The 51453-nt window shown below is 31.4% G+C and overlaps 2 protein-coding genes across 2 annotated transcripts; both read right to left on the bottom strand.

Annotated features, from left to right (window-relative positions):
* Positions 1-21404: 21404 nt before the first annotated feature.
* LOC131801954 (uncharacterized) lies at positions 21405-26414 on the bottom strand. Its single transcript, XM_059121099.1, has 2 exons — positions 24790-26414; positions 21405-24719 (listed from the first exon to the last, which is right to left on the bottom strand). Exons 1-2 carry the CDS (start codon positions 26046-26048, stop codon positions 21686-21688), a joined length of 4293 nt encoding a protein of 1430 aa, XP_058977082.1. The 5' UTR covers positions 26049-26414; the 3' UTR covers positions 21405-21685.
* An 8289-nt stretch (positions 26415-34703) lies between these two features.
* Positions 34704-35370, bottom strand: LOC109611648 (uncharacterized). Its single transcript, XM_020034692.2, has 2 exons — positions 35195-35370; positions 34704-35137 (listed from the first exon to the last, which is right to left on the bottom strand). The coding sequence occupies exons 1-2, from the start codon at positions 35232-35234 to the stop codon at positions 34764-34766; spliced, it is 414 nt and encodes a 137-aa protein (XP_019890251.2). The 5' UTR covers positions 35235-35370; the 3' UTR covers positions 34704-34763.
* Between the last annotated feature and the right edge of the window lie 16083 nt (positions 35371-51453).

Below are 51453 nucleotides of genomic sequence, written 5' to 3'. Positions count from 1 at the left end.
CAGAGACTTGTAGTGAAATTACATGGATAATATATCCTCCATTGATAGCAATCCCCTATAATGAAGAGTTGTCACAAAATTTGGCCGAATGTGAAAATGTACCAAATTTACCCAAAGAAAACACAAAATTTTAAAAGTTCTTTTTAATATTGTAATATCTTCGATATATATATATTATATACCGATTTTTCTTCTGAGAAGACTTATATTAAAATTGAATGCAGAATATTCTTCCCATTGACATGTTGTCCAAAAAATGAAGTTTTGAGGGCAATTTTGGCCAATTTATAAAAAGGGTCGAAAACTGCTAAATTTCAAAAGTCTTTATTAATACCGTAATTTCATTGATATATATTATATATTCCGATATCTCTTGTGAGACGACTCATAGTGAAATTCATTGCAAAATATTTCTTCCATTGGCATCATGTCCAAAAAACGAAGTTTTGAGCGCAATTCCGACCAATTTATAAAATAGGTCGAAAAATTCCCAAAAATATTTAACCAAAAAATCCCCTTTATTTTTATTGTCATTTCATTGATATATACTTTTTCTACAGATTTCTTGTATTCAGCGACTTATAGTAAAATGGGATGGAGAATATTTAATTCTTTGACTTATATCCCCTAAAATGAAGAGTTGTCACAAAATTTGGCCGAATTTGAAAATGTACCAAATTTAACCCAAGAAAATGCTAAATTTTAAAAGTCCTTTTTAATACCGTAATTTGATTCATAAATATTATATATGCGGATTTCTCGTGTGTGGATACCAATAATGAAATTCAATGCACAATATTTTTTCCATTGACATCTTTTCCAAAAAACAAAGTTTTGAGTGTAATTTTGGTAAATTTATAAAATAAGTCGAAAAAATCCAAAAATATTTAACCAAAAAATCCCCCTTATTTTTACTGTCATTTCACTAATATATACTCTTTCTATCTATTTTTTGTCTTCGGAGACTTATAGTAAAATTGGATGGAGAATATTTTCTTCATTAACATAAATCCCCTAAAATGAAAGGTTACCGAAATATTTTACCACAATTGAAAATATACCAAATTTAACCCAAAAAAGTGCATTCTTTGACTTATACTCAAATTGTTTTTGATATTTCATAGATATATATTTTATCTACAGTTTCCATGTATTCAGAGACTCATAGTAAAATTAGATGGAAAATATTTAGTCCATTGACAACAAATCAGTAAAACGAAGAATTTTCGTATAAATTGGTAAATTTTGAAAAATGAAGTAAAATGTCCAAAAAATATCTCCATTAAAATGCCCTAATTGATAGCACAATTCTATTGATATATATTATAGCTACAGATTTTCTATACTCGGCGACTCATGGTGAAATTTAATGGAGAACATACTTCTCTTTGACATCAATCGCCTAAAATGATTAATTAGCGGTTTATTTGACCAAAATTGAAATTGTACCATTTTTATCACTTCAAAAAGCCTATAGGTTTATAGACCCAAATTGATACTAGTTTTTTCATAATATACATCACATATACAGATATTCTTTGCTTAAGGATTTCCAGTGAAATTTCATGTAGAATATTTTTGTCACTGAGGTTATGTCTCTAAAATAAATTACTATATTTTTATTTTTTTTATATATTTTTTTTTCAATTTTTTTGAGAAATTAAAACATTTTCGTTACCGACCCTGGTTGTAATATTTCTTTTTATTTTTATTGTTTATTGAATTAAAAAATTATATAATATAAATTTTTCCCAAAAATCAATCAGTTTTTATTTACAAATTAATACAAATTTTCCTTTTATGCGATTGTTTTGATAAAAAACACAATTTTATTTACCCTCCATATGTGAATCCTATGAAACCTTAGCAAAATTACAAAATGTCCATAGATTTTTACAAAAAAAAAAAAAAAAAATTCTCACGGCCCTTTTTACTTTACCTCAGCAAAATCAGAGTTTAAAGAAAAACCAAGAACAACAACATAAACAATCTAACCAAGAGCTGGGCTCGGGAGTTTTGAAATGGTAAAGTAGTTTTTGGGCCGTAACCAAACAATGAAAATATAAATTGTATTATAAGCCTAGCTAACAATTTAAAAAAAAAAAAAAAAAAACAAACAAAAAAAATTTTTTAATTTAATATTTTACATTTTTTTTATTCTTTATTAGTCCCATATTTTTTATTAGTGGCTTTTGATTTTTTTTAAATTATTAATTTACTTTTTATTTTTTTAATTATAATTTTAATAAAATAATAATAATAAAAAAATTAATATTTAATAAAAATATTTTTTTGTTATTTTTATATTCAATAAAACATAAAAATTATAAAAAAATATTATTATTATATTACAAGTACATTTTTTCTTTTGCAATTTTTTTGTTATTTTTTATAATTTATAAAAATATTAAATAGTAAAAAATATATTTTTATTACATTATTTTTAATCTTTTAATTTTTTTATTGTTTATCATATTTTTTCATTTTTTATATATATTTTATATTTTTTAATATTTATAGTTTTTATTATTTATATTTTTATTTAACAAAAATATTTTTTGTTATTTTTATGTCTAGGTATTTTATTTAAACATAAAAATAATAAAAAATATTATTATTAAAGGTATATTTTTTCATTATTTTTATGTTTTATATTTTTTACATACTTATTATTTTTTTTTTTTTTTTTTTTGAAAAATTTATAAAAATAATAAATAGAAAAAATATATATTTATAATTTTATATTTTATTGTTTTTATTTATCACATTTTACTTTTTAAATATTTGATATATATTTTACAGTTTTTTTTTAACTTTTTAATATTTATATTTTTTATTATTTATATTTTTTAGAATTTTCAATAAAAATATTTTTTTCTTATTTTTATGTTTAGGTATTTTATTTAAACATAAAAATAATAAAAAAAATATTATTACAAGAAAAAACTTTTATATTTTTTGCAATTTTTTATTATTTTTTATAATTAAAAAAAAAATAAATAATAAAATAAATATAAATATATATTTTTATTACATTAATATTTTTTATTGTTTTTATTTATCATATTTAATAAAAAAAATATGCAAAAATATAAAACGTAAAACTAATAAAAAATTATTGTTATATTACAACAATATATTTTTTAATTATTTTTATGTTTTATATTTTTGCATATTTTTATTATTTTTTATAAATTAAAAAATAGTAATAAAAATAATCAAAAAAATTATAATATTTAATAAAAATATTGTTTTGTTTTTTTTTATGTTTAAGCATTTTATTTAAACATAAAATAATATAATATTATTATTACAGTTATATTTTTTTTAATTTTATGTTTCATATTTTTTTGCAGTTCTTCATTTTTTAAAATTTATAAAATAATAAATAGTAAATAATAAAATATATATTTTTATTATTTTTTTTTTAATTTTTTATTGTTTTTATTTATCAAATTTTAATTTTTAAATATTTTATATATATTTTATAATTTTTTAATACTTATATTTTTTATTATTTATATTTATGTTTATATTTTATTTATATATATATTTATTTTTATTTATTATTTTTTCATACATGAACTTTATTGTTTTTTAATTAAGTTATTACTTTCCTCCTATATCAATGTACCTTAGGCTTAATGTATGTATATTTTTTTGTAACAACTTGTAGTAATATATTTTATTTATCCCCAAAAAGAACAAAAAACAGATTAAGTAACTGATAAAAATTAAAAGCTTAACAAAAAAAAACAACAACAACAAAAAAACTCACCCTGAAAAGGATTTCTTCGAAAAAAAAATCCTTTTTGTAACGAATATACGTAATTTGAAAGACAAGATGTTTTTTAACAAAACAAAAAATAAATATATTTATAAAATAATAACAAAAAAACGAAATCTTTACAAAACATAAATTTAATAAATGTTTATATTCTATATATATATTATTATATAAATAATATAAATATAAATTTGTACATTAAGTTTTATGCTAATATATATATTTAGGTTTATAAGCCGTAGCAGTTTGTTGGTCTCTCATGAAATGTGTTAGAAACAAAAAAAAATAAGTGAAAATAACTAACGATTGAAGAATTGGTATAGGAATTTGCGAAAAAAGAGAAAGAACAGAAACAGAAAAAAAGAAAAAGTAAAAGATTTGGAAAAGCAGAACAAAAAATTGTTGGGGAAGGGGAAAACAATTATTTTGAAATTTAAATTATTGCCCTATTTGATATAGGCATTTCATTGCCATATATTATATATACGGATTTCTTGTATTCGGCAACTTATAGTGAAATTTGATGGAAAATCGTTTTTCCTTTGGTATGGAACTCCTAAAATGCAGTCTTGTGGGACATTTTGGCCCAAAATCAAAAAAAGTCGCTCGAGGGCTCTGAAAATAATTGTTTTTAAAATACTAACATTTATAATGGCATTTCTCGGATACTTATTATATATACCGATTTCTTGTACTCAGTAATTTATAGTGAAATTTGATGGAGAATATTTTTACCTTTGACATAAAACTCCTAATATTTAGGCTTGTGGGACATTTTGGGTCGAAATCAAAAAAGTCACTGGAGGTCTCCCAAAATAATTATTTTTTAAATGCCAAAATTCATAGAGCAATTTCTTGGATATATATAATATATACCAATTTCTTGTGGTCGGTGACTTATAGTGAAATTTAATAGAGAATATTTTTTCTTTTGATATGAAACCCTTAATGTGTCGTCTTGTGGGACATTTTGGGTCGAAATCACAAAAAGTCTCGAGAATGCTCTGAATATAATTAATTTTAAAATACCAAAATGTATACTGAAATTTTTCGGTAATTTATTATATATACCGATTTCTTGTGGTCGGTGACTTATAGTAAAATTTTATGGAGAACACTTTTTCCTTTCACAAGAAACTCATAATGTGTATTCTTGTGGGACATTTTGGCAAGAAATCAAAAAAAGTCGCTAGAGGCTCTGAAAATAATTATTTGTTTACTCACAAAATTCATACGGCAATTTCACGGATATATATAATATATATCGATTTCTTGTCGTCAGTGACTTATAGTAGAATTTAATGGAGAATATTTTTGTCACTGGCATCATTCCCGTTAGAGGCCGTTTAGTGGGAGATTTTGGCCCAATATCAAAAGAACGCTCCTGATGGTCTTTGAAGTTTTTTATATTATTGATGACCAAATTGATATTGAAATTTCATTGGGATGTATAATGTATGCCGTCTTCTCGTAGTCGGAGACCTATAACGAAATTTTGTGGAGAATATATTTTTCTTTCACACCATCCTTATAAACTGAAGCCTTCGGGGATATTTTGAAGCCATATCAAAAACGGCACTAATTAACTCTACCAAAACGTATGTCAATGTATGTTTTAAATTCTAAAATTCAGAGTAACATTACGATGATATGTATTATATATATGGAGATCTCTTGGTCGAAGACCTCTAGTAAAATTTCATGGAGAAATATTTTCCTTTGATAACAAAGCTCTCAAATTAAGTCTCGGGGGACATTTTAAAGCGGAATCAAAAAACGACACTGTTGATCTCTACAAAATCTTTTGTTTAGAACTCCAAAATTCGGAGTGGCATTACGCTGGTATGTATTAAATATATGGATAACTCATAGTTGAAGACCGATAGTAAAATTTGGTGGAGAACACTTTTTCCTTTGGTTACAAAGTCCTCAAATTAAGTTTTGGGGGACATTTTGAAGCGTTATCAAAAAAAGGCACTATTGGTTTCTACAAAATCTTTTGTTAAGAATTCCAAAATTCAAGGTGGCATTCCGATAGTATATATCATATATATGGACATCTTTTGGTCGAAGTCCTATAGTAAAATTTTGTGGAGAACACTTTTTCCTTTAATAACAAAGTCCTCAAATTAAGTCTTGGGGCACATTTTAAGGCGTTATCAAAGAACAACACTGATGACCTTTACATAAATTTAAGTTTTAAATACCAAAATTCAGGTCGGCATTACAATGGCATAAATTAAATATATGGATAACTCGTGGTCGAAAATCTAAAAAAATTTGATGGCAAACACTTTTTTCTTTGACAACAAAGCCCTAAACTCAAGCCTTGGGGGACATTTTAAGGCGTTATCAAAAAACAACGCTAATGGCCTCTGCAAAAACGTGTATTTTATATTCCAAGATTCAGAGTGGCATTACGGTGGTATATATTATATATATGGACATCTTGTGGTCGCAGACCTATACTAAAATTTGGTGGAGAACACATTGTCCTTTGATAACAAAGTCGTCAAATTATTTTTTGGGGGAAATTTTGAAGCGTACCCAAAAAACGACACTAATGGCCTCTATAAAAACGTGTGCTTTAAATCCCAAAATTCAGGGTGGCATTCCGATGGTATATATTAAATATATGGATAACTCGTAGTCGAATCATTCAGTCGTAGTCGGGTCATTTTTAAACTTTATCAAAAGAGTCGGGAATGGACAGTGAAAATTTATCAATAATATTGTCTTTCTTAAATTGCTACTGATATTTTATAGGTATTCATTACAGCTACAGCTATAGCTTGCCCCGTGACCCCTAGTAAAATTTGATGGAGAATAATTTTTTCTTTGACACCGATACCCTAAAATTAAGCCTCGTGGTACTTTTTCGCCCGATTTCAGAAGCTTGTGTGAAATAAAGCTGCGCCTGGAAGTATGCTTTAAATATGGGAGAAAATGTCAAGCAATTCTTTTTTAATGGAGGAAATGGCTCCACTTATTCAACGTCACATAAAACTTTAATATTTTATTATTAATTACTAATTTCAATATATTACATGTTTTCCATAAATTTTAAAATTCATTTTTTTAAAAAACAATTAATATTGACCATCCCCTTCCCCAACACATTAACAAAAAACAAAAATTAATTTATTTACTTTGCCCAACATTGGGCCACCCTTAAGAAATGTATACGATATTTTTAATTAATAATTTTTTAATTAAAAAATACTTCATTTTGAAACGAAAACAGAGTTTTGTAACAAAACGAAAAAAAACACACACACAAATTACGAAAAGAAAAAACTTAGAAAAATTCATCAAGACACAGCAACAAAAACAACATAATTAGGAAGAAAAAGTATTAAACAAAAAAAAAATAAATGTGAAAAAATAAATTTAACAGAAAAAAATTAAAAAGACATAATTTTAAAAATATATATAAAAAAATTAAGAGAGAGTTACAAATACAAAATCAGAAAAATGTGGCGAAGAAGAAGAGAGGAAGTAGTAGACGTTGTAATGATGAAGAGAAGGAAGAATTACCAAAAGTAGTTGTGAATTGTATTTTTTGTGTATAATTTAAATATAAATATATTTTTAATTTTTAAGTATTTATATAAATATAGAAGAGAGAACTATAAAATAATTAAATATAAGATAATACAAAACCAAAGGAAAAATTAACAAACTGCAACAACAGCAACAAAAAATTAAACATTTTGTAATCATATTTACCTTTCAAATAAAGAAAAGCAAAACTTTCCCCACAAAATCAAAATCGAGAGAAAAAATTAAAAAAAATATTGAAGAGCAAAAAAAAAAACGGCAAACGAATACCAAAACAACAGCAACAAAACAAAATGCACATACAAATACAAAAACAAAACAAAAAAACGTAATAATAAATACAACAAAGAACAAAAGATAACAGCAACATAACCTAACATCCACATAGACACAAAACCAAAAACAAAAACAAAAAAAAGAACAAAAAAAAAATAAACACATTTTTATACCAATTTTATTGTGAAAAACAAAAACGGAAAATGGAAAATTTATTTATAAAAAAAGAACGTAAAAAAAACAACAGCAATACAATAAAACAATAATTATGAGAAAAATGCATTTTAAAAAAACAAAAATTAATAATAAAAAAATTCTAAAAAATAAATGGTTTATTATTTATTGAAAGAAAATAATCAACAACAAAAGATAAACAACCATTGCAAAACAAAGAATGGTAACAACAACAAAATCAAATTAAATATTTATAATAATAAAAAAATAATAATAAATTATTTAATTACAGCAACAACAACAAACAGAAATGATACAAATAAAACGAAAACAAATGAAAATTGTAATTACAAAAATAAAAACAAAAACAAACAATACAAGTTTCAATAAAGTATGAAAAATAATTAACAAAAAAATAATTAAATGGAATTTTCTTTAATGATTTGAAGGGGGTGGTGACTGACTGACTGATTTAACGATTCGTCAATGCCCAGACAATACGGAAATTTTGAAATTTTGGGTAAATGTCACTCTTGGACCAAAGGGGTCAGATAAGGCTGGGTTTTGGAAAATTCGTACTAGAACGGTACGAAAAGTATAGAAAGGTACTAAATAAAGTACCCTTTGTATTTGAGGAAGGAGTAAAGGAAAAACTTAAATTTGGAATGAGAATCACTTATGGAGTGGCAGGTAGATGTACCAAAGAATTTTTGGAAATTCGCACCATAAGTGTACGAAAAGTACTAAAATGTACTATATTTGGTATCATGTCGTATCATGTGAACGGTTAGGGCTAAAAACTTGAAATCTGGAAAGGGAATCAATACTGAGGAGAAGAGTCAATGAAAGGAGGTAGTTTTGGAAGTGTGTACACATGCATACGAAAAGTACTAAACGGTACTAAAATTTCGTACAATTTGATTTTGGAGGAACAGAAGAAGCTAGAATCCTAAAATTCAAAATTAACATTACTGGCGGAGTGTAGGATTGGTGTATGGAGGAAGTTTTCGAAATTTGAACTTTTGTGCACGAAAAGTACTAAATTGTACTAAAATGTGGTAAAATTTCGATTTTGAGAGAACCAATAGACTTGGAATCCTGAAATTTGGAAAATAGAATACTATTGCATCCTAGGACTGAGGAATGGAGGTAGTTTTCGAAATTTGTAGTTATGTGCACGAAAAGTACTAAAATTTGGTACTAAATTTGGTACAATTTCGATTTGGATGAACCAATAGAGGTGGAATTCTGATATTTAGAAATAAAAATACTATTGCGTTCAAGGACTGAGGAATGTAGGTACTTTTGGAAATTCGTACCTTTGTGTACTAAATGGTACTAAATTTAGTACAATTTCAATTTTTGGAAGAACCAGTAGTGTTGGAATTCTGAAATTAACATTTCTTGCGGGGTGTTGAATTGAGAGATGGAGGAAGTTTTCGAAAGTTGTACTTATGTGCACGAAAAGTACTAAATTGTACTAAATTTGGTACAATTTCGATTTGGATGAACCGATGGAGCTGGAATTCTGATACTTAGAAATAAGAATACTATTGCATTCTAGGACTGAGAAATGTAGGTGGTTTTGGCAAATTCGTACCTTTGTGTACTAAATGGTACTAAATTTGGTACAATTTCATTTTTTGGGAGAACCGGTATAGTTGGAAATTAACATTACTGGCGAAGTGTAGGATTGGGGTATGAAGCGAGTTTTCGAAATTTGTACTTATGTTCACGAAAAGTACTAAATGGTACATAATGTGGTACAATTTCGATTTGGATGAAACGATAGAGCTGGAATTCTGATATTTAGAAATAAAAATACTATTTCATTCCAGGACTGAGAAATGTTGGTAGTTTTGGAAATTCGTACCTTTGAATCCTGAAATTCGAAAATAAAATTTCGATTGAACTGTATGATGCAGGTTTTTATGAAAATTTGTACCTATGGGTACTAAATAGTATTAAATTTAGTAAAAACTGGAATTTGTGATGGACCGATAGAGCTAGAATTTTGAAATTTGGATTAACATTCTATTTCTATTTATTAAAAATATTTTCACACGATACGAATACTTTTTCAAGGTCTTTCAAGCATGAAATCTTGGATATATAAAGAACTTCCTTCTCTAAGAATTCTCGATTCTCTAAAAAAAAAATCGGGAAATACCTGGCCAACATTTGTGATTTTTTTAATTTCTGGACCAAAAAATTGTAAATTTATTCAAGGACTTACTGAGGAAAAATTTGGTTTCCTAGAAAAGTGTATTTTGTAAAATCAAGTACAGGATAGATAGATTTTAACAAGATTTTAAATTTTCAAAGACTTCCCGATCCCGATATAAATCGCGAATATCTTCAGAATATTTTCCAATGTCCTCTCTAACAAAAATAATGGATTTTTATGACCTCAGCCATAACACACATCACATCTCAATGTTTCTATCAATACAAAATCTGTTATAAAGAAGGTTCAGATCGGACCATTCCTTCTGGTACCTCCCCCACAAAGGGTCATAGGTTTGAATAATCAAAACGATTTTTAAATCCAAAATAAGCATCAAGTTCTCTTCGTATTTCACACATCCCATTATTTCTACAAACACAAGAACTGCTGTAAGATGGAATGTACAGGGTTGCCATATTCGACGGACCTTTGGGCCCATTCCAATCGACAAGGCTTGTCCGCAGACAACATTCTTTGCCTCAATTGAATTTTGTACGGGAACAAATGCAAATCAATGCGAATAATCCGTTGTAAAGTGGACCGAGCCATGCCCAACTGCTGAGAATGGCGTTTTTGGGATGTTCTTGGGGACCTCTCAACACTGGCTCGTACGGCAGCGATATTCTCGGCCGATCGCCTTGGTCGACTTTTATATGGCCTCTTCGGATTAGAAAGAGCCTTACCAGTCGAAAATTTTTCGTATAAACGCTTAATGGTGTTCTTAGAAGGCGCACTTCTCACATTTTTTAATGTTTTAAAAGCACGTTGTTTTCACAATTCACTTCTTCTGTTGAATGTAAATTTCAACTATTTCAGGGGGCTCGCGTGGCGTGCATTGGTTCATGGTAAAAATCTGCTTGGACTGACGCTTCAAACGCGGTATGTCATTAAGCGATGTGACATCTCTGTCACAAGTTATGGCGTTGCCAGATGGGTCCGTCGAATATGGGCAACCCTGTATAGGTAATTTTGGTATCTACCCAAAGGGGCAAAATTTTGAATATCCTTGAAGCTCATAAAATGTGAAATTAATATCCGATTCCATTCAGACTTGGTATATCCCATAATCAAATAATTCAGGTTATCATTAAAATACCGAATATTGGGAGGTACCGTTGTATGGGGGCTATACCAAGACGTGGACATGCATCGTTAATTTTCGTCACAGGTTTTAGTACCCAGTACGAACTTCAAATACGAAATCTAAAACAATTCCGGTGTATAATACCTCTAGAATCTTTAAAATACCGAAAATCTGGAGGTATAGTTACATGGAGGCTATACGAAGACGTAGACCTACATACATAATTTTTTGTGGTAAGAGTAGGTAGAATATGAGACCGGAAGTGGCAGGGTCAATAAAATTTTACGACTTTTTGCTTCGGTGCATTAACCCCCCCCCCCCCCCCCCCCCCCCCAAGCCATGTGTGTAAAGTTTTATGGCCATCATAAATTAGGTGTGCATTGATTTTTATTGGTTTTGCCTGTCCGTGTGGCGAAGTATGTCACCCTTTGCATTGTGTTATCTTCTATTTTGTATTGATTGTGGTCTATTTGAATTTGATGTGTGTCTCACCCTCATTCTTGGCACTTGTGTTTTTCCTCAAGATTGAATATGTCCGTCTGTGCGATCATGTGTGTTACACACAGTATTGTACTGATTATTGTTTGTATGTGCGGCAATGTTAACCTTTCCATTTGAATTTGATGTGTGTCTAACCCTGTCTTGACACTTGTGTTTTCCCCCACCCCCCTCAAGATTGAATGTGTTGTCAGTCTCTGCGATCATATGGGTTACACACAGTTGTGTATTGATTGTTGTTTGTATGTGTGGTAATGTTACCCTTCCCATAGTTTTCTTTTAGTTTAGTTATGATGCGTTTAGTTCAAATATGATGTGTCTATGTCGTGTGTTTGTCCCTAATTCTTCTCACTTGTGTTTTTCCTGAGGATTGAATGACCTTGGCGCCCTTTGTTTGCTGTTGCACATTTTGTTGCCTATATTAAGGCTTGGGCGTTGTTGTTGCATGAGTAAGAACACTTGTGCCCTTAGAAAGAAATTTGTCTAGAGTTGTTGTTTTTCCTAATTAGCGTAGACATATACCTACAGTCGGGCGTATGCGTTTGATCCCTACATTCAGCCATCATCATCACTTGAGGGTAATAAAAAAAATGTAATGAGACTCATATTTTGTTTTTTTTTTTTTGTTTTTGGTTTTTTATGTTTGGGTTTTTTATTTCACATTGGAAATGTTTGAACCGCTGTATGTGTGTGTGTGTGTGTGTGTGTGTGTGTGTGTGTGTGTAATTGTGCGTTGTTTGGGTTTTTTTTTTTCGAGCCAACCCTCACTTGGCATCATCCCACTTGTGGCACTTGTGGCACATATCAAAAGAGTTATAAAAAATGTATTTGAAATAATTTTGACAGGTCCCTCACAAATGCGGTTGACCCATCACTACAGAACTAGTGTTGTAAAACATATTTTGCTCTCGATGTTTCCTAATATGATATGTTTGTCTAATATTATCTCTTGAGGATCAAATGAGAAAATATTGGTGTGTTTATGTTAAGGGGACAACGTAAAGGGAATACCATTTCTTTTCCCAGTAGTTGTTGCATTTAAATATTTTAGAAAAAGGATGTATTAAACTAATTCAACGCTTTGTAAATATGATTCCTTTTGCATTGAAACATCGAGATAAATCCTAAACTATGTTATGCATTAGATAGTTGTGTATTTCTTTATTCGAAAGGATTTTTAATGTAAACAATATATTGGTATTTAAAGCGGAGTAAATCTTGAGAAATATACTCAGTTTTAAAAAATCCTTTACGAAGACAGCATCTTAAGAACAAAAATGTCCTTTGCGTTCAGCGAAAAACTTTCGGAAGATGTGGATGTCAATAACTTCTATGAGGATACAGAAGGCGATATAGTCCTATGTTCCGTCAAGGAAAAAAAGGATGAGGAGAATGTGGAAATGGAAGAGGTGTTGGAGAACTCATTATGAGGAGGAAACCCAGTCCACAATCCTGGATGATGATGAGATTGGAGACGATGGCGAAACCACGATCACTGAAATAACAGAAAACGAGCATAACAGAATACGAGAGGGTCTGCCGGAACGAGCAGTGGTTACCTCATCGATCGTAGTATGCCCACCTCAATACAGTGTTCTTCATGATTTTGAGTATTATATTAATAAGAATTTTGTAGATTTAATACATTGTGTTCTTCAAAAATAGAAATACATAATAATAAAAATAAATTACATTGTGTTCTTCATTTGGTGGGATGGTATGGGTGAAAAAAAAAAAAAAAACAAGTTTTTCATATAAATAGGAGGGCTATGTTGCTAAAGAAAACAGTGTGAAATAAAGCCTAATAGAAATAATGTCGAGCGTAAACCTTGTAAATTTATTCAACTCCTACAACCACAAAAGGATTATCACAATAAAGGAGATGGATCAAAACAGGGATTACGTTATCAGTGGAGCATACAGAACCCAAACCAAATATGGTGAAAGAATTGTGCTTAAACTGGATGATGCTATACTTTACCTGCCATCTAGGTTCTTAGCACTACGAGAAGAAGACGTCAAGGAATTGGGATGCGGCGGATATACCATATCAAAATCAACAATGGGAGGCGAGAGAGATAACACATTATACAAATTGGAATTGAAGCAAAAAAAATCTAATTTCTTTTATCAACCATATTTAGCTTAGTAAATAGAACAACAAAAATATAAATAAATAAAAATAAATTTATATTTGAAATGAAATTTTTGTGTTTTTTTTTTTTTTTTTTTTTTTCTACATGAAAATGTTGGCATCTATAGAATATAAGACTAAATATCATTGTTAGAAGTTATTCAGTCGAGGAAAGAACAAGCGTGAAGAATATGGCATCAAAAAATTTGGGTAGCAAATGCTTGGAAAAGGATGCAGGATGGGATGATCCGGAAATTGATGAATATCTTATGATGAAGGCTTCTCAATTCGAGGCTTTTTATAGTTTGATGATACCAATAGAAGAGGAATTCCCTAGAAATGAAATACCCACAAGGAATGAAAATCATATACTTACAGAGAATGAAGTCAATGGAGATGATTATATACACATAACTGAAGGACAATCATTGTGGGATTTAGATGAAAATGATCCATGGTGGGAATAACATAAGATATATTTAAATATAAAACGAAAATGTTATTGTTGTGTGAGAGAAAATGCAGAAATAAATAATGTATTATTTAATAAAATCAACTCGGTTTTTCATTTACACTTCACAGTTTGTGAGTGGAACTCCTAGCAGAAAGATGTACCCCCAACTAAATAAGGAAACTGAACGTCTGAAAACATTTTCAAATTGGCCACTATCCTATCCAGATCCCAAAACCATGGCAGCAGTGGGACTATTTTACACTGGAGTAGGCGATGTAACAAAATGTTATTTTTGTGAAGTGTATATTCATCGTTGGAAACAGACCGATTGCCCGGTATCTGAACATTTGAGAAATTCTTGCAGCTGTCCTTTATTAAGAAGATGTGTTACAAACAATATTCCCGCAGCACCTAAAACTTTAGATGTACTACTTCCAGAATTGGGATTAGATGTTTGTAGTCGTACATTAGTGAATCCTTTTTCACCAATATTCATTATATTATATACATTTATAACCTTCAATTCTATAAATAAAATATTTAAAAAATAAAAAAATATATATATATATATATATTTTTTTTTTATTATTATTCTTTATTGATTTCATCATATATTAAGTCCATGTTTTTGTTCCAATTTTGCTCAATAAATACAAATATTTTAAATAAATTATTTATAGCACATTTATACACAAAGCTTGAATGTATTGAACAGTTAGTAAAATAATTTCGACATGTTCTTAGCTTAATTTTGTCTTCTAAATTTATTATGTTAGTAGTGAGATATTTCTGTAGAAATTGTTTTTTGTCTCTTCCAACAACAAAAATGTACTTATATTCATCCAATGGCATGAGGACACTCTCAACCTCATTGTAGTCCACATCTCCATCCTCCCAATCCAATCCGTTTACAAAGTTCTTACAGTATACATTTGTTCTGCAGGCTTCGTTAGTAAGTTCTTTTATATTAAAAGGCGGACGAAACAGAAAATGATTAGGCACAATAGAAGTACCACAAATGAACGCCAGCTCCTTCATAAATATGCTCTTGTGGTTTCCATGACAAAACTGAAAATCCACTATCGCAATATCCGACCTATCAACTGATTGCATCTTCATGGAAGTATTAAATTGAACTAACCAATTTCATGTTTTAAATTTTGTATTTATAAGCTTTTTCTATTAAGAACTTTAAACAGAGGTGTCCACAATTGTATGTGTTAAAGTGTTGATCTCTTTTATAATTATAAGTAATATTTGGACCTAAATAATATAAAATTTCTAACGGAGGTTGGAGATTTCCAAAACTATCATAATATTCAATGATGTTGTCATATTTATAATATGCTACCCAATGCGTGCCAGGTCCACTATCATTATCCATATTTATAATACCACACTCTTTCTTATATGGCATCTTAGGTAATCTGTTGCGCATATATACACCTCTAAAGCGTGGTATATATTTTTTTCCAAAAGAATATATTTGTTTGTCAGTAAGTGGTGCGTTGGGTAGTTGCTTAATTAGTTTTTTGATGTATTATTCAAGTAAATACCAAAACCTTTTTTGTAGGGTTTTAAATACAAACCCTTACCCATAGCTATAGCTTCGATAGTTTTGTTATGTCTGGTTTGCTCCTCTAACTGTCGTTTGGCATTTTTAGCATTCATAACAGCATTAGCAATTGCTGAACTACCCGATGCTAGGGCACCCAAAGCACCTAGACCTGTTAGAATAGGTATAAGGGGGAGAAATCCCCCAGTTTTTGGTAACTTAATAACTCGTGGTATAACTACCTTTGCCTTTCTTCCGCGAAAAGTTTTTTGAATTTCTTTTCTTGCTATTTTTATAGCATCATCAATATCAGTTGGTTTTATACTCTTAAGTTTCATTGACGCATTTTTGAGTGCTTTATTAAAAATCTGTTGACCAGTAGCTTTTTGAAGTTTTTCATTTTTTAAACCCATGCCAAACTTTGTTTTCGCTTTCATTATGTTCGAGACTAGATATGCGTTAATTTTTTCACCAAGGCTGCTATCTTTTGCTTTAACTCGCTCCCACGCTCTTTCGGCTAGTTCACGATCAGCAATGTGTCGTTTATGAATATTTTCGTTTTGTGAATAAGCGATATCGTGTTCTCTGCAAGCAGCATCCAATGGGTTAACACCTTTATCCCCCCTTTCTAATCGTTTTAAGAGCTTAGTTCCGGGGCCACAGAATTGATAACCCGGCAGATGAAGTTCCACTGGTAAAGAATTAATTAATTTATTTACAAGTCCTCTTCCTTTAGCGGTTCTCTTTCTAATAACATTATTGTTGTTATAAACAATCATTTTATACTTTTTGAGCTTGCTGTAAACAAGAGAATAAGATAAATAGACATTGTCAATTAAATCACTCATTAGTTATGAAATGAGATTAGTTGAACAACAAGCAAAACTTCCAGTGCGAAATGCGGATTTCGTACAAAAGAAATCCCCCAGACACAGCGTTTTATTACCAAATTCTATAAGAGCCTTAATAGTTGGCCCTTCGAATTGTGGAAAGACTAATGTTATGCTAAGCTTGATAGAAAGTCCAAATGGTTTGAAATTCCAAAATGTTTATATATATTCTAAATCTCTATATCAACCGAAATACGAATATCTCAAGAAACTTATGTCATCTATAAAGGGTATGCGATTGTTTACTTTCAATAATAATGAGGATGTTGTACAACCAGAAGATATAAGGCCAAATTCAATTATCATATTCGATGATGTGGCTTGTGATAAACAAAATAATATTAAATCGTACTTCAGTATGGGTCGCCATAAAAATGTCGATTCATTTTATTTATGTCAGACATATACTAGGATTCCAAAACATTTACTACGTGATAATGCAAATATGATTATTATGTTCAAACAAGATGATTTAAATTTAAAACATATATACAATGATCATGTTGGAAGTGATATGAGTTTTGAAAAATTTAAAGAAATATGTCGTGAATGCTGGAAGGAAAAATATGGATTTCTGACAATTAGCAAAGACGATGATATTAACTCGGGAAGATATAGAAAGGGATTTCACACATTTATACAACCATAAATATATTTAAGTAATCCCTATTATAATCACGGCTATTAGTATGATCACAACCATGGAAGAAGAAATGTTAAAGCGCCTTGTTAAGTCCCGAAATGCCTTGAAAAGAAAATTACGAAGCATTAAAAGGGGGGAGGAATTAAAAACAAACGAATTGAACAATACATTCAAACCCATAACTGAGCCAATACATAAACTATTAAAACTAACGAATGTTAATGCATCAAATCCCCCAATACCTAAGAAGGAAAATATTGAATCATATAAAGATTATTTTGCTATGAGTACACCCGTTAACAAATTGAAACATGATATTAAGCCAGAACCTAAAATTTTATGGGAGGAAACCGTTGAGTCGGATTCAAAAGACGACACATTTTATACAGATAATGATGATACCGTTGACCTTTCTCTTTTAAATAAAAACAAAAAATTGGATACGGTATATGGACCACACAAAGATATTCACGGTGAATGGAAATTTGGGGACAAACCATTAAAAGTTGATGATCAGAAAATAATTATTGGAAATCAACATTGGGCATTTACACCGGGTCTATTTGAACTACTATTTTATCAAAAACCTAAAAATTATGACGCGTCAGAATTAGAAATATATAAAAAAATTTTGCTGGACTCTAATGCACATAAAGTAAACTTTAAGCATAATGAACGAATCAAATCCAACAGAGGATATAAATATAAACGTGTTATTAAACACTTGATGGATGATACTCACAGCGGCAAAGGCCTAATGAAAGTAAATCTCGGTAAACCGAACTATATATACTGGGACGATCCTAATGAATTAATAGAACGATTAAAGCTGTTGTTAGCATCACAACAAGCCGGCAATAATAATCATACTAATGAGATTGTTTCTATTATCGAGGAACTGAGAGAGGCAAATATAATTTATTAATCACCTGAATTACAAATTCAATGACTGTGGATAAGTTTGGTCATCATTATCATCTAAAATATACTTCAGCCACACTAAAGGGAAATGTTTCGAGAGTGCTGGGCATCAATATTGATGAAGATAACAATTTGGACATACAGAATAAGAGGATTAAGAACTTGGCTCCCCCGGCGGGAGGATCGGATGCGGTCAACCAAGCATACGTACATTCGCAAAACAAGAACCTACAAGAAATATTAAAGAAAAACGTATTTCAAGAGTGCTCCGATATAAGAGAAGAAATATCGCGTTTAAAACACTCGTTAAACGAACTTTATGGTATTTTATCGAAAAACACATTTACTCACTCCACTGTAAAATATTACACTGAATAAAATGGAAAAACGGGAATTAGTGAATGAACTCCACACTCAGGCAAGAAAAAAATTTAAGAGGCGGAGAGTTATTATAAAGGGGATTGACGACCTATGGCAAGCTGATTTAGTTGAAATGGGCAACTATTCTAAAGCAAACAAGGGATACAAGTTTATGCTAAGAGTTATAGATACCTTTTCAAAATATGCGTGGGCTGAAGCGCTCAAGTCTAAAAATGCCACTGAAGTTTGTACGGCATTTGAAAAAATACTGAAAGCAGGACGAATTCCGAAAAATTTGCAAACCGATGATGGGAAAGAATTTTTTAATAAAACATTTGGGGGGACTCATGCATAAATATAGAATAAATCATTATTCTACATATAGTGTATTGAAAGCATCAATTATTGAACGTTTCAATAGAACCCTAAAAGGAATGATGTGGAAAGAGTTTAGTTATAATGGAAATTATCAATGGATCAAACTCTATAGGGATTTACTAGACAAATATAATAGCACCCCTCACGGAACGATAAAAATGGCTCCAATACAAGTTAATTCCTCAAACGAGAAAAAACTGCTGAAATCCGTTTATAATCATATAAAAATTTTTAAAAAACCACGCCTTCATGTCGGTGATCACGTACGCATCAGCAAATATAAACATCATTTTGAAAAGGGTTATACTCCAAACTGGACAACTGAAATTTTTAGAATAAGAACGATAAAAATAACCAACCCCACTACATATCTGCTGGAAGATTTTGAAGGAAATCCAATACAAGGATGTTTTTTTATAGAGAAGAAGTTTTGCCTACAAAATATCCAAACACATATTTGGTGGAGAAAATTCTAAAATCAAGGGATGACAAAGTTTATGTGAAATGGTTGGGTTTCTCAAATCGGCATAATTCTTGGATAGATAAAAATGATGTTTTGTAATGATATTTAACAATAAAATATAAAAGTATGAGAATCGATTGTGTACTGTTTATTACAACTTAGTATCTTGCAATGTCAAGAACGTTTACTTTGACGGGTAGAAATTCAATTTTATGCTCAAATTATTCACCACCTATAGAATTAGGTGATAATGATTACGAGTGTAGTTTAATTGATTTTCAATCGTACAACTCAATTCCTAATGTGGATGAGGATAATAACTTGTTTCATATTGGAAATGATACAATAGAAATACCTATAGGATCATATGAATTGCAAGATATTGCAGACTTTTTGGAAACAGTGTACAGATCTATGTACATAAATAGATCTATAGATATTAAAGCCAATAATAATACATTACAAATAGAAATTACATCATCTCATGATCCTATTTATTTCAATAAGGAGAAATCTATATCAAAACTCTTTGGTTTCACAGACAAAGTTTTAGAGCCTGGAAAAAAGCACATATCTAACCTTCCAGTAAATATTTTGAAGGTGAATGCTGTTCAAATACACTGCAATATAGTAACTGGATCATTTATGAACAACTCACCTGCACATATTCTTCACGAATTTTCTTTAGATGTTCCTCCAGGCTATAAATTGGATGAAAGACCATTGAACCTCATTTATTTGCCTTTGAACGTCAAGGAAATCAGTCGTCTTGAAATATTAATACTAGATCAAGAAGGTCGACTGATAAACTTTCGGGGAGAGGAAATCACACTTCGAATTCATATAAGACCAAGACAATCATGATTATATACAATAAATACAATTATAAACAAACTCCTAAAAGCATTCAACATAAAGTTGTCAAGCCGACAAGACCATTTCTAACTAAGGAAAATAAAGAGTTTTTAAAATTACTTAAATTAAAAGTAAAACCCAATGTCTGAAGTACTTAATATAAATGAACGACCATTCTCTGATGAGAATATCATAAAGCGGGATTATCACAGCTATGTTCCTTATGTTCAATCATTTAAAAACAATGATGAAATACGTATAAGCATTCAAAACCAAGATTTGTACATATTACCATCAGAGAGCTATTTGTACATTGAAGGGCATTTGAGAAAAGCAAATGGAGAAATTTCACCAAACGCTAGACTGAGGAATAATTGTGTGGGGTATATGTTTGACGAAATTCGTTACGAACTAAACGGTGTTGAAATTGATCGTACACGCTATCTTGGAATGTCAACAAAAATTAAAAATTGGATTTCTTTAAATCCATTTGAAAGTAATGTTATGAGTAAAGCAGGATGGAACGTAGATGGTGATATAACCACTAATTCTTTTAACTTTTGTGTACCCTTGAATCGTCTGCTGGGATTTGCTGAAGACTTCAACAAAGTAATATGCAATAGTAAGCATGATTTAATTCTCTTGCGGAGCGCTAATGACATGAATGTGTGTTATTCAACTGACTCGAAAGAAGACATTCGACTAACAATCACAAACATTGTGTGGAAAGTTCAACACATTCATTTGTCTGATTATAGAAAAATTAGTTTTCTGAAAACTATAAAGGAAGGAAAAACATTGCCGCTGGCGTTTCGTAGTTGGGATTGTTATTTTAATCCAACTTTTTCTGGTGGTTTAAAACATAATTGGAGTGTTAAAATGTCTGCCAATCATGAAAGACCGCGATATGTTGCTTTAGTGTTTGAAAGAGACAACAAATTGATCCACTGTGATCTTGAGAACATCAAAGTACACTTGAATTCTGAGACATACCCTTATGATGATTTAAATCTTAAGTTCTCAGAGAATCGTTATGCAATACTTTATGACATGTATGCCAAATTTCAACAAACATATTATATGAGGGAACCACAACCGCTTCTAACATACACTACGTTTAAACATAATCCAATTACCGTTATTGATATAAGCAATCAAAATGAAGCTGTGAAAAATGGACCAATTGATTTAAAAATCGAATTTACCACCAATATCCCAATACCTCAAAACACCTCATCATATTGTCTAATCATTCATGACCGCCTGGTGGAGTACATACCTTTAACCGGAATTGTTCGAAAAGCTGTATAAGTAATTTATACTTCCATGTCTTAATATTAAGTATATTTGTGAAATAAAACTAAATGTTTGATTTTTTTTTTATTTTTAAGCAATAAATGTTTTATTAAATATATACAGATTGTTTTATTTATTTACAAAGTCATTTTCATTAAAATTTAAAAATTGTATAAAATCAAGAGATTCACAATTTGTATATTCACTATCTGAATCCCCCAACAATTCAAAAATAGATTTGTCATCCCCGTCTAAAGGAATGTCTATTGTATTTACAGGAGGTATGTTATTTATATCTACATCTAGTTCTATAGGAAAATTAGAAATACTTATATTTTCTAAATCTATAACGTCATTACTATTTACATTTGCGATCAATTCAAAAATAGAATTGTCGCTTGCATTTTCAGTATGAAAATCAAGTTCCATTGGGATCACAGAATTCTCTTCATTTGAAAGGGCTACCTCATCTTCGTTATCATTTTTAAGTTTATAATGGCCCCAAGCATACGTACTTACACCATCTTCCCGTATAAATCTTTTATCATCTTGGAAACTGAGACACACTTTAGTTATATTGTCTGTGTATATCTCATGTTTCCTCGATCTAAATGTATACATACTATTATAATATTTTATTCGATTATACAGACAATCCCTATACGTGTCAATGGTGTACTGCTTCATAACAGATTTTTTAACACCCTTTGATTTCTTTACCTCTTCACTATTGTGGACTTTCATAGCGTACATTTTTGGTCTTAGGCCTACAAATTCCGATACCGTCTTTCCGCAGTTCTCATCCTTCATCATTCCTATAACTTTTTTATTAAGAAGAGGTATATTATATGGATTGGATGGTGAAAAATCTGATGTATCAAATCTAGCCAGTATTTCCTCTCGTGATAGTTCAGCAAAGAGGTTGCGGTTAGTGAACGTTAGTATGAATGAATCAGTATCCATATAGTTTAATATGAAGTCGTTTCCAAACTTAACTTTTAAAAAATCATAAAAGAAATCGTACATGACCCATTTCGATAACTCTAGAATACAAAATCCAAGGTATATCGGTTTATCATACTTCACCCTCACTTTGTTCATTTGAATTGCCACCATTTCATCTGAAAAGTGTGTAAGACTATGAAAATTTGGTTTTGAAATAAATTCCCGTGCACCCCAGCGCTTCCCATAAGATTCCCAATGGTTTCTTATTTCCACGATTTTCCTTTTGTCCACATTTTCCATTGTTTTGCCATAAACAGAATTATTCATAAATTTATAAAAATTTTTTGCGAAAGCATCTGTGGCTTGTGCTCTGAGGTTGTTATTTTTCATTATGTATGCTGCAAGCCAATTAGATTGCGTAAACTGTAAACAGCTATTAATTTTTTTAAGAATTAAATTATGCTGGATACATTGTTGAAGCACTCTATAATCAATTGTATAAGACGTTTTGTCATTCAAATCTGCAATCAACTTTTTGATCTTACAGCCACCGACACATTTGGATTCAGGACAAAAGGGTAAATCATTGTGTTTGTCATGCAGATTTTTTGGATATTCTAAATCCACATTAAAAAAATAACCAGTTGGTGAATCATTTGGAATCGCTAATATTTTACTGACGTCATTGAATATTTCCAACTCTTCTTGAGTTAAAAACTTAAAATCTTTTTGTGGTAAACATTGTGTCATTGCTTTACCATATAAATTATTGACGTCTAAATAATAAATATTTACCTCGGGTTTACTAGGGTCATAGTCTTCAGTGTATTTACTATTGGCTACCGAGTGTCTATTTGAACATTGTGTAAGTCCACCTCTAATGCCATTTTTACAGAAATTATACATGTTAATATCTGTAAATAGCTCTAATTCAACACCCGTGCACAGCAACATGGCATCCCAAGATAGTGATGGTACTGTGAAATACTGACAAGGATCAAGTCTATGGTGACGGAGGCATAAACTTCGAAAGTTTTCGAACACATCAGCCAACAGTAAGACATCTGCTGTTAAATACAACTCCATATAATCCTTGACAGTTTGGCATTTAAAGTGCCTCCATACATTCTGCGCATGTCTATAATCATCTAACGAACACTCACTGTCAGTCAACCTGTTGTAAAATTCATTTCGGTTAGGCAATTTTCTTTCATATAATTTGTCCAATGAAGACACGTATTCATAAGGGAAAACTCCTTTCCTAGTTAGCAGATTGAAATCAGCATCATTTGGAAACTGTGTACGAACAGCTTGAAATGCGTTTTTAGGTAGATTTTTAGCCAAACTATCCAAACTGGAAGACATAAAACGAAAACTGTCCAAGAACCTCAGTTCAAATTTATTCCTCCATTTGTTTTTCGAATTCACCGAAGAATTATGATCGACCATTTCGTTTGAATCGTTGTTCATTTTAGTGAAATATGACATTGAAACATATAATTCTTTATTTAATGGAATTACTTTAATTTCTCCATCAAAGTGAATTAATTCTTTGAAGAACAAATGGCAATCATAAGAAGAAAAATTGTGGAAGAATATCGGCACAAATTTTGACACATGGTATTTCAAATTACATTCATTGTGTGCAGCTCCTCGATATTTTCCAGTTAAATGACAATGATCCTTAACTCGGTCATTACCTAGCTCTTTCTCACAAATGTGACACACAGTACTGCTAATAAAATCATCTAATTCTGTCTGAGACAAAGAAATCATTGGTACCGTTTTTGACAAATATGTGTTGTAAATAAATTTACAATCCCCTATAAGATTTTCTAAAAAGTTTCTCGCAGCATTGGGGCCACTATATATATAAAATTTACTTAAACTATCATTAAAACTACATTTAATATAATAACTAAATGCACAAGGAATGTGCCTTTTTACCGTTACTGTGTTTGTGTTTGTGTTGAGGTTCTCCGGGTTCCAATCCTCTAGAATACATTCAGCATCCGCATAGATCACAAATGGAACTCTCTCCTTTTTGTGGTAGTTTTTAAACCGAATAATGTTTTCTCCTTCTTTCGGCATCTCTGTTACGACCCCAACACATTCCTTCTCATGTTTTGCATATACGGCTTCCGTTGTGAAACTTTGTATGCAGCCATCACAAATGATTGATCTACCTCTATGTGCTGTTATTTGCGAACGTAATAACCTAGAAAGCAATAGATATATTCATTATTTATCATATTTAATAGTAATATTACTATGCTATTTTAACTTACCGTGACATATCCATGATCAATATGTAGTGGAACTTGTCGCCCTCATGAAGAAGCATCAAGTTAATATGACGATTCCTTCGTTTTGGGGTAAGATAGTAGGGTCCAACTATCTGATTTCCATCATAGCCAAAGACATTAATACTAATATCTTCATTATTGGCCTCAAAATCCTTGATATTTTTTATCGCCATAGGGAAACTAAGTCCTCTAAAATTCAATATCTCCCCGGATGGCAAGTATATAATCTCTTCGGTTATATTAATATTATATGATTGCGGATTAGACTTATCACATGCTGCTGCTGGTTCGGATAAAGCTGCCACAATACACCATTTGAAGCAAAATTCATCGTAATTTCTAATGTTAAGACAGGCATTCTTTTTTGATAAAGAGAGCGGTGTCTTCAAGAACTGGGAGCCACGAGTTAAATTAGCTTTATATATATTTATATTCAGCTTTACGATTTTCTCTAAAGCCCAGCCAGAATCTCTTTCTTGAAATTCAGACATTTTATTAATTATACGATTCGCGTGATCGTGGAATAATTGGCTTATATTGTCACCTTCCGTTATCAACGACATTTTTGACATATGGCAAAACATATTTTGACTTGTATTTAAAACCATATTTGATGTTGATGGTTCATCACGTTGACTTGTGGGCTTGACATATTCTCCTATAAGCTCAATATTGAATTTTATAGGCGTATTTCTCGTAAAGTTCTTCTCGACCAAGCTGACAATCGTTTCTTTGGCATCGCTTAATAATTCATTTGGCAGCAAAATGTTTTTTGCATTAATATACTCGAAGGTTAGTATATTTTTGCCAAATGAGTTCTTGACAATATTGATATTTTCACCAAAAATTTGGCGAATTACACGCCGATGTTCATCGCTACGAAGATGAGCGGACATATTTCGCACTGCTTTATGGCACTCATTGCAGAACTTGTTTCCGCCTTCACTTTGTTGGGATGGAATGTTATGATCATTGCCTGTGATTTGGTCAATTATAAATTGATTCCGCATCAATGGTAGGGTAACACTATTGCAGTTTGCATGTTCTATATTGTCTAATCTTGAGTTATTAGATGGTTGATTTTGCACAGGTGGACATCCATAATTCTTTTGATGAAATTTTAATTGATATGTATTACTAAAAAACTGTCCACATCCGCTGCAATGCTTGTTAACGTGTCTCAAATATTCGCGTTTAACAGTGAACGTTTCGGAGCAGAATTTGCAAATATTTTGTGCCATTTTGATTTCGAAAAATTTGATGGTGATGCTTGCGATTGAATTTCTTATTTTATACTAAACCTATTTTTTAAAAAACTCAGTCCTATATTAACACTGGCCATTTCTATAGAAAACCTAAGAAACCTCCACTAACAGATACATATGTATTTTTCAAAACATTTTTCATCCTAGGTCTTCCAAAATGCAACAAGTACACGTAAGATCAGATTGCCCTTGTAATTTTCAAAATGTTACATCTTGTCACCAAACATAAATTCAAACAGTTTTCTCATATGGATTGAATGTAGTAACTTCGAATAATTTCAAGTAATTTTTTTTTTCTTTTCTTTTTTATATAACTTTTTGATATGTGCCACAAGTGGCACAAGTGGGATGATGCCAAGTGAGGGTTGGCTCAAACCCAAACAACGCACAATTACACACACACACACATACACACACACACACACACACACATACAGCGGTTCAAACATTTCCAATGTGAAATAAAAAACCCAAACATAAAAAACCAAAAACAAAAAAAAAAAAAAACAAAATATGAGTCTCATTACATTTTTTTTATTACCCTCAAGTGATGATGATGGCTGAATGTAGGGATCAAACGCATACGCCCGACTGTAGGTATATGTCTACGCTAATTAGGAAAAACAACAACTCTAGACAAATTTCTTTCTAAGGGCACAAGTGTTCTTACTCATGCAACAACAACGCCCAAGCCTTAATATAGGCAACAAAATGTGCAACAGCAAACAAAGGGCGCCAAGGTCATTCAATCCTCAGGAAAAACACAAGTGAGAAGAATTAGGGACAAACACACGACATAGACACATCATATTTGAACTAAACGCATCATAACTAAACTAAAAGAAAACTATGGGAAGGGTAACATTACCACACATACAAACAACAATCAATACACAACTGTGTGTAACCCATATGATCGCACAGACTGACAACACATTCAATCTTGAGGGGGGTGGGGGAAAACACAAGTGTCAAGACAGGGTTAGACACACATCAAATTCAAATGGAAAGGTTAACATTGCCGCACATACAAACAATAATCAGTACAATACTGTGTGTAACACACATGATCGCACAGACGGACATATTCAATCTTGAGGAAAAACACAAGTGCCAAGAATGAGGGTGAGACACACATCAAATTCAAATAGACCACAATCAATACAAAATAGAAGATAACACAATGCAAAGGGTGACATACTTCGCCACACGGACAGGCAAAACCAATAAAAATCAATGCACACCTAATTTATGATGGCCATAAAACTTTACACACATGGCTTGGGGGGGGGGGGGGGGGGGGGGGGGTTAATGCACCGAGGCAAAAAGTCGTAAAATTTTATTGACCCTGCCACTTCCGGTCTCATATTCTATCTACTGGTAAGCTGTAGTACTCATTACGAACTTCAAATACAAAATTTAAAACCAATACGGTAAATAATGTCACTGAAATAATCAAAAATACCGAATATTGGGAGGTACCGTTGTATGGGGTCTATACGAAGACGTGAACCTGCATCGGTAATTTTTCGTCATAGATTGTAGCACCCATTACGAACTTCAGATATGAAATTTGAAACAATTTCGGTCTATAATGCCTCTAGAATCTTTAAAATACCGAAAATCTGGAGGTATAGTTATATGGAGGCTATACAAAGACGTAGACCTACATACATAATTTTTTGTAGTAGGCTGTAGTATTCATAACGAACTTCAAATACGAAATTTGAAATAATTTCGGTAAATAATGTCTCTAGAATCATTAAAATACCGAATATTGGGAGGTATCGTTATATGGAGGCTATACGATATTGTGGTCTTATATAGACATTTCTCTTCCAGGGGGTAAAGTGTTTAGAAAGAATCTCTATTATGGATTTTTACAGAATTCAATTGAAAAATTTAGCTAAAATAATCAAAATACCGAATATCGGGAGGTATCGTTATGTGGAGGATATACGATATCGTGGAGCTATATAGACAATATTCTTTCAGGAAATAAAGTACTAAGTAGGAACTATTTCTGTAGATTTTCAAATAATTTAATTTAAGAAATTTGGCTACAATCGTCAAAATACCGAAAATCGGAGGATACCGTTATATGGTGCTATACAAGATGGTGGATCGATATATCAAGATCTTCGAACTTGACCTGCCTGCCGACAAAAGACTGAGCTGTGCAAAATTTTAGCTTCCCATCTTTATTCGTTTTTACTGTGCATAGAGTGGTTACAACAGAGGGACCGACGGCCGGATGGCTATATCGTCTTAGAATTTTACGCTGATCAAGAATATATATACTTTTTATACCCTGCACCACAAGGTGGTCAGCGTATTAAGTCTTTGTGCATTTGTTTGTAACAGGAAAAAGGAAACGAGATAGACCCATAGTTCCTTTTGATGATCTGCATAGAATCACATTCTAAATCGATTTATGCATGCCCGTCCGTCCGTCTGTCCATGTATTTTTGTAAACAAAGTACAGTTCGCATTTATTGCCCTATCCAGATGGAATTTTGCACAAATCATTTGTTTGGCCCAAGGATGAACCCTATTGAAATTGGAGATAATCGGTCAAAATTTAGGCATAGCTCCCATATATATCTTCGTCCGATTTGCTTTGATTGTGCACAAAACGTCTACTATTTGCCCAAATGGGATGAAATTTGGCACTTACGACCGAATTGAGTCTAGAAGTTGGTATGTCAAATTTGATCGAAATCGGTTCAGATACAGCTATAGCACCCATATATATATTGTTCATCCGATTTGTTATTTTTGTCCTCCGCAGCCGTAATATGCACTCTGTAACAACAACATTTTGGGAAATATATCAAATACAGCTCAGAAATACATTTGCTAAATTTTATCGAGATCGGTTCAGATTTGGATATAGCTCCCATATATAACTTCGTCCGATTTACATTTGATTGTGCACCAAACGTGTAATATCAGACCGAATTGTATAGAATTTTGCACATACAACTAAATTAGGCCTGAAAATAAGTATGCCAAATTTGATCGAAATCGGTTCAGATACAGCTATAGCACCCATATATATATTGTTCATCCGATTTGTTATTTTTGTCCTCCGCAGCCGTAATATGCACTCTTTAACAACAATATTTGGGGAAATATATCAAATACAGCTCAGAAATACATTTGCCAAATTTTATCGAGATCGGTTCAGATTTGGATATAGCTCCCATATATAACTTCGTCCGATTTACCTTTTATTGTGCACCAAACGTGTAATATCAGCCCGAATAGTATGAAATTTTGCACATACAACCAAATTAGGCCTGAAAATAAGTATGCCAAATTTGATCGAAATCGGTTCAGATACAGCTATAGCACCCATATATATATTGTTCATCCGATTTGTTATTTTTGTCCTCCGCAGCCGTAATATGCACTCTGTAACAACAATATTTGGGGATATATATCAAATACAGCTCAGAAATACATTTGCTAAATTTTAACGAGATCGGTTCAGATTTGGATATAGCTCCCATATATAACTTCGTCCGATTTACCTTTTTATGGTGCACAAAACGTCTACTATTTGCCCAAATGGGATGAAATTTTGCACACACAACCGAATTAGGCCTAAAAATGGGTATGCCAAATTTGATCGAAATCGGTTCAGATATAGCTATAGCTCCCATATATATATATTGTTCATCCGATTTGTTATTTTAGTCCTCCGCAGCCGTAATATGCACTCTGTAACAACAATATTTTGGGAAATATATCAAATACAGCTCAGAAATACATTTGCTAAATTTTATCGAGATCGGTTCAGATTTGGATATAGCTCCCATATATAACTTCGTCCGATTTACCTTTTTATGGTGCACAAAACGTCTACTATTTGCCCAAATGGGATGAAATTTTGCACACACAACCGAATTAGGCCTAAAAATGGGTATACCAAATTTGATCGAAATCGGTTCAGATACAGCTATAGCTCCCATATATATGCTGTTCATCCGATTTGTTATTTTTGTCCTCCGCAGCCGTAATATGCACTCTGTAACAACAATATTTGGGGAAATATATCAAATACAGTTCAAAAATACATTTGCCAAATTTTATCGAGATCGGTTCAGATTTGGATATAGCTCCCATATATAACTTCGTCGGATTTACCTTTGATTGTGCACCAAACGTCTAATATTTGTCCAAATTGGATGAAATTTGACACTTACGACCGAATTGAGTCTAGAAGCTAGTATGTCAAATTTGATCGAAATCAGTTCAGATATAGCTATAGCTCCCATATATATATATTGTTCATCCGATTTGTTATTTTAGTCCTCCGCAGCCGTAATATGCACTCTGTAACAACAATATTTTGGGAAATATATGAAATATAGCTCAGAAATATATTTGCCAAATTTTATCAAGATCGGTTCAGATTTGGATATATCTCCTATATATAACTTCGTCCGATTTATATTTTATTGTCCACCAAACGTCTAATATTTGCCCAAATGGGATGAAATTTGGCACTTACGACCGAATTGGGTCTAGAAGCTAGTATGTCAAATTTGATCGAAATCGGTTCAGATACAGCTATAGCACCCATATATATATTGTTCATCCGATTTGTTATTTTTGTCCTCCGCAGCCGTAATATGTACTCCTTAACAACAATATTTGGGGAAATATATCAAATACAGCTCAGAAATACATTTGCTAAATTTTATCGAGATCGGTTCAGATTTGGATATAGCTCCCATATATAACTTCGTCCGATTTACCTTTGATTGTGCACCAAACGTGTAATATCAGACCGAATTGTATAGAATTTTGCACATACAACTAAATTAGGCCTGAAAATAAGTATGCCAAATTTGATCGAAATCGGTTCAGATACAGCTATAGCTCCCATATATATGCTGTTCATCCGATTTGTTATTTTTGTCCTCCGCAGCCGTAATATGCACTCTGTAACAACAATATTTGGGGAAATATATCAAATACAGCTCAAAAATACATTTGCCAAATTTTATCGAGATCGGTTCAGATTTGGATATAGCTCCCATATATAACTTCGTCCGATTTACCATTTTATGGTGCAGCAAACGTCTAATATTTGCCCAAATGGGATGAAATTCGGCACTTACGACCGAATTGAGTCTAGAAGTTGGTATGTCAAATTTGGTGAAGATCGGTTCAGATATAGCTATAGCTCCCATATATATATTGTTCATCCGATTTGTTATATTTGTTACCCACAGCCGTAATATGCACGATATTCCGGGAAATATATCGAATACAGCTCAGAAATATCTTTGCCAAATTTTATCGAGATCGGTTCAGATTTGGATATAGCTCCCATATATAACTTCGTCCGATTTACCTTTGATTGAGCACCAAACGTCTAATATTTGTCCAAATTGGATGAAATTCGGCACTTACGACCAAATTTAGTCTAGAATCTAGTATGTCAAATTTGGTGAAGATCGGTTCAGATATAGCTATAGCTCCCATATATACTGTTCATCCGATTTGTGATATTTGTTACCCACAGCCGTAATATGCACTCCGTAACAACGATATTGGGGGAAATATATCGAATACAGCTCAGAAATATCTTTGCCAAATTTCATCGAGATCGGTTCCGATTTGGATATAGCTCCCATATATAACTTCGTCCGATTTAGCTTTTATTGTGCGCCAAACGTGTAATATCAGCCCGAACAGTATGGAATTTTGCACATACAACCAAATTAGGCCTGAAAATAAGTATGCCAAATTTTATCGAGATCGGTTCAGATTTGGATATATCTCCCATATATAACTTCGTCCGATTTATCTTTTTTTTGTGCACCAAACGTCTAATTTTTGTCCAAATGGGATGGAATTTCGCACTTATGACCGAATTGAGCCTAGAAGCTAGTATGCCAAATTTGGTGAAGATCGGATCAGATATAGCTATAGCTCCCATATATATAAGTCCGAATTTAAAAGATACGCATGCTTCGGCATATTTAGTCCTTTGAACTTCAAAATTTTAATTATAATCATTAAGTGTGTGATTGAATTCTCCCAAAAAAATAAATTTAATTGTTATGCGGAGCTCTACTAAATTAGCAAAGTGGAGTAGGGTATCATAAAGTTGGCCCCGCCCGACTTTAAGACTTTATTTACAGGTTTGTTTTTGAGAAATGCCAAATTCGTTCCAAATGGTGGAGGGTATTCAAAGTTCGACCAGGCCGAACTTACAGGTTTTTTACTTGTTTTATAAAAAAAATATACTCCAGAATAAACCTTTCTTATCACTTCATATTTGTTCGGAAATCTCACACGTGTGTTGTTGGACAATCATCAATCTTTGGGTCCCCTCTCAATATCCATTTTTTTTTTTTTTTTTTGAAAACAAACTCATTTTAATTACTTTCGATGTTTTTCTTTGGACTTCTGAACAAGCTCTCCATGATTTATCAACTATTCGTGTGACCAAATGACCGACCGACCGACCACACCAGCGTAAACGAAAAACAATCCTTTTAATTGTTGGATTCCCGAAAATCAAACCAAACAAAATCGAAACGAATCGCCCCAGCTTCCAACAACTTGTATCAAGTGCTGCTGTTGTTGTTGTTGTTCAGCAACAGCCACAACAACTACAACTTCATGACAGCAACTCTGAAATTTTATCATTGCAAATCATCTGAAAATCGTGCTTTTGAACAAAACTTAAGCTTTCAATTTTGTTTTGTCTCTGGAATTGTTGTTGGTGTTCAAAGCCATGTCGCTGTACCCACTCGAAATGAAACTTTTGAAGGAACCCCAAAGCAACAACAAAAAAAACCAACAGCAGCGATAAGCAACTCCTTAACAAAACTGTCGTCGTTAAAGAGGTTCGGTGTGACTCCCACTGAGTTTTGTTGTAGATGTTTGGTATTGTTTTTGTTTTTTTTTTTTTTGTTTTTTTGGTTGCTGTACAAACTTAAGGTGAAGTTCAATTCGGGTTTCCATCCACCTCAGTTACGTGTAGAAAAACTACCAGCCATTCGACCAACCAACCAACCAATCTCTATCTCTCACATCTATTCTGGAGTGGACTCATTGCATGAGCTCTGCTTTATGGCTTGTCATTTCATTCGTTCGACTGTCTGTCCGTCTGTCGGATTGCAAGGATCCATATCGCATTTTGTCGCTCTCTTCAGTTCATTATGATGTGTGTATTGAATGAGCATTGAGATCTGCGGGGTTTTGGGTTTCAATTTTTTTTTTTTTTTGAGAATTTCGTGTCATTTATCAATTTATTTTGATCTCCAGCACCTTGGAGAGTGAATTTCTGCAGCATGTTACAAAAAGTGACAAGATTTGGGGAGGGGAAGATTTTTAACAAAAGACAAACAAAAATTGGGAGAGATTTTTTCAAGGGTCCTTGAAAAAATGTTTACCCCTATTTTACCCCTATTTTCGGATTTTCCATAGGAAAAATGTTTTTCCCTGGGAAAAAGGTTTTTCCATAGGAAAAATGTTTTTCCACTGGGGAAAAATGTTTTTCCACTGGGGAAAAAAGTTTTTCCATTCCTTTGGAAAAAAATTTTTCCCTTGGGAAAAAGGTTTTTCCTTTAAAAAAAAAAATTTTCCCCTGGGAAAAAAACATTTTTCCTAAGGAAGAACCTTTTTTCCCAGGGGGAAATTTTTTTTTTTCTTGGAAAAAGGTTTTTCCATAGGAAAAATGTTTTTCCCCTGGGGAAAAAGGTTTTTACCCTGGGGAAAAAGGTTTTTACCCTGGTGAAAAAGGTTTTCCATAGGAAAAATGGTTTTTCCCCTGGGGAAAAAGGTTTTTCCATAGGAAAAATGTTTTTCCCCTGGGGAAAAAGGTTTTCCATAGGAAAAATGTTTTTCCCCTTGGGGAAAAAGGTTTTTCCATAGGAAAAATGTTTTTCCCCTGGGGAAAAAGGTTTTTCCATAGGAAAAATGTTTTTCCCCTGGGGAAAAAGGTTTTTCCATAGGAAAAATGTTTTTCCCTGGGGAAAAAGGTTTTTCCATAGGAAAAATGTTTTTCCCCTGGGGAAAAAGTTTTTCCATAGGAAAAATGTTTTTCCCCCGGGGAAAAAGGTTTTTCCATAGGAAAAATGTTTTTCCCCCGGGGAAAAAGGTTTTTCCATAGGAAAAATGTTTTTCCCCTGGGGAAAAAGGTTTTTCCGTAGGAAAAATTTTTTTCCCCTGGGAAAATGGTTTTTCCATAGGAAAAATGTTTTTCCCTTGGGAAAAAGGTTTTTCCATAGGAAAAATGTTTTTCCCTTGGGAAAACGGGTTTTTCGTAGGAAAAATGTTTTTCCGTAGGAAAAATGTTTTTCCCTTGGGAAAACGGGTTTTCCGTAGGAAAAATGTTTTTCCCTTGGGAAAACGGGTTTTCCATAGGGAAAAATATTTTTCCCTTGGGAAAACGGGTTTTCCATAGGAAAAATGTTTTTCCCTTGGGAAAACGGGTTTTCCATAGGAAAAATGTTTTTCCCCTAGGAAAAAGGTTTTTTCATAGGAAAAATGTTTTTGCCCTAGGAAAAAGGTTTTTCCATAGGAAAAATAATTTTTCCCTGGAAAAAATTTTTTCCCTGGGAAAAAGGATATTCAAAATATACGAATAAATTTTCATTTAACAAACAACAAAATTTCTCTCTTTTATTCAAAAACCTCTCATCAAATCACAACATTTCTCGCTCATTTATATTGTTCTGCTCCATCGATATCGTTGGTAGGCTCTGAATGTGTGTGCTTCGGGGAGGGATTGCAATGGCAATCATTCTCATCCTTCGATTTTGGTGGTGCCCCCGACATACCGGCCGTTAGAATATTAAGTCCCTCCGCAAATTTGGGAAATCCTGACATGGTTTCCTTGAGCGTGGTAAACATGACCGGCAAATACATGAAGAAATCCTTGAAATGACCCACCACCGAGTTATAGTCCATACTTTGGTGGAAGAAATTGGGAATAATTTCATTTATGGAGTTGCTCTCGTCATCGCCATCATCATCGTCCTCCAGGCCGTCATGGGGTCGAGGGGCACAGTTGGCAAGGGTTAAGTAACTGAGAACTGAATAGAGATAATTTGGATATTTTTCTAGGGTATTTCAAAATTTCGTAAACTTACTTAAATACGTGAAAAATACGACACTTCGCGTTTTGGCCATTTGTAATGTTTTGTTGTGAAAACTTCCGAACTGAATAAAGTTTTTACTGATTTTCCCTAGATTTATATAATTGCACTAAAACTACCACCTGTTGTTAGCTGGCCATAACTCTTGAAAATGATCGACATCAGCAAAATGTCTTCATTTGACATTGCCATGCAAGTCAATGATTCATTTGTTGTGGCTCCGCACAAAATTTCGCTAACATTGGCAAGAATTCTAGAATTTCAATGTGAAAATCATGACAACAATGTAAACAACTGACCCCAAACAAAAGAGAATAAAAAGAGATGAGATATTGAATAATTTCGGAGATTGTCAAATGCTCTGAACCATTTTTTGGAAAAAAAAAAAAAATCTGAAAAAAATATTAAAAAAAAAATTTGATCAAAAAATTTAAAAAAAAAAAAAAAACATGTAAACAGCTGACCCCACAGAGAAGAGCTTACAAAGATAAGAAATATTTAATAATTTAGGAAATTGGTAAATGCACTGAAAAAAATTTTGAAAATTTTTTGAAAAAAAAAAAATTAAAAAAAAATGGAATAAAAAAATTTTTGGAAAAAAGAGAAGAGCATACAAAGAGAAGATATATTGAACAATTTAGGAGATTGATAAATCCACTCAGAAAAAATGTGAAAATTTAAAAAAAAAAAAAAATGTTTTGAAAAACAAATTACATTAAAAAATTTTGAAAAAAAATTTGAAAAATTTTTTGGAAAAAAAAATGTTTAAAAAAATACATAAAAAGATTTTGAAAAAACGTTCAGCCAGCTTGAATTTTAGTTTTCTTATGGAAATCGCTGAAAATGAGGTTTTCCTTTAGAGATCCCCATTCAGAATTCAAAATTTTTTGAAAAAAAAAAAAAAAACGAAAAAAAACAAAAAAAATGTTTGAAAAAAAAATTGAAAAAATATTTTGAAAAAAGATTAAAAAATAATTTTAAAAATATATTAAAAATAAAATTTGCAAAAAAAAAATAAAAAAAGTTCAGCCAGGTTTCTTATAGAAATCCCCATTCATTCGGAAGAAAAAAATATAAAAATGTTAAAAAAAAATTGAAATAAAAAAAATTAAATAATAACTTTGAAAAAAATTGAAAAAATAATTACCTAAAACAAACTTGAAAAAAAAGTTCAGCCAGGTTGAATTTTATTTTTTTTTTTATGGAAACCGATGAAATTGAGGCTTTCCTGTGGTATTTTCCATTCAGCCGGGCTAAATTAAAACATTTTTGGAAAAAAATATAAAAAAGAATAAAAAAAAATGTTTGAAAAAAAATTTTTGAAAAAAAGTTTTTAGAAAAAAAATAATTTTTTATTTTTTGAAAAAAAAAGTATGAAATAAAAAAAAAATGAAAAAAAAGTTTTAAAAAAATTGCAAAAAAAAAATTAAAATAAAAAATTGAAAAAAATTGAAAAAAAAAAGTTCAGTCAGGTTAAATTTTAGTTTTCTTATGGAAACCGCTGAAATTTCGGCTATAGTAATCCCCATTCAGTCGGGCAGAAATTAAAAATTTAAAAAAATATATAAAAAAAAATTTAAAAAAAATAAAAAATAATTTTGAAAAAAAAAAATTGAAAAAAAGTTCGGCCGGGTTGAATTTTAGTTTTCTTATGGAAACCGCTGAAATTGAGACATTCTTATGGAATAAAAAATTAAAAAAAAAAACAAAAAAAAATAAAAAATTGTTTAAAAAATATTTAAAAATTTTTTTCAAAAAAACAATTGAAAGAAAAAATTTACATAAAAAAATTTGAAAAAAAAAAGTTCGGCCAGGTTGAATTTTAGTTTTCTTATGGAAACCGCTGAAGTTGAGGTTTTCCTATAGAAATCCCCATTCAGTCGGGCAGAATTTAAATTTTTTTTTTGAAAAAAATATGAAAAAATTGTTTAAAAAAAAATTAAAAAAAAATTTTTTGAAAAAAAATTTGAAAGAAAAAATTTACATAAAAAATTTGAAAAAAAAAAGTTTTCTTATGGAAACCGCAGAAATTGAGGGTTTCCTATGGTATTTCCCATTCAGCCGGGCTGAATTTAAGATTTTCCTAAATACGGGGTGAGATGAAAAATTTCACCAAAACCAATTTCAGAGTGCTGTTATAACAAAGGCACTTGTCCGACAGCTGTTTAAAATTATTTGAGTGACAGCTCATTATACATACATTACAAGCACAAAAGCATTTTGGTGAGAATTTTCCAGAAAAAAAGTTATTCGTGATGCCAAAATCTCCGGATACCAATTCGTTGGACTATTGTGTCTGGAGAATATTTTAGAAAGCAATGTTGGCACTAAAAAATACCAAAGTGTCAGTCACCTCAAGCAAGCGCTTCGCCGGGAATGGGCCAAAATACCGCAGAGCAACTTTCGGGCAGCGTGTGATGGTTTCATTGGCCGTTTGAAGGCCATAATTCGTGTCAAAGGTTACCAATTCGAACAAATCCAAACTTATTCTAAAATTTGATACTATTTCCGACAGTTTTGGCTTTTATTCAATAAAATTTAAAAAAAATGTAAAAATTATGGCATTTGACTTTGTTGCAGTTTTTTTTATCTCACCCTGTATTTATATCTTTGTTATTTTTGCAATAAATTGCCAGAAAAAAAAACTTCCAGTAACTAAATATTATTACTTATGGATACTAATTTATATGAAGTGGGTTATAATCAATTGTCATCCTCCTCCTCCTCCCCCATCTGTAGTTTTTCATAATCATAACTACGTTTTAGTATGTGTGCCCGGCCAAAACTTTTCTCCTTTACATCTTAATAAATCAAGTCGCTATCATTTTTCCGTTGTTGTTGTTGTTGTTGGGAGAGTTAAAACCAAAAAAAAACACAGATACATGTTATGAATATTTCAGAAAAGCTCGTGAAACTTGAATAAAACATTCTTAATTTATAACCAAAAAGTTTTTACCTTTACATCAGGCTGGGCTGGCTGGCAGGCAAACATACATGCATGTGTGAGGGAGGTTGTGTGTGTATGTGTGTTTGGGTGGTTGGGAAGATATACTGAACATTAGTGTGTAATAAAGAAAATTAATTAGATTGTCATTGAGATGGCAAAAGTTATTAAATGGAGAGAGAGAGAGAGAGAGCGAGACACAAAAAGAAGTTGTTATAAATCATTGGAATTGACAAATTCATTATGTGCTGCATACTTTTAGGCGTTCATCAGGGAAATGTTACTGTCTCTTAAAATGTTGTTAAATACTTATGGATGTTTTTAAAAAATACAGAAAATTAATAAAATGACTCAAAACACAATTCTCTCCTCCATCATTATTCTAGTATGGTGAAGAGTATAAAAACCTCCACCACACTATGGAGGGTATATTAACTTTTGTCATTCCGTTTGTAAGTCCTCGAAATACTCATGTCAGACCCAACAAAATATATATATTCGTGATCAGCGTAAAATTCTAAGTCAATTTAGCGATGTCCGTCAATCTGTCCGCCTGTCTGTCTATCTATCTGTTAATCTGGCTGTCTATCCGTATATCTATCTGCTGTAATCACCCTATCTTTGGAACGCATTGAGATATAAGGCAAAAATTTTGCATACATGTGTATTTTGTTAATAGGAAGATTAAGTTCGTAAATGGACCATGTCGGTCCACGTTTTCGTATAGCCCCTATGTAACGATACCTCCCAATATACGATTTTTGATTATTTTAGCGACATTATTCAACGGAATTGTTGCAAATTTCGTATTTGAAGTTCGTAATGGGTACTACAGCCTATAACAACATATTATTTATGCAGGCCCAAGTCTTCGTATAACCCCCATATAACGATGCCTCCCAATATTCGGTATTTTGAAGATTTTAGTGAAATTATTCACCGGAATTGTTTTAAATTTCGTATCAGGAGTTCGTAATAGGTACTACAACCTATGACAAACGATTACGAATGCAGGTTCACGTTTTCGTATAGCCTCCATATCACGGTACCTTCCGATATTCTTTATTTTGATGATTTTAGCGACATTACTCACCGGAATTGTTTTGAATTTCGTATCAGGAGTTCGTAATAGGTACTACATATGACAAAAAATTGCGAATGCAGGTTCAAGTTTTCATATAGCCCCCATATAACGGTACCTCCCTATATTCGGTATTTTGATGATTTTAGCGACATTATTAAACGGAATTGTTTCAAATTTCGTAGTTGAAGTTCGTAATAGGTACTACAACCTATGACAAAAAATGCGAATGCAGATTCACGTTTTCGTATAGCCCCATATCACGATACCTTCCGATATTCTTTATTTTGAAGATTTTAGTGACATTATTCACCGGAATTGTTTCAAATTTCGTATTTGAACTTCGTAATGGGTACTACAATTTATGGCAAAATTTGCATATGAATGTGCACGTCTTCATATAGCCCCCATTTAACGATACCTCCCGGTTTTCGGTATTTTGATTATTATAGCGACATTATTCACCGGAATTTTTTCAAATTTGGTATTTGAAGTTCGTAATAAGTACAACAACCTGTGACGGAAAATTGTCTATGCAGGTCCACGTCTTCGCATAGTCCCCATGTAACGATTCCTCCCAATTTTCGGTATTTTGATGATTATAGAGACATTAGACCGGAATTAATAAAAATCGGTATTTAAAGCCCATAATTGCTACTACAGCTAATGCCGAAAAATTGCGTATGTAGGTCCACAGCTTTGTCCTCCCGATATTCGATATTTTGATGATTTTAGCGACATTATTCACTGGAATTGTATCAAAATTCGTATTTGACGTTCGGAATCGGTACTACAGCCTATGATAAAAATTACGTATGAAAGACCACGTCTTCTTATAGCCCCCACATAAGGGGGAGTATTTTTCTATGGATTTTTTTTTTTTTTTTTTGGAAAATTCAAAGTTCCTTCCAAATGGTGGAGGATATTAAAAGTTCGATAAGAAGTGGAATGTACAAAACTTAAAGTCACCAAAAATCTATTTTTAATTTATGCGAATAATTGTTAAACAAAATTTTTACCCTTTTTGGGAGAGGCACAGGAAAGGGCGAGCCGATATATTCCATCTTCTTACCAGATCTTGTTTTAGTGGAAATATTGAGATGTGCGATCTTTGAGTTATAATTATTCAAAAATTTTGACCAGTTGTGTGGGAGGTACGAGAGCCGGTGGTCCGATACATTAAATTTTCACATCTGATCTTGTGTTAATAGAAATTTTGAGAAGTGTGAAATTTAAGGAGAATCGGATATTTATTTAAAATTTTATGAGCTTTTCGATTATTCGAAATGTTGACCTCTTTGTGGGGAAGTTACCAGTAGAAGTAAACCGATATATTCCATCTTCAAACCAGATCTTGAAATCTTGTTTGAGAGTATTCGGATGCTCATTTCGCGTTTCACAAGCTTCGTGGTTATATAAAACTTTGAACCTTTGTGGGGGAGGTACTCGATGGAGTGGGCCGATATTGTCTTTTTTAGCACCAGATCTAGAACTGGTTATAATATTTGGATGTGCACAGTTTGCACAAAATTGAATGATATTTTTGAGGTAAATTAATTTCTTTGAAAAGGTCTCCCATTTTTAGCTCCCGATATTGTCCATCTCCAAATTCGTTCTAAGTTTGATAATAGTATTACGATCCACAAAGTTTGGGCTAAATCGGACACGCCCTTTGAATGTTGTTGAATGTTGTTGGGACGGACGGGCACCCCTAGATCGACCCCAAATGTCCTGAAACAGTTATTTCGATGAGGCACATTTTGGTCTTATTAAATGATATATATCCTCTGTATACATACATTTGATAAAATCTTTATATGGTGCATACTTTTGGGCGATAACATTGAATTGTAAATAAAAGATTTATTAATTATCCATGGAAATTTAAAAAAAAAAAAAAACAGGATATATTCAAAAATTCTAAAAAATATTTTTTTTATAAAAATTAAATAAAAAATTTTGTTTTTATTATAAAACTTTCATGAAAACTTTGGGTGTTTAAAATTATTTGTGATTTTACGGAGAGAGAGCAAGAAAATATGGAGGCATAAATTCAGCTTGCAAGTTCATTGTGTGTTGCATACTTTTAGGCGTTAACGAGATAATTTTACTGTGCCTTAAGAAAGCATAAAAAATCAATAGGAATTTTTAAAAATATGTGAAATTGATAGAATATCTCAAAACATTCAAAAACATTTTTTATACTAAAAATATATTTTTTTTAAATTAAAGAAAGAAATATATTTTCAAAACAAAACTCTCATTAAAACGTTGGGTGTCTAAAATTATTTGATAGGATGGCGAAAATGATTTGTGAATAAGAAAAATTTTACTTTGACCTTAAAAAATTCATTATAAATCCATGGAAATTTTTAAAAAATATTGAAAATGTATAGAAGCACTAAAAACAGTTTTTTCTTTTTTTATAATAAAAAATATTTTTATAAAATTAGAGAAAAAATATATTTTGAACACATAAAATTTCATCAAAACACTGGGTATCAAAAGTTAGTTAATATATTCTGGGAATTAAATGGATCTTCGAAATAGTTTTGAACTTTCCGAATTTTCTTATTAAACCTTCAAAAATTTCAGGTCTTCGAAAAATATTATCACAAGATATATGTGCTTTGTTAATATTTCTGAGGATTTGGGTCCCAAAAGTTAGTTAATAAATTCGCAGAATTAAATGGCTCTTCGTGTTTTGATGAAACACTGGGTATCAAAAGTTAGTTAATACATTCTGGGAATTAAATGGATCTTCGAAATAGTTTTGAAATTTCCGAATTTTCTTAAATTTCAGGTCTTTGAAAAATATTATCACAAGATATATGTCCTTTGTTAATATTTCTGAGGAATAGGGTCCCAAAAGTTCGTTAATAAATTCGCAGAATTAAATGGCTCTTCGAAATATTTTTAAAATTCCTACAAAAAAAAATTCTACAAAGTCTTCGAGTCTTTGAAAAATATATTGTATTTTTTTAATATTTCTCAGAATTCTTAAAAGTCCCATTTAATATCAGTTTATGTATGTTGCATACTTTCAGGCAGTTTTTTTTTTCGAAAGACAATGTGCTTTTTTAATATTTCTTAGAATTCTTAAAAATTCCATTTAATTTTAGTCCATGTGTGATGCATACTTTTAGGCAGTTTTTTCTTTCTCAGGAATCACAAGTTTTCTAACAATTTTCTCTTTTCAAGTTTCAAAATAGGTTCAACCGAATAAATCCATAAATATACCAACATGCCTTACGCGATACAAATATACATAAATCTTTTCATATTACACATGTTTAAGATGTATTTATTACATATACATATGTACGTACGTATGTGTAAGTGTGTGTTAGTGTGTGTAAACAAGTAAGCGGAAACTATTGCATAAAATTGATAACACTTTCCGTTTTCCCTCAAGATATTAACATACATAAATAAAATAAACGCGACTTGAGATACACACACACACACACAAGCACACGCCAAATGAACAACTACCACCACCAACGTAACGTAGGACAAATTTCATTGTTCTTAAAGTTCCTTAAGTATCTACTTTTTCATATAGCGAACTTTAGTGTTATTTTTTTGGTCTTTGCATAATCATGTCGTTGCAGTTTCTTGGGGAAAAAATGGTGAAATTTTGTCCATGTGTGCGTGTGTGTGAGTGTGTGCTCCAGACACATACTCAAATTTTACTTAACACCATTACCTTTTTGTTTTCGCATCAGTAACAGCTGCGGGCAAGGTTGCAAAAGGTTACACATCTCTCTGGGTGTGTGTGAGGGTAGTGCAGTTATGGGACCCAAAAAAAACAACGTCCTTCATTGTTGTCATCATTTTAAGCCTGCCAGATAGTAGTTTTTCCGTACGGGCCTTTTTCTAATGGCACACACATACACATATTTTTGCAATATCTAGCTTTATGTAAAAATTTCACACATAAATCATCATAAGTTCCATTTGATGGTGGGATTTATATTTTTAGTTTTCTGGGACTTAAAAGAGGTATTTTGAGCGCACGGAAAAGGTTGGAGGAGGGCAGAAAGTATATAAACTGATGTGATTGTTTAAGAAAATTTAGACTTGTTACAACTTAAATAAATTTCGAAGACTTTAATAAAATTCTAATTTTTTAAAAATTGGATGGTTTTCAAATTTTTTAACCCTTTGTGGGGGAGCTACCAGCAAAAATGGTCCGATCTCTACCATATTTATAACAGATCTTGTGTAGATGGAAATATTGAGATGTGCCAAGTCGGAATGGAATCGGATGTCAATTTCGTGTTTTATGAGCTTCATGGGCATTCCGAATTTATCCCCTTTGTGGGGGAGGTACCAGAAGGAGTGGGCCGATATATCCCATCTTCACAGCAGATCTTATGTTAGTAGAAATAATGGGATGTGTGAAATATGAAGAGAATCGGATGCTTATTTCGGATTTTATGACCGTTTTGGCTATTCAGAACATCAACCCTTTGTGGGGGAGGTACCAGAAGGGATGAACCGATCTCTACCATTTTTATAACAGATCTTGTGTTGATGGAAAAATTGGGATGTACCAAGTCTCAATGGAATCGATTAACAATTTCGTGTTTTATGAGCTTCATGGGAATTCCGAATTTATATCCTTTGTGGGGGAGGTACTAGTAGGAGTAGACCGATATATTCCATCTTCACAGCAGATCTTGTGTTAGTAGAAATAATGGGATGTACGAAATTTGAAGAGAATCGGATGCTTATTACGAATTTTATAATCGTTTTCGTTATTCAAAACGTTGACCCTTTGTGGGGGAGGTACCAGAAGCGAAGATCCGATCTCTACCATCTTTACAACAAATCTTGTGTTGATGGAAATATTGAGATGTACCAAGTTTGAACGGAATCGGATGATAATTTCGCGTTTTATGAGCTTCATGGATATTCGAAATTTAGACCCTTTGTGGGGGAGGGAGGATCGATATATTCCCTTTTCACAGCAGATCTTGTGTAAGTAGAAATAATGGGATATGCGAAATTTGAAGAGAACCGGATGCTTATTTCGGATTTTATGAACGTTTTGGTTATTCAGAACTTTGACCCTTTGTGGGGGAGGTACCAGAAGAAATGGTCCGATCTCAACCATATCTATAACAGATCTTGTGTTGATGGAAATATTGAGATGTACCAAGTCTGAATGAAATCGAATGTCAAATTCGGGTTTTATGAGCTTCGTGGATATTCAAAATGTTGACCCTTTGTGGAGGAGGTACCAGAAGGAGTAGACCGATGTATCCCATTTCCGCAGCAGATCTTGCGTTAGTAAAAATAATGCCATGTTAGAAATTTGCAGAGAACCGGATGCTTTTTTCGGATTTTATGATCGTTTTGGTTATTCAAAACTTTGACCCTTTGTGGGGGAGCTACCAGAAGGGATGATCCGATCTCTACCATCTTTATAACAGATCTTGTGTTGATGGAAAAATTGGGATGTACCAAGTCTCAATGGAATCGATTAACAATTTCGCGTTTTATGAGCTTCATGGGAATTCCGAATTTATATCCTTTGTGGGGGAGATACCAGAAGGAGTGGAACGATATATCCCATCTTCACAGCAGATCTTGTGTTAGTAAAAACAATGTCATGTGTGAAATTTGCAGAGAACCGGATGCTTATTTCGGATTTTATGATCGTTTTGGTTATTCAAAACTTTGACCCTTTGTGGGAGAGGTACCTGAAGGAATGGTCCGATCTCTACCATCTTTAGAACAGATCTTGTGTTGACGGGAATATTGAGATGTGCCAAGTCTGAATGGAATCAAATGTCAATTTCGCGTTTTATCAGATATTCAAATATTCAAAATTTTGACCCTTTGTGGGGGATATACTAGAAGGAGTGGACCGATATATCCCATCTTAACCCCAGACCTTCGGCTAATAAAAATATTGGGATGTGTGAAATTTGAAGACAATCGGACTCATACATTACATTTTATAAGAGTTCTAATTATTCAAAATTTTGACCCTTTGTGGGGGAGGTACTTGATGGAGTGGGCCGATATTGTCCATTTTCGCACCTAACATTGCACTGAGGCAAATATTAGGATTTGCAAAGTTAAAGTAAAATCGGGTTATAATTTCTATTTCTGTGTGGAAAATATATTTTTTGAAAATTTCGACCTTTTGTGAGGGAGGTACCAGAAGGAGTTGACCGATATATTCCATCTTAACACCAGATCTTTAGTCAATAAAAATATTGCGATGTGTGTAGTTTGAAGATAATTGGACTCTTACAACACATTTTATAAGAGTTGTAATTATTCAAAATTTTGACCCTTTGTGGGGGAGGTACTTGATGGAGTGGGCCGATATTGTCCATTTTCACACCTAACCTAGGACTGGCGCAAATATTAGGATTTGCAAAGTTAGAGCCAAATCGGAGTAAACATTCTCTTTCTGTGCAGTAAATTTCTTTCTCTGAAAATTTTGACATTTTGTGGGGGAGGTACCAGAAGGAGTGGACCCATAATGCCAATCTTCGAACTCAATCTAAGTTTGACCATAATATCAGGATATACCAAGTTTGGATCAATTCGGATACTCCCTTCGAGAGGTATCGTGCTCACCAACCAGCCAGACAGACGGACGGACGGACATTGCTAGATAGACTCGAAATGTCCTGAAACCGATTTGGTCCAAAGAGACCTAGGGTCTAAAACCATTATTTCTCTGAGACACGTTTTGTCCATATCAAATGATATATGGCTAGAGAGGGCCACATGACTGAGGGTATAAATATTCAAAATGAATTCATATTTTCAATTCCAAGAATTTCAGTAGTTCTGCTGTTACAAAAACATAATTCCCTTTGTAATTCATTTCACCGAAAATGTAATTATGTAATTCATATTGTCTTTGCTAGATTTTTTTTAATTAAATTTCGAATAATCCCCCCACACACGCACAAATCGCCTTCATGGCCAAGGTGTCCTTTGGGGGAAGGTGTCAAATGGTATTAGGGACAATACTTTGACCTTTCAATCGTCCATTCATTTCGATTTTCCCAAAAACCGAGAGAGATGAATTGAATGGAGAGAATTGAGAAACCAAAGCCAATGAATAAATAAGTCCGATAAAAGGAATCCAAAATTAAACAAAACAACAAAAATAAATCACCCAACAAAAGTTGGTATTAATAAGGCAATGAAAGAGTCTTAACGGTAAGGCATCAAGTCACCTTGACAGGGGATACCCTAACCTAAAAAAAATGAAACACAAAGAACCTTAAAGGGAAGAAAAAGAAAAAAATTGTATTGAAATCAAGTAAGGAGTGCTGTCAAATCCCTAACACTCACACGGTAGTCAAAAAAATATCCTGTCAAACGTTACATTTTGTGTGTGCCAAGGTGTCACTCATTCAGTCATTTGTTTTTTTTCACACATACATACATGTGTGTGTCTTTGTCTATAGATGCCCGCACACATACCAGACTCATTATAACAAATGACCGAGATTTTGCAGGGGATTTGTTATTTGTTTTTATTTTTCGGTTTTTGGGAAAGGGCGTTTGGTTTCCATTCATGAGGGAGAAGGGGATTTAGGTATTTTTCAAAAATTTAACACCAGCGGACTTCTTAAAAATTTTATATCTTAAATCTAACAAAGGTGGATTTTTAACGAAAATATTATTTCTCAAATCTAAAAGAAGGGAATTTTTTAAAAGAGAAAAATTCAAAAAAATATATTATATCTCAAACGTGGATTTTTAAACAAATAAAAAAAATTAAAAAAATATTATTTCTCAAATTTTCCAAACGTGGATTTAAAAAAAAATTAAAAAACATTATTTCTCAAAATTTTCAAACGGGGATTTAAAAAAATAAGAAATATTATTTCTCAAACGTGGATTTTTAAATAAATAAAGAAAAAATAAAAAACATCATTTCTCAAACGTGAATGTTTTAAAAAATTAAAAAATATCATTTTTCAAATTTTTCAAACGGGGATTTAAAAAAAATTAAAAAATATTATTTCTCAAATTTTTTAAACGGGGATTTAAAAAAATAAGAAATCTTATTTCTCAAACGTGGATTTTTAAATAAATAAAGAAAAAATAAAATTTCTCAAACGTGGATTTTTAAAAAAATAAAGAAAAAATAAAAAATAAAATTTCTCAAACGTGGATTTTTAAAAAAATAAAAAACATCATTTCTCAAACGTGGATTTTTAAAAAAATAAAGAAAAAATAAAAAATATAATTTCTCAAACGTGGATTTTTAAAAAAATAAAGAAAAAATAAAAATATCATTTCTCAAACGTGGATTTTTAAAAAAATAAAAAATATCATTTCTCAAACGTGGATTTTTAAAAAATAAAGAAAAAATAAAAAAAAACCATTTCTCAAATAAAATTAAGAATAAAAGATACAATTTTTCAAACGTGGATTTTTAAAAAAATATATAAAAAATATCATGTCTCAAACGTGGATTTTTAAATAAATAAAGAAAAAATAAAAAATATCATTTCTCAAACGTGGATTTTTAAAAAAAAAAAAAAATATCATTTTTAAACGTGAATTTTTAAATAAATAAAGAAAAAATAAAAAAATATCATTTTTCAAACGTGGATTTTTTAAAAAATAAAAAATATCATTTTTAAACGTGAATTTTTAAATAAATAAAGAAAAAATAAAAAATAAAATTTCTCAAACGTGAATTTTAAAAAAAATAAAAAATACATTTCTCAAATAAAATTAAAAATAAAAGATACAATTTTTCAAACGTGGATTTTTTAAAAAAATATATAAAAATATCATTTCTCAAACGTGGACTTTATAAAAAATATCATTTTTCAAACGTAGATTTTTAAAAAAATATATAAAAAATATCATGTCTCAAACGTGGATTTTTTCAAAATTAAAAAATATAATTTTTCAAACGTAGATTTTTAAATAAATAATGATAAAATATATTATTTCTTAAATTTTTCAAACGTGGTTTTCTAAATAAATAAAGATTAAATATATTACTTCTTAAATTTCTCAAACGTGGATTTTTAAATAAATAAAGAAAAAATAAAACATATCATTTCTCAAACGTGGATTTTTTAAAAAATAAAAAATAAAATTTCTCAAACGTGGATTTTAAAAAAAAATATATAAAAAATATCATTTTTCAAACGTGGATTTTTAAAAAAATATATAAAAAATATCATTTCCCAAACGTGGATTTAAAAAAACAAAAAATAAAAAATATCATATCTCAAACGTGGATTTTTAAAAAAATAAAAAATATCATTTCTCAAACGTGGATTTAAAAAAAATCATTTCCCAAACGTGGATTTAAAAAAAAAATCATTTCTCAAACGTGGATTTTTAAAAAAATAACAAAATATCATTTCTCAAACGTGGAATTAAAAAAAATTAAAGAAAAAATAAAAAATACCATTTCCCAAACGTGGATTTAAAAAAAAAAATAAAAAATAAAAAATATCATTTCTCAAACGTGGATTTTTAAAAAAATATCATTTCCCAAACGTGGATTTAAAAAAAAATAAAAAATATCATTTCTCAAACGTGGATTTTTAAAAAAATATCATTTCTCAAACGTGGATTTTTAAAAATATATCATTTCTCAAACGTGGATTTTTAAAAAAATATCATTTCTCAAACGTGGATTTTTAAAAATATATCATTTCTCAAACGTGGATTTCTAAAAAAATATATAAAAAATATCATTTCTCAAACGTGGATTTTTAGATAAATAAAGAAAAAATGTATTATTTCTTAAATTTTTTAAACTTGGATTTTAACAAAAAATATTTTTCTAAAATAAAAGATAACATTATTTCCGAAATCTAAAAAAATTGTTGAAAAAAAAAAATAATATTTTGTTGTTGCAAAATGGTCAGGCTTTATTCCTTTATTGTTGTTTTTATAAAAACAACGTTTGTTTATTAGTGGAGAACGATGGTAATGTTTACCAGGGGGTAAGGCAGGGAATACCTAGGTTTCGGAAAGAGTCACCAATCCTCATCAGTTCCCTTGTTTTTTGTCTGGGATATTCTCCCCAGAAGTTATTTTAAAAATAACTTCTATGACAAAAAAACATTTTTTTACCCAAGTGACGAGATCGTTTTTTGAAATTCCCACTAAATATTAATTTTAGATACTCAATATCAATGAAGAAAATATTCTCCATCAAATTTCATTGGGGGTCTCTGAATACAAGAAATGTGGCTGTATTATTTCCCTATAAAATAACCCTGCCAAATTTGGTATTTAAATAAAATGCATTTTTGGTCAAAAATTTGGTATTTTTATTTTTGCCCATTTTTCGACCAAAATTGTAATTTTCGGCATTTGTTAGTAATGAGTTGCATATTCTGCATTGAATTTTTTTGTTACTCTTTAAAGAGGAGATATATTTAGCTACATTAGCTACCTTTAAAAGATGGCTACCAATTTGAATATATAGAAATAGGACTTTTGCTCTAGTTTTGTACTTCTTTTGAATGTAGTTCAAAACGTCCATTAAATATTTATTTTATGCTCTTGATGTTAAAGAAGAAAATATTCTGCATCAAATTTCACTGGGGGTCTCAGAATACAATAAATCTGTAGCTGGATGATATACCTTCAAAATAGCGCTACCAAAATTTGGTATTTCTTAACACAAGTTATTTTTTAGTCCATTATGTTCCATTTCCCCCATTTTACCCATTTTCCCCAAAATTCATAATTTTATCCATCTGCTGCAAATAAGGGAAATTTTCTAATTCAAATATCCAAAATTAATTTAATTAAAATTTAATTAAAATTTGTCCTACTTAATTAAAATTTGTCCTCCAATTTCACTATTTCGAAATACTTGTTTTTGTCCTATTTTTGTATTTTAGTTCAAATTTAAGACGAGTTTATGTATTTTCTCCACATATTTAGCTTCGCTGGCATTTTTACATGATGTTTACATGTCCATCCATTTATTCATTCATTTACATGATCTTTACACCTGTCCACGTCATGGTAATGATGTCGGTGTTAGACACATTATTTGACTGTTTTATCCCAGCATTTAAATCCCCCAAACACAGCCAACACACATTAACATTATTATTATCCTGACATTAATGTGTGTGCGTGTGCCTGTACATGTGTGTAAGGGAGATTTTGTTTTGTTACCATTTACCAAGGATTAAGGCAACCTTCAGGACAATAAGGAAAAAAGCAAAACTAACGGGAATCACAAAGTAAATTGATTATTTACATTTTAGTTTACACATATGAAACCCACATCCCTACACACTCACACAGACACATGTGTGTGAGTGTGTGCGTGAGAAGTTGTGTGGCCAGAATATTTGTGGCTGGGAAAACATAGTCTAGTATTTCTTTTTATTTTGGGTTATGACAAATAAAACTCCGGTGTGATAATCTCCTGGCTTCCTTTTCTAGTTCCGGAGGCCCATTAAAAATAATATTTTTGCCTAATGTGAGAAAAAGATTTGCAAAAGGGATTTTCTTCATTTAGAGAAAGAAATCTGAAAATAAAAATAACTTTTAATTTTCATTATGGGAATTGTGGTTCTGGGCCACACACAGACACACGCACACACTCAATCCTGTTTTGTAGGATTCTTAGGATATTCACATTAAAATAAATCGTGCGAATTGCCTTCGTTTTTTCGGTAGTCTATTCATTTGAGGGGTATATTGAGATGGAGATTTTCGGGTTTGTAATGGTCTTTAGGTGGATTATGACATTTTCGCTAAAGGTGCAAAGGAATATTTTTTGGGTTAATTTCCACATTTTTGGTTTGTGGGAAGATGTAATTAATGCATGGGCTATTTAAGGTTGGTAAGGTTACTATTAGTCTTCTAAGATCTTAGTCATGAGAAAAAAAAATTATTTTTAAACAAACGACATTTTTACATTTTTTTTTTTTTTTTAAATTTATTAAATGAAAGCGAAAATGCCGGAAATAGCATCAAATTTTAGAATAAGTTTAGATTTCTTCGAATTGGTCACCTTTGGCATGAATTATAGCTTTCAAACGGCCAATGAAACTGTCACACACTGTCCAAATGTTGCTCTGTACCCCTCGATATTCGGTATTTTGAAGAGACATTACACGCCGGAGTTGTTACACATTTCGTATTTGAACTTCGTAATGGGTACTACAGCCTATGACAAATAATTAAGAATTTAGGCTCACGTCTTCTTATAGCCCCCAATATAACGGCTAACGGATT

This window comes from Musca domestica, unplaced genomic scaffold (genome assembly GCF_030504385.1).
Source record: "Musca domestica strain aabys unplaced genomic scaffold, Musca_domestica.polishedcontigs.V.1.1 189, whole genome shotgun sequence".
Lineage (NCBI taxonomy): Eukaryota > Metazoa > Arthropoda > Insecta > Diptera > Muscidae > Musca > Musca domestica.
The sequence above is the reverse complement of the archived record's forward strand: the minus strand, read 5'-3'. Positions and strand labels throughout refer to the sequence as shown.

Bases quoted from the DNA above. Each gene is read 5' to 3' on its own strand.
- LOC109611648 (XM_020034692.2), bottom strand. From the start codon at position 35,234: ATGGCCAAAACGCGAAGTGTCGTATTTTTCACGTATTTAA. The intron at 35,138-35,194 runs GTAAGTTTACGA...ATCTCTATTCAG, and splicing joins CGTATTTTTCACGTATTTAA to TTCTCAGTTACTTAACCCTT.
- LOC131801954 (XM_059121099.1), bottom strand. From the start codon at position 26,048: ATGGCACAAAATATTTGCAAATTCTGCTCCGAAACGTTCACTGTTAAA. The intron at 24,720-24,789 runs GTAAGTTAAAAT...ATTGCTTTCTAG, and splicing joins TTGATCATGGATATGTCACG to GTTATTACGTTCGCAAATAA.